We start from the raw sequence: 72,089 nt of genomic DNA, 5'->3' as shown, positions 1-72,089 counted from the left end.
CCTTAAGGGTATCTGATCAAGGACTATGTCAAATGGGATGATAAGGAAAAGGGGGAAGCTAAACAAACAGAAGTACAAACCTGACCAAAAAGTTAAACTGGACACAGTGAGGAGACAATGATAACAAACAAAGCTTGTCAGTCTCACTAATTGAGCAAGTGGGGTCTCTGTGCAAGCTAATGCAGTGAGTGGGGGTCTTAAAACCTCCAGCCATTGGACTGGGAAAGAGCAGTGTGTGCCCCGAAAACCATCTACTGGGAGGGACTGGTGTGAGTGAGCTGAGAGGGCTCAGCACTGGTGGCTGGAGTGGGACTGCGGGTCACAGCCTGTGTGCCTGGTGCCAGTTGCTAGGAGGGAAGTGTCTGTATCTTCCCCAAAGCAGGTATGCATATGTATTCACTAGCAAACCTCAAGCTGAACCAGCCAGCGAGTAGGAGACACTGGGTCCAGGCAGGGGTATCAGATAGGGAGAAGGCCCATGCTGGTATTCAGGGGGAATCCACAAGTGTGGGGTGCCTGTAGGACAAGTGTGTGAGTGTGTGTATGTTTTCTAGCAAGCACCAAGCTGGACCAGTCACCTATAACATCCCTTAACATTAGTGACAAAAAGTCCACGTTTTCTGATTGCGGAGTGCAAGAAGACATTAATATCCATCATGACAACCCCAAGTCCTATAGGGGTGAGATATAACAAAGTCAAAAGGGTTATTCATTTGCTTAAAATTAAGGAGGTACTTAAATGTTTTCATAACCTGAGACCTGAGAATCTCTCTGGTGTCTATTAGTGTTAACTCCAGTGAAGTCAGTGCAATCAAGTAGATAACATCAGCTGAGAATCAGATGAGAGTTTTCCCCAGAAACATTGCAAAACTGATAATTACTTGAGTCTTCTGATGGTAATTTAGTGGCTAATTAAATGGACTCTCATGGATTACTTAAGAAGCTTTGTACATGCAAATATTATTACAACTTGTGTTTGTACATGCTAATGTGGTAAACACTTGTTAGTATTACCAAGTGATAAAAGGAACTATGTTGATATTACTAAAGATTACTTTGCAATGTGTGAAAATTACGTTCTGCTCCCAGGTTTGCCAGTGATCTTTGGCAAATTACATCAATGTTTTTATTATTTTTTTCCCCAGTTATTTGTTTAGAAAACATAAGAGAACTTCAGAGGACTGTTTATACTAACATCTAACCTAAATTATAAGTCATAGTTCTATGACTTCTACCCCATTTTTGCAACTATGGTTCAGAGAAAAGGTAAAAAAGTACCAGAAGAGTTATACAAAAGTGCTTCTTTGTCCAGTATCTTAAGCTGCTGAAGAATGAATGTGAAAACATGAGTGAAGATTTAGTAAAACATTCCCAGAATTTCTTCCCAGTCCCCAACAATTTGTTGTTCAGGGAATTCATGTCTTTCTATTTAACAGTTCTTGAAATATGGACACTTAGAATATACTTTTTCCATTCCTTTCAAGAGGAATAACAATGTCTGATGAATGAAAAGAGCCAATAAACATAATTATTGCTATTATTTTTCTTTCACTGTTGCCGAAATCCGGAATAAAACTCCTTAACAGCAATGAGAAGTTAAGAAGCAGGCACTCCTTTATTGCAGCGCTGGGCACACGGGGGATCGCTCCACCTATCGTGTGCACCTGTCTTGTTTAATGATACAGTTAAATACACACCTGTTATACATATTCATTAAGTTTCTGGGAAATATTATACATAATCATCAACTTTCCAGTAAATCATTAGCATATATATATGTCTCTTCACGCAGGCGCAGCAAAGGTCTCTGGTGGTCTTCAGAAGCCCTCTGGTGGTCTTTCATAGTCTTCCTCACTTGTCCGCTTCTTGACCTCCTTTAGCTGATTCTGCGCAGTATGATTCTCATCACTATCTATATTAGTTTGCATAAAAATGTATACTATGTTCTCTTTTGAAATCCAACCTTTTCAATGATTGGTCTTTCAGTTTGTTATCAAAAATGGGAAAGGTAGGGAGTTTTCAAGAAGCGAATCTTCTTGGCTTCTTAAAAGAAAATACAAGCCAACGATAATCAGCTAAAAGTACAGTACTGCACATTCTTTAAGTTCTTTATCTACTATGGTTACACCCCACAACTCTATATTCCTAATATTTCAGTTATAATCAGATTTGATTTCTTTTAAAATGTAACATTTCCCCCCTTTGAAAGTTTTGAAAATCACTTCAATACTTTCACTATAATTCTACTGATCAGTTACTATATATTGGAGGAGGTTCTGGGATTCTTTGTTCATTTTGTTGTTTTGCAACAGCTTGGACGATCATGTGATTAAAAGAAGTTTCACGAGTCAAACGTGTTAGCCGATTCATCATTCTCCAAGTTAGGATATATAATATTGCTGACAGAGTCAAACTGATCAAAACTAATATCAAAAGAACCACGATGGGGTGACACAACTTGTTCAGGATGCCTGTAGCAGTAGGTGACCATCCGAAAAGTGTGTCCCACCATTTATGTTCTACATCTTTTTGCACTCTTTCAAAAATTCTGTGTATTTCTTTCACATTGTTATGAACAGTTATTAAGGTTTTCTGTCCATTTTCCCTAATTTTCTCCAAAATCTCAACTAAATCCTTGTGTTGTAGTAACTGTTTTACCAAAGCGAGATTCATTCCGATGGGTATAGGTAGTAATTCATGAATCAACATATAGTTAGATTGCAAAAGTTGGTGAGACGTGACCGGGGCCGAATAGGAAAAGTCACATCCTACAATCTTAGTAAAATTGCAAACACAATAATTTGAATGATTTTTAGTCTCTACAACTACCTCGTCTACAGATAAAAAGTCACAAACAGTCCTCAAACATACACAGCCTTTGCCGATATATATAAGTACTGTTTCAGGGTTTTCATTAGGATGAATCTCGAAATGGCAAATATTTTGTTCAGTATCTAAACAAATATCTTGTGCCTCAATTGCATTACCTTCACAAACAAATCCTTGTTGTTCCCGTACAATGCAAGATTCCAAATTAACAGTTTGCCATTTTTCATTCACCTTTCGGGCCCATACTCTATGCTCAAAAGGATAGAGTATAGTTCCGTTGTGGTTCAACCCTAATGCAATAATGGGATAAATTGGGTATATGGTAGCATTATATATAGTAAGTACAAAAGTTGTAGCTGTGTTTGTAACGGGATCATAAGTGAAGTTTACCAAGTTCCACCAGGATTGGAGTTCCTTCTCAAAATCAGTGGCACTGTCCCAAATTATTTTCCGAATTTCAGTAGGGAGAATGCCTTCTTCACCTTCCCTTATAATTGAGGCGGCTACCGACTGCATCCATATTTGAGCCTGGATACAACTAAGAGCCAAAGAAAGGTTATTTTGGACCACCCCAAGTGCATCAGTAATCAATTCGTGGTCTCTTACATTTACCTCTTCCCATTTTGGTAATATATTGGACAACAGCCACTGGTTGGTTCCCAAAGCCAATAACGAGGATCGTAAAGGTTGTTGCAATTTGGTCAAATCACTAATTGAAATAGCCAACTTGTTCATTATTACTTCCGAATCGATGCTATTTAAAACTCCCAATCCTGTTCCCAAAACACCGGTTAGGTCTCTCCGCGTTCTTCTCATGGAAAGAGTTCGTTTTTGCAGCCAGGTTGTCCATCCCTCGTAAGAAATCTTTAGGAAAGGTGAGCAAGCTGGCTGAATGTCTGAAACATTGTTCTGCATCGACAATTCAACCCGTTTGAGAGACCATGCCGGGTTAAGCAACATTTGTTGTAGGCCCGTATTTCTGATCACATACGGTCCAATTTCAAAGATTTTTGGGCTAAGTACAACAATTGGTTGAGTAGTAGGTATTGTAACATCTATTTTAAATCCTCCCCAATATTTGGTATTGTTTTTTCCACACATGACTTTATAAGGATATTGTACAGCAGTCAAATTTAACCAACAGTCTAAATTTTGATTTTTACACGACAAAGTAGGGCCATATGGTCCAATCCCATAACTTTTTGTGGATTCAATGTGAGATTCAGTGATCAGTCTACACCTTATTGCGATGTTATTTCCTTGTATCACCGTAAAAGAGGGTATAACTTCATCTTTGTCAGTTAGCGGAAAGAGGGTATCTATGTCATCGTGTGTGACTACTGCAACAAGCATCACTATAGGTCTAGTTACAGCATTCATTTTGAATTTAAATGTTAGGCCTGATAGTTCTCCTATCGGTGGATTAGATCGCCAATTGCACACCACATAGACTGGTTTGGTCAGAGTAAAGTTGTACCAACAATCTCCTTGTTCCTTAATACAGGATTTGGTAATTTCAACATTGCTGGTACTTGGGTCTAGGGAGTAGTTACCGACATTCTTTTGACGGCAACACATAATGATAGAATCCTGTTTGTTACATCTCCATTCTATAGTAGGACAGAGTTTCGTAGTGATGTTGGAACTTGGGTCCAATAAATTTCCAGAGATGGTAATTGAAGAGGCTTTCTCATAAAGAGATCCTTCCACTTTTCTGCATCCCACTTGAATTTGTTCTCCAACCGTTCCAGTCAAGACACGGACCCAGTCTTTTCTGTCCCATTCCCCCCATTCAAATGGGTGGTACACTTCAGAATCATGCATTACTACAGTGGCTAAGCTTGGGAAACGGCCTTTGGGATATCGTCCCATACTCTGAGTATACTGAACAATAGCTTGTGACCATGGCCATTCTGTATTTCTTTGGCTACAAATTAGGGGTGAGATACAAAAAAGTGTTATCAGCTTAATTAAGTGACTCATAATTCAATAAACAACATGCCAACTATTTATAAATTTTCAATTTTAAAGGACCAGTTTCTTTAGCCTTCCAGTTCCCTGTTAGTGTTTTCTTTACTCGAGTATAATGAATCCATGCATCTGACTCCGCAATCTTGACAGCGGTGAAGGTGGTCAACAATATTTGGAAGGGTCCTTTCCAGCGTTCCTGAAGAGGTTCAGAAGTCCATGTCTTCACATAGACATAATCACCTGGCTGGAAATCATGTACTGGATTTTCCAAAGATAAAGGTCTGTTCCAAACAATTGCACTCCGAAGCGTAGTTAGAGTTTTTCCTAAAGAGAGCAGATAGTTATACACATCTTGCTTTCCTTTTAAATGTATGCTCAGATTTGGCTCAGGAGATTCATAAGGTTTACCATATAATAGTTCATAGGGACTGATTAATGTCCCACTCTTTGGCTGAACCCGAATTCGTAAAAGGGCTAGTGGGAGGGCCTGAGGCCATTTCAAATTAGTTTCCTGACATATTTTACTAATTTGTCTTTTCAATGTTTGATTCATTCTTTCCACCTTCCCACTAGATTGTGGTCTCCAAGGTGTGTGCAAGTCCCACGTAATTCCTAAAATTCTACTAACACCCTGGACTACTTCTGCAACAAAATGGGAACCTCTGTCAGACGAGATTCCAATAGGTACCCCAAATCTCGGGATAATCTCTTGTAATAACCATTTAATGACTTCCTTTGCTTGATTAGTTCGACTGGGAAAGGCTTCCGGCCATCCTGTAAAAGTATCAACTCCCACTAGAATGTATCGATACCCATTCTGTCGAGGTAACTCCGAAAAATCTATTTGCCAATAATCCCCTGGTTCCATTCCTGATTTCAACATTCCCATTTGAACTTTTCTTTTTACAACTGGATTATTCTTTAAGCATATCTCACATTTCGCAGTTGTCATTTTAGCTATTTCTAGCATTTTTACTGATATTACTTGCCTTTTCAAAAGAGTTATTAATGCTTCTGCCCCCCAATGACATTCTTTATGTTTTGTCTGTATTATTTCCCTCATTACAGATGGTGGAATTACTACTTGTCCTTTTGATGTCACCCACCATCCTTCCAAATTTTTCCTTGCATTTAATAATTTCCCCAATTTCTCATCCTCCTCTGAATATTTAGGTTTTTCCTTTGGTATTGCAATAGTTTTTGTAGGAATTAATGCCATTTGTAGGGTATTCCTTTTGGCTGCTTTCCTAGCTGATTTATCTGCTAATCTGTTCCCTACAATCTCTTTTGTATTCCCTGATTGATGTGCTTTACAGTGCATGATTGCTACTGCAGTTGGTTTCCGAACTGCTTGTAGTAAATGTAAAATCTCCTCTTTATATTTAATGTTGGACCCCTGAGAGGATAATAGTCCTCTTTCCTTCCATAAAATCCCATGGACATGGACCACGCCAAATGCATATTTCGAATCAGTCCAAATATTCACTTTCTTTTCTTCACTCAATTCTAGAGCCCTTGTCAAAGCCACTAGTTCCGCCTTCTGAGCTGAAGCTGTGCTTGGCAAAGCATTGGCTTCTATAACTGATTTTTCAGTTGTTACCGCATATCCTGCATAGCGGATTCCATTTTCAACAAAGCTGCTACCATCTGTGTACAATTCCCAGTCTGGATTGTCCATAGGTACATCCTTCAGATCCTCTCGACTGGAATATACATACTCAATGGTAGTGAGACAATCATGTTCCAGTTGTCCTTCTTCCTGTATAGAACTCAAAAAGACTGCAGGATTAGTCAAATTAGTGGTTTTCAAAAGTACATCATCTTGCTCCATCAAAATTACCTGGTATTTCATCATTCTGCTTGGGGAGAGCCAATGGCCCCCCTTTTGCTCTAACACTGATATCACCATATGTGGTACATATACCACCATCGTCCTTCCCAAAGTCAATTTTCGAGCCTCCTGTATTATCATCACAGTGGCTGCTACTGCTCTCAAACAAGCAGGCCAGCCTTTACTTACAAAGTCCAATTGTTTGGAAAAGTATCCAACCGGTCGCTTCCAACTTCCCATCTTCTGAGTCAGCACTCCCAGTGCAAGGTGTTGTTTCTCATGTACAAATAACTGGAAGTCTTTAGTCAGATCCGGAAGTCCCAGGGCTGGTGCTGTCATCAGGGCCTGTTTTAGATTCTTGAAAGCTCTCTGCTGATCTGGACCCCATTCAAATGGTGGACCTTTAAGAGCTTCATATAAAGGTTTAGCCAACAGACCATAGTTCATTATCCATAGCCGACACCACCCAGCCATTCCCAAGAAGGTTCTCAATTCGTGGGTATTCCTCGGCTCCGGGATACTGCAAATTGCTTCTTTGCGGTCTGTTCCCAACTGTCTTTGCCCTTGTGAGATTTCAAAACCCAGATATATCACAGTCTGTTTTGCTATCTGGGCCTTAGTTCTAGAGACTTTGTATCCGCTTAACCCCAAAAAGTTTAAAAGATCAATTGTTACCTTTATACACGCTGGTCTCTCCTCTGTTGCTATCAATATGTCGTCTACATACTGTAGGAGCAAATGTCCAGGTTTGGGACCATCTCGTTTCCACATCTCAAGTTCTTTTGCTAATTGGCTCCCAAATATTGTTGGACTGTTCTTGAATCCTTGCGGCAATCTTGTCCATGTCAATTGTGTTTTTCGTCCTGTTTTTGGATTTTCCCACTCGAAAGCAAATAATTTTCGACTTCCTTCTTCCAGGGGTATACAAAAGAAAGCATCTTTTAAATCAAGCACTGTAAACCACTGGTGATTCTCCCCTAGAGCTGTTAAAAGTGTATATGGATTGGCCACTACAGGATGTATGTCTTTCACTATCTGATTTATCGCCCTCAGATCCTGTACTAATCTATATTCTCCTGATGGCTTTTTCACTGGTAAAATTGGAGTATTATATTCAGATTCACACTCCTCTAAGATTCCATATTCCAAAAATTTATCAATTAATTTCTTGATTCCCAATCTAGCTTCAGGTTTAACTGGATACTGTTTTAATCTCACTGGTTTCACATTTTCCTTCAGTTCTACTTTTACAGGCTGTGCCATTTTAGATTTTCCAGGTATCTCTGTGTTCCAAACTGTAGGGATCACAGCATCATCAACTTCTTGTGGCATCTCCTGAATCTTAACCTTCTCCTGTATCATCAGTATTTCCCCTGTCTTTGATTCTGGTATTTTTAAAAGAATTTCTCCTCCCTCAAAAGCTATCTGTGCATTCAATTTGGATAACAAATCTCGACCCAACAGGGGTATCGGACATTCTGGTACATACAAAAATTCATGTGTAATTGCTTTATTTCCAAATTTTAAATCAAGGGGTTGAAAGAATGGTCTATTCTCCTGTTTCCCAGTCGCTCCAATTATGTTCGCTGTTTTGTTTCCCAATTTTCCTTTATAAGTATTCAAAACAGAATATACTGCTCCCGTATCAACTAAAAATTCAACTTTATCATTTCCCAGCTTAATTGTAACCAGAGGTTCAGCTGGGTTCCCCTCCGGTCCCCTTCATTCATTTAAAGTCATCATTTTTGCAGCCTCTTGCTGACTTATTTGCCTTTTAGGGCAATCCCTTTTCCAATGTCCATCCTCCTTACAATATGCACACTGATTTATTCCTAGAGGTGCATTAGGTTCCTGGTTACCAAAGTTTCTAAAACCTCCTCTTCCCCGAGCTCGTCCTCTTCCTCTTGCTGCATTCCCTGTTAAGACAGCTATTAATCTACTGTCTCTAATCTTTTCTTTCTTTTCTTTTCTTTGCTCTTCTTCTTTCTCTCGATTATTATAGACTTTCCATGCTGCCTCTAACATTTTATTTAAATTTCTTGAATCCTCTCCCTCCAATTTTTGGAGTTTCCGCCTTATATCAGGCGCCGACTGTCCCATAAAAATCGAAGCCAATTGTTGTTGTTCTGCTTCTGTTTCCAATTTCAAATCAGTATATTTTCTAGCGGTTTCTTTCAATCTTTCTAAAAACACAGAGGGAGATTCATTTTTATCTTGCTTTATCTCATATAATTTAGACCAATTCAAAGCTTTCGGCATTGCATGTTTTACTCCATACAATACCCATTTTTGATATCGAGTTAACCTTCTCCTGTGTACAGTGTCATTTGGATCCCACTGGGGATCCCCTGAAGGAAAACTCTGTTCCAAAGTCCCAGAAAGCGTTTCATTCAGAAGTGCTGCCTCTGCTTGTGCTTTTCCAGTTTTTAATACCATCTGTTTCTCAGTACTATCCAATAAATTATCCAATATTACTTGTAAATCATTCCAATCGGGATCCTGAGTTCTAATAATTGTTTCTACAACCCTTCCTACTCTCTCCGGATCTTCTCTATAAACTCCTGCTGCCTGTTTCCATGCCATCAAATCCATAATAGAAAACGGCACCTTGACATATACTGGCCCATGCTGTCCCACTCCCTGTCTCAAGGGAGCCAACAATTGAGTTTGCTGACGAGTTCTCCGAGACACTGGGGTATGAACTACTACTTCTGGTGTCTCATCAGCTTCTTCCCTCATTCTAGTACTGTCCGGTTCTATTATTCTCTCTGACTCAATACTCCTCTCTCGTGGATGTGAGGGAGAGAGATCCTGTTCCTCCCTTGGTGGGGCTATTTCTAATTCTAGTCCCATTTCATCCTCCTTTGGCACCGTACATCTAATGCACCTCCTTCCAACATCACAAGCTGAACAACAGCTCTTAACTTTCTTATTTTCTGAAGTCAATGTCATCACCAAATTGTCTCGACTTATTAACTTGCATTCTTTTTGCCAATCCGTTCTCTGCCTCAAATAAAAGAACAGATCCACATATGGCACTTCACTCCATTTACCCTCTCTCCGACAAAATAACATTAACTGTAATATAGTATTATAACTTAAAGTTCCATTTGTTGGCCATTTTTCTTGATCTTCCAAAACATACAAAGGCCACCAATGATTGCAATATTCAATCATTTGACTTTTACGTAAATCATCATGTAATTCACTCCAATGTGCCAATAAACATCCCAATGGTGATGTTTTTGGTATCTTTTCATCAGTGGTTATATTTCCCATACTCTTACTCTTAAATAATTTGGCTAATGCCATTATGCTTATATATCAATTACCAAATACACCAAATATCAATTATTAAAGTTCCAAATATTAATAACCAAATATTAAAAATATCAAATATCAAATACCAAATATCAAATATCAAATATCAAATACCAAATAAATACAAATGACAATTGTCCCTGATACACAGATGTCCAACCCAGCAATAGCTTTCGCTTATGACTTACGGGCAGACTTATCCCAGATACACAGATGTCCAACCCAGCAATAGCTTTCGCTTATGACTTACGGGCAGACGCCTAGGCTTCTCCACAGACGGGTACCCTCTGAGCCCCAACCCTGCGAAGCTTTCGCCGCGCCTTACGGGCAGGCTATCCGAACAGATTCCAGAGAAGAAGTGCCTTACCCTTTCTCCAGGGAACGTTGCGAGGAGCTTTGCGAGTCGAGAGCGATGGTTCCCCCCCGAGAATCCCTCGGTGCCGGCTGGAGTTCGATCACCACTCGATCTCGTCCAGTCTCACTCGCAAGGTCCCATCTGGGTCGCCAAAACTGTTGCCGAAATCCGGAATAAAACTCCTTAACAGCAATGAGAAGTTAAGAAGCAGGCACTCCTTTATTGCAGCGCTGGGCACACGGGGGATCGCTCCACCTATCGTGTGCACCTGTCTTGTTTAATGATACAGTTAAATACACACCTGTTATACATATTCATTAAGTTTCTGGGAAATATTATACATAATCATCAACTTTCCAGTAAATCATTAGCATATGTATATGTCTCTTCACGCAGGCGCAGCAAAGGTCTCTGGTGGTCTTCAGAAGCCCTCTGGTGGTCTTTCATAGTCTTCCTCACTTGTCCGCTTCTTGACCTCCTTTAGCTGATTCTGCGCAGTATGATTCTCATCACTATCTATATTAGTTTGCATAAAAATGTATACTATGTTCTCTTTTGAAATCCAACCTTTTCAATGATTGGTCTTTCAGTTTGTTATCAAAAATGGGAAAGGTAGGGAGTTTTCAAGAAGCGAATCTTCTTGGCTTCTTAAAAGAAAATACAAGCCAACGATAATCAGCTAAAAGTACAGTACTGCACATTCTTTAAGTTCTTTATCTACTATGGTTACACCCCACAACTCTATATTCCTAATATTTCAGTTATAATCAGATTTGATTTCTTTTAAAATGTAACATCACCAACATACATATTGTCATTTTTCTGCCATTCATTAGTGAAGATCTATTTCTCCATTCTTTATAGTGCCGTACTTTACTGGATAAAAAAAATCTTAAATGTGATAGGAGCTACACATAACATTGTTTAAGTAGTGCAAGCTTATAGTATCGCATTCCTACCTCATATAATGTAATTGTAAATGCCATGTGCTTTGACTTGACTATGAACTTTATATGGCAATGTTCCAGGAGAAAATTTAAAGCAGCCTGTGAGGATTTCAATGTAGAAAAGATAATAATTTGTTATACAAATGCCTTCTCTCAGATCACCAAAACATTTAAGAGCTGAAACTAGTCATCTTTTCTTACCTACCTGTATAAAAAAGACACAATGAAATCTTCATCATACCCCCTTGCAAAGCTTATTCTGTCCCAGCAATTTCCTCTCTGAATTGTTTAGTGATCATTCAGAAACAAGATTGCCCTTTAATTTTGCGTTTATGTGATCAGTATTACATATTATATGCCTCTGCATAATAAAAAAATCAATTCAAACTGGGTAGCTTAAAAGTGCTTGTCTTCCTTTAGTAGTTTAATAAAACAACATTTTTTAAACATTTTGAACTACTTTCCACTAATATGCTAGTTGATAATGGTTATATATCAAACCCCGTAATTCCCTGAAACTGCTTAGATTTATGCCCACTAAATTAGCTGGGTGTAAAATGTTTAGTGTAAACAATAGACATTCATTCAGTCAGACATAATCCTATATTGATGCAACCACAATGGCTTGGAGCAAGCACTGACTTAGATCCTGGAAGTTTAGTATAGGCAAAGGACAAGGCCAATACACCTGGATGTATCATTGTGATTAAGATTTCTTTAAAGAATATTTGAGGTGTGGACCTCATCTTCTAATATACTTTGCAGAGTCCTACTTATCCAAAAAGCATAGGAACAATTTTTAGATGTCTTTCCCTATGGAAGTGTGATATTTTCTGTTTTACATACTTAATTTGGGGAGAGGGTGTTCCTTTTCTATTTTCTATTGCCTACTGGAATGACCCAGAGACTGTATCTCGACTTTATTTACTGCATCTTTCTTCCTGCTCTTGAGTATTGCAGTTTCACATACTTTAGCGAGTTCCTGCTTTAACATCTACTTTGAGAGAGAACAATTTCCTAAGAACATGCAGCTGGGGACTTCTAGCTTTTGCTGTGCTCTTTTTTTCACACTTTCTACTACTTTTGTTTTTTCTCCCTTTCCTTTATAATATAGCCAAGTGACAAACATTTTTTAACTCATGAAGAATGTATTTCCCCTACTACTCCTGAAAACTCTGTGTCTTTACTATGTTTCTTTTTTCCAAGGAAATTGGCATATTTTTTGCTTATAAGAAGTCTGAAAACTCAGAGATTTTTTTCTGCTTATCTTCTTTTCATGTGGCTTTCTTTTCAGCACTCTTACCATCCATTCTGTAAACACTTCAGCTGGTGCACTACTGACCACTGAAAATTTAAAACAGCAGTATTTATTTATTTTAGTTATGCTGACACACCGTTTTGTTTAACATTTACTGCTGTTTCTACAAAAACCTCCCTGAATTAATGTATCGCTGGCACTCTCACTGTCCACATTCTTCAAAACATTCACAAAATGATCAGATCATTACAGTTTTTGTATCATTCATTTGGCAAACAGAAAGCTTCACATTGACTTGCATTGACTGCTATTTTTTCACCCCTTATTTTGGAAACAGAATATGTGAAGGGAAAGCACTCCCTTGTTAGACTGTAGGTCCCTGATTCAGTCCTAATTTCAGACACATTTTTCAATTCTCTTTCATGTATACACTGTAAAGGGTTTTTTTCATGTTACACAAACATTAGTATCAATCTTGCTTACTGATTTGTGAAGAGTTAATTCACAGTAAATTAATTTTGAGTGTTGACTCTGTACAAGCAGTTTCAGATCCCAGTCATGATCCTGTCTTTCATTGTGAGCCCAGGAAATCTCCCCAAATTACTGGTCTTTCTCCTGTCATTATATTTGCTGGGTACTTTTTATACTCTTCACTAACTTTTTCTGGATATGCTAAAAATTCCTCATCATATATTTCTTTTTTTTTTTTGTGGTAATTCTCAAATATATGTGTCAAAGCTTTGTAACTCCTTGGTTTAACTTTCCAAGGACAATTTTTATTAAAAACTTTCAGATACAGCTAAGTGCATTAATGTGTTCTCCACATTTTTAAAGTCCTTAACTGTGTTAGGACTTTCAGTTCCTCTGTTCTTCAGCACATCCTCTTTATTAGTTTTTCTCCTGGTAATATGTGCAGCTCAGGAATCATTTTGCATTCCCTTCCTCCTGCCCCTCCTGCCTGCCTTCCTTTCCTGCCTTCCTACTTCCCTCCCTTCTTGTTTTTGTTCACATTCTTGTTCTCCCTTTCTCACTTACATAAAAATAGAAAAGTGTTTGTGGGTTATTGTCAGGGTTTTGGGGATTTTTTTTTTGCATTTATGAAATTAGATATTGCTTCAATACATACAGATTCAGAACTCTACAATTCTATACAAGAGTTTTTGGGTTTTATAAAGCAAGATCTAAACAGAAGCAAATAAGCAATACTAATAAGTTGAGACATAGCATTGTTCCTGTACTTAGGATCCTCCATTTTTCACAGTTTAACTGTTAATTCTTTCTTTAACTCTGATAAAAAAGGAAAAAAAAGGATTATTTTCATCATCCATTGCAGTTTAGGTTCTTATATATTCTGATCTATATTTTCTGCTGTCACCTGTATTTACATGTAACAATCGATATGTTCTCTTTATTGTATTTTATTGATAATTTTTTTTTCCCTTTTGATACTTAATTAATATCCATGACTGACAGGGTGAAAAGAAACTATTGATTTGTCTTCCTTATGGTTTACTTAAACCAGCTTCCTTGTTCAGGAGTCTTAAAATTCAAACTGTGAAGCTGATTCTGTATTTTTTTTTAAAGGCAAAATTTACATTCAAAATAGGTAATTCTTTCAGCTGCTCTTAATAAAGAAAGTTTTCTTACAAAAACACTTAATTTTGTAAAACTATTTCATTCTTCTTATTTTTTATTTAGAACTGAAATCAAATTATCATTATTCATTATTCCACAATGTCACGATGGCATTTCATTAGTCCACAAGGCTTTCCCTCCACACACACACACACTAACACACATTACTGCAAGTGTTGAATATGAAATATATGTCAATGGATTCATACTTAACACTGTGTTTAGTAGTATGGTGAGCACGAAATTCTTGCTACTTTAAAATTGTTCAGAATTCTGCTTTACTGGTTTGGAAGACTATGAGTATAGACTATATTATTTCATACACTTTACAAATTTACTAGGTTCCTGTTCTTGCTTTATTTTTATTCTGTTTTTAATAGAAATAATTTCAAAGGATAGGATGTGGTTAAGGTGTTTCCCCAAGTAAATATCTGTGTTCTTGGAGAGAGGTGATAATTTTAGGGGTTGACCAAAAAAATAACCCATGTCAATTTGTTAATATTAAGTCAATAAATATTTAAATCTGCATTGAATGTTTTTAATGATATTAAATTCATTTTCACAAGGCATATGTCGTGGTTTAACCCCAGCCAGCAGCTAAACACCACGCAGCCGCTCACTCACTCCCCCCCCCCCCCAGTGGGATGGGGGAGAAAATCGGGAAAAGAAGCAAAACCCGTGGGTTGAGATAAGAACGGTTTAACAGAACAGAAAAGAAGAAACTAATAATGATAATGATAACACTAATAAAATGACAACAGCAATAATGAAAGGATTGGAATGTACAAATGATGCGCAGTGCAATTGCTCACCACCCGCCGACCGACACCCAGCCAGTCCCCCCAGCGGCGATTCCCTGCCCCCACTTCCCTGTTCCTATACTGGATGGGACATCACATGGTATAGAACACCCCGTTGGCCAGTTTGGGTCAGGTGCTCTGGCTGTGTCCTGTGCCAACTTCTTGTGCCCCTCCAGCTTTCTCGCTGGCTGGGCATGAGAAGCTGAAAAATCCTTGACATTAGTCTAAACACTACTGAGCAACAACTGAAGACATCAGTGTTATCAACATTCTTTGCATACTGAACTCAAAACATAGCACTGTACCAGCTACTAGGAAGACAGTTAACTTTATCCCAGCTGAAACCAGGACAGTATAGAAAGACAGAAGAAAAACTACTGAAACTTCCTTTGATGTGATAGTAGTTTCACAATTCCTCAGTTCAGAAGGGGTCATTATGATCCTTTATTTTTAACCTCTGTATAGAACTGTTCACAGATTTTAACATGGGATTCAACTTCATACCTTTTCATTGTAGTATAGCCTATCCTTCTGAAAGATATCCAGTCATATATGACAGATTTCAAGAGGTGATTAATTTCAAATATCCCTGATGAAATAGCTAATTTAACTGAAATACAAATTTTATCTCTGAAATAAATTTGTAACTTTTTGTTGGTTTTGATTTACTTGTAATTTCAGCTGCCTTTTTTGATGCTTCACCTGTTGAAAACTTAAGCATTGAAATTACAGTGAGAATGTCTGCTTTTGAGTTATTCGTCTCCTGCTAGCAAAAAAAAAAAAAAAAAAAATTTACAAGCCTACATTTGCAATATTTGGTAACTTGAAGGATTATTCAGAGTTCTTATCTGAACAAAACTGAAACTTCAAACCCCTTGGATATCACCTATTGCAATCATAATCTGAACAACTTGGCCAGAAAGACGGATGACTGCATTATCTCATTTGAAATGTCACAGATGGTATGACATTTCAGCTATAAAAATGACTGTGGAATTATTTTTTTACTGTGTAATTCATTGATGTCTATGCAAAATTTCTCCTGAGCAACTTTTCCTCCTCTATTATGTATCCAGCTAGCATAACAGAGAAAGTATTTTGGTCATTTTAAGAGACCGAGTATTGAAGCCATTAAAAAATACATTAGCAAATATATTTAGCTAATTCAGTTTAAAAATATATTTTCTACTTAAAAAAAAAGTTGCATTTCAATGTTTTTGTTTATTTTCTATGGCAGTAGAAACTGATTTCTTTTTTTTTTTACTAATATGCAACAGAAATAAAGGATTATTGTTACAGAATGAATTAAACCTGTCATACATTTCAGCTAAACTTAAATCAGAAATACCAATACCATGGAACATGTGTGAAATTTAACATTTATAAATTCAGTCTGAAAGAGGAAGTGTAGATAAAAGAGCTAGAAAACTCCTCGGACCATGTCTTGCTTTCTTTTCTTATACTTAAATAAAACTACTCAGAAACCTGGGGGAAAATGAAACAAAACGAAACAAAACAAGAAAACTTCTATACAGATATTACTATTTAGACCTTTATTGTTCTTAAAAGGAACAGGACATAGTTTCTGTCACAGTTATTTGAAGAACAGGAAAAAAATCTGGCACAAGGCAGAGCAGCTGTGACCTGTGTAAATATACAACATATTCCCAATATGACAGTTGGGTAGTTTTTATTCTGATGAAAACTGAAAGCTAATTGTAATTTAGGATTCTGTATAGAAATGTTTCTATAAAACTTTTGTAGCCACTTTTCCATATATGAGCATCCTCGCATTAACTTTCTTCTTATTTACTTTGGAAATTGCAAACAAATTGTCAGTGTGTTTCCCTGTAAATTTGACTTCATTTGTGTTTATTAACATTTATTACAATATAACTCTTAACTATACAAGTGCCTGCTACTTCTTCCATAAGACACTTTTTCATTTATTGTTTAGAATGAGTGATTGCAGTAGGTTGACCCTGGCCAGCAGCCAAGCATCCACGGGGCTGCTTGCTCACTCTCCTCTCCCATGGGATGGAGAGAAAATAAAAGGAAGGTGAGAAGACACTGTAAGAGACTGAATTGTTATCTTGAACCATTTGCCTCAAAGATTGTTAGGTGTGAGGGACTGGGCTGTCATCTCAAGGAACTGTGAACTGCTTATCTCGAGCCCTTTGTCTCTAAGATGGCCTGTTTAAGCAGGACACTCCTCTGTCCATAAGGATGATTATCAGGCCATTGAGGCGTCCAGGGGGGGAAACGGGCTGGAGCTGATCTGGTGTCGATCACGCGAAGGTCGTGTGATAGATGAAACCTGCTGCACATGACATCATTGAAATATGCCCTATAAAAACCCGTAGAGACAAGCTGTGGCAGCCCTTTTTTCACCACCAAAGAATTGAAGATCGAGGACCAACGGGATGCCGCTGGATCTGTGGTGGTGACCGTCCTTGCAATTCCCACCACCCAACTGCTTGCCTGAGGACCAACGGGATGCCGCTGGATCCATGGTGGTGACTAACCTAGCAATCCTATCCCAACTGCTTGCTTAATTTCTACCTTTTCTTCCATTCTATCCTATCGCCACCAGTTTCCACTTTTGATACTTTTCATAATAAAAGCTCTTTTGACTATACGGCATTTGACCTCGTTTGTGTCTTAATCTTGCTCTTGGGATCGTATCGAAACCTTCCCCGACATTGGATCGGGACAGATACGTGGTTCAAAATAAAGGAAGTTTAATAGATGAAGCAAAACCTGTGTGCATAAGCCAAGCAAAATAAGGAATTTATTCACTACTTCCATTTGCAGGTAGATGTCCCGTCACTTCCTGGAAAGCAGGGCTTCACCATGTTTAACAGTTCCTTAGGAAGACGAATTCCATAACCATGAGTATCCTTCCTTCCTCTTCATTTGGCCAGTTTAGGTCAGCTGTCCCAGCTTTGTCCTTTCCCTACTTCTTGTCCACCCCAGCCTACTTGTTGTGGGGGCAGAGCTGGAAGAAGAGAAAGCTTTGACACTATATTGGCTTTGTGTGGCAAGGTTTTGGTAGCGGGGGGGGGGTTACAGGGGTGGCTTCTGTGAGAAGCTGCTGGAAGCTTCCCCTGTGTTCGAGAGAGCCAATACCAGCCAGCTCTAAGACGGACCCGCTGCCGGCCAAGGCCGAGCCAATCAGCGATAGTGGTAACGCCTCTGTGATAACATTTTTAGAAGGGAAAAAAGTTGGGACAGACAGAAATTGCAGCCAGAGAGAGGAGTGAGAACATGTAAGAGAAACAACCCTGCAGACCCCCAGGTCAGTGAAGAAGGAGGGGGAGGAGATGCTCCAGGCGCCGGAGCAGAGATTCCCCTTCAGCCCATGGTGAAGACCATGGTGAGGCAGGCTGTCCCCCTGCAGTCCAGGGAGGTCCACAGTGGAGCAGATATCCACCTGGAGCCTGTGGAGGACCCCACGCCAGAGCAGGTGGGTTCCCGAAGGAGGCTGTGACCCCATGGGAAGCCTGCGCTGGAGCAGGCTCCTGGCAGGACCTGCGGATCTGTGGAGAGAGGAGCCCACACTGGAGCAGGTTTTCTGGCAGGACTTGTGACCCCGTGGGGGGCCCATGCTGGAGCAGTCTGTGCCTGAAGGACTGCACACCGTGGAAAGGACCCATGCTGGAGCAGTTTGTGAAGAACTGCAGCCCATGGGAAGGACCCACGTTGGAGAAGTTAATGGAGGACTGTCTCCCGTGGGAGGGACCCCATGCTGAAGCAGGGGAAGAGAGTGATGAGTCCTGCCCCTGAGGAGGATGAAGCGGCAGAAAATAACGTGTGATGAACTGACCGTAAACCCCATCCCCGTCCCCCTGTGCCGCTGGGGGGGGTTGGTAGAGAATCCGGGAGTGAAGTTGTGCCCGGGAAGAAGGGAGGGGTGGAGGGAAGGTGTTCTGAGATTTGGTTTTATTTCTCATTACCCTACTCTGGTTGATTGGTAATAAATTGAGTTAATTTTCTCCAAGCTGAGTCTGTTTTGCCCGTGACAGTAATTGTTGAGTGATCTCTCCTGTCCTTATCTCGACCCACAAGCTCTTTGTTATATTTTCTCTCCCCTGTCCAGTTGAGGAGGGGGAGTGATAGAGCAGCTTTGGTGGGTACCTGGTGTCCAGCCAGGGTCAACCCTACCACAGACACTGTGCAAGAACTGTTCAGCCGTAGCCAAAATACTGGTGTGTTATCAGCACTCTTTTTTTCACAAATCCAAAATACAGCACCATATGGGCTGCTAAGAAGAAAGTTAATTCCGTCCCACCCAGACCCCGCACAGTGATACAAATTGAATATGCCCTTTTAATACAGATCTGTGGATTTTCATCTAAAGCATCATTTTCTCATGTGTGTGATCCTGGGCCTCATTTACTGCATAGTATCAAATCAAAACCTGAACAGAGAATCAATCTCTTCTGCAATAGTTATTACTGGATCATTTGAATGACTGGCAACTGTTAATGAACATACTTCCATAATACTATGAAGTATACTATACTATATGTAGTATAGAAGTATACTATAAGAGGATGCAAAGGGGAGCAGTGCTGTACTAATTTAATAGTTTGAACATTTAATAGTTTGAACATTTTCTTTACTGGAAGGCTTTCTTACCACTATTTGGCTATTCACTCTGTGCTACTTTCTGGGGCTACGTTCATGTATTCAGTCTTTTTTGCAGGCTTACTTCTTTCATCTTCAGTGATTCCACCTCGTCTAATAGAATTCAGTTCACAACTGCAGAGATGTATTTGTAACTTTAGCATGCCTTCTAGTCACCTCATTGCAATGTCCTTATGTTCTGTAAAATCAGTAGACACACGATGTTGTCCTCATATTGTGGACAGTCCAGTATTACAGTGCAATCCAATCCAAGTCTTGCACTGTCCTGCTGTTCAGAAGCAGTGGTGATTTTGTTTATCAGCTACCATAAACTCTTTCAGCTTGTGTGAGGATGATGCTCATTAACAGTTTACATTTTTCTACAGCCTCATGGTAAGTAGTTTTACAGTACATAATTTTCACAGTGTTGTTTCTCAAGTCTATGTTGCTGTTGATAAGTGTTGCTGGGAGTCCATCGCAGCTCTCTCCATTATGGATTTGAAATAGAACTGATGAGTGATTTCATAATATAATTATCAATATGACAGGTGAAAAACTGAGGTTTGTTTTTTTTTTTTTTTTTAGTTTTTAGAACAGCAGACACATTTTGGTTCAACCTAAAGTATTGAAGAAAGCTAAAAGTAAGTTCTGGTAGGTTAAAAGTTTACCCCTCCCCTCCCTCAGCTCTGCACAATCTTTTTGCTAAGGGTTAATAAAAGTTCCACACCAGCTAGCAGAGGTTAATTTATATCAGCTCTTCACATGGCACAGTCTACAGCATTATATATTACTTACCAAATGCTCAGGGCCTGTAAAATGAGACATTGAGATTTGAAGTGGTTTTGTTTTTCACAACCTTTCCTCCACTGCCCAGAAGGTTTGCATTATTTTTCCAACTTCATGTTTCCTTCTTGCTATCTGCCACTCCCGCACTCTTGGATCAACCATTATCTTAATTCCTGAGCTCCTTCAGCTTGAATCTTTACTTGTTCCATGAACATGTACCATTGATATGACTCTTTCATTGGATAACTCTGTTGCCTTTTCTATTCAGGTTTTGGTTTGTTTTGCTTTTCTCTTGCTGGTTCTCCTTTAAACAGGAATTGCATCCCCTGGCTACCATCACATTTCTCAATGGGTAATTTTTTTATACTACCTGCATTATATGTGAAGTGTATAACTCTGCTTCTATTTCTTTGTTTTGGCCAAAAATGATATCTCTGTATTGTCTCATCTGATAGTCACAGAGTAAATTTAACAGAAGCTATAGTATTATAGGTGTTATTACAGGCATCACTTTATCAGTAATTTATTCTTCTTTCCCTCCAGTGAAGCTGTACAAAAGAATCCTTCTTTTCCCCTTTCTCTCTCATTTTTTTCTTACTTTTATTCCACGTCTTATTTCTACTACCTCCCTAGGGCTACCAGGATTTTGTCTGGAAATCCCACATTCTCGAAGTCACACTTGCGTATGTTGAATACTTTGCTTCTGTATTCTGCTTGCAAATTCCACCTTTTTTTCCTAAGAATCACATTCTTTTGCTTGTTTTGGGCTTTATATGCTGACCTTATAGTTCTTATTCAATGTGTTTATGTACCCTGAGAAAAGTCTTTGCATGTAAATTAACCGATCCTTTATGAAAGTACATCTTTACAGATGGGTTGCAGCTTCAGCTGTTGTTCAAGCTATGTGCATGCAAACTAGCAGTCTGCTGCTCCTTCTGAACTGTTCTCCTACATCTGGTTGACCACATCTGCCAGTGTCTCTGTGATAAGTATAGACATGTGCAAGCCAGCACTTACTATTCAGGCATGAGGTCTGAAACCAGTCTAATAATTTTGTAAATGTATATCTTAATATGAAACTGCCATTAGTCTGCAGAGAGATCTGCGCTGTTGTAACTAGTGAATTTGCAGTAGATGGAACTGGACATTACATTGTACAACATTGTACAATGGTACAACTCATGGCAGAAATGAAAAAGAAAGAAAAGTATTCTAATTTTATGCGTGCTTCAGTGACAAAAGGTTCTCTTTGGTGATAGGGATATCTCCTAGTTAATATAATTCTCCTCTTCTAAAGCTCATAACTTACTAAACACGAAGTTGAATCTTGCTATTCTTACATGCATCAGATATAGATTAAATGAGAGGACTAGGACAAATTTCAGTCATTGTTCCAGCTCCCTTTAGCCCTGCTTCCTCTATCTTTGCCTGTTATGGTTATAATGGTCTGCTGAAGAAAACTTTGGATTTCTCCAGTATCTTACGAGGTTAAGATAAGTGAAAGGATGGTATGAAAAAACAGAGGATATGTACCTCTCCTGGCTTAATGTCTGCACCTTTTCCTACCACATAACCTGCAAATAGGGCATAAGCCTCTTCAGTGATTCAAACATCGAAAATGTGCTTGTTATGTTGTATAAAAAAGACAACTTACCACTGCTTTTCCATCACTTTTGTACCTATCCATGTCTTCATTTAAATTTGCACGATTTTAGTTTAAAAGATGTTAAAATGTGGCTGATCTGTCCAGAGTCCTCAACTAAGAAGAATTCTTTCTGTCTGTTCTCTGACCAGCCAGCCCAAGTCCTGTTCTCCCCTACTTGCTTTTAATTGCTAGGTTCCATGGCCAAACACACTCACCCCAGGTTTCCTGATTTTATCCTCTCTCCCTACTTGGAGACTGCCATCATGAATATCTACCTTTTCAGTTCCTGCAGTCACTTGAGGTCCAATATCTTTTCCATTAACTTTGATTAATGTATTTTCCCCTCCACATCCTACCTGGCTCTGCCAGGAAGTGCTCTGAATGCAGAAGATCTCATCCTTCCACCTAGTGATACTCTTACCTGCAGCTTCCAGGAGCAGAAATTGAAAGAAATATTCTGTGCCTTGCCCTGAAAAATTCTTACTGAAGATGAATGCTCCAGAAACTCAGCTGAAATTGTAAAAAATAGCTTTTTAAGAAGTGAAGTATGAAAATACTTCAAAATTACTAAGAAATTACTGTCTGCAGAAAAAGGAAAAAGAAGTCAATCTCTAGCAATTATTTTTCTTTATTAATGTTGATCTAAGGGAATACCTTTCCCCTTCTTTTACTTACACGAGGGTCTTACCAGGTCATTGCAAAGCCCAGATCAAGGATTGTGAAAATAATAACAAATTTTAATTCTTGTTTGTTATTCACAGAGAGATGAAAGAAATAAAATCAAAACTCAAGCAAACACGGATCAAGAGCTTTTTCAGGAAAGCTTTATGACAACATTATACCTAACAAACAGAAAAAAAACCACTTCAATATACCGAGAGGTAAGCCAGAAGGCAGAGAAGATTTATGTCAACACATAATTCATTTGGGCAAAGTTATACTCTGTTATGTAAGAAATTATAATTAGAGTTATTTAATGGAGTCTACCTAACAGCTGTGTAAGAACATTCTGAACATTATTGTTCACTAGTGGATAGCTAAATGTATCCCTAAAGTAATCTTCTTAAGGTGAAACAGTTATTATTATTATCATCATTATTACTATTATTGTTATTATTACCTTTTTTTTTTTTTTTTTGCAGCTGATGGGACAAGCATTTCTAGTAAATGAAAAAAGAAAATAAAAAAATTGTTTCCTCCCCTAAAATAAATACATATCTTTCAAATTATTTCCAGGAAAAACAAAGTGATCTTTGATAATTACTTGCAGTGACAGTCTGGTAATGCTATTCTTTTGACAATTAGAGTAATGAAAATCTTGTTTTACTTTTTTATTACCCTAGTAATTCGAAGCCCCAACTCATAATAACATAAGGTCATGCCAATCAGCATTTGGACTCTGGGTTGAATTGAACAAGAAAAAAAAGAGTAACTCTTTAAGTAAGTTCAGTAACTTCATGAACAGTATGTGCTCTGGGTTACACGTTTGTTTAATCATTCACTAAAGAATAAGCCTACATTTCATCCTACTTCTTGACCAGAAAAAAGTTACAGCAATGTGAACAGGATAAGTAGGTGAACAAAATTATTTTAGTTAGCATTGATGAGTGTTAAATGACTACCCCAAGATACAAAGTCTGTAGGAAGGTAATTGGAAAGGAGCTATCCTGCTTCAGAAGAAATAGTACCTGCCCTGCAATACCTTAGAGAAACAGATCATAGTTACTCCCAGTTCTATTTATTGTTCTTTGTCCTGTATAGAGGAGACAACCTCCACTCTTAAGGGCTTTGATTACCTTAATATTGCCAAAAAAAGCTTTACATTTGTTCACATTGTGATTAGGGAGATACATAGAGAGAAATGTGAAGCAGAATAACACCCTGATGTATGAAAAAAAAAAGTCAGAAATTTATTTCAATTAGCAGCTATCTTATGACTCATATTTAATTATGACTTTAAAGCCAGTTTGGTATTCCTGAAGGGCTAACACATAATTTTTGGAAAATTCTCTGCAAAAACTTCTCTCATGATACTTCTTTGTCATATTGTTAGAGAGGAATAATAAAATAGGTTTATGGTACTCTAAAACCTGCTGAGAAATAGACCTGGGTTTGTTTGCTTGTTTGTGTAATGTGTAGCTTAAAAGTTGGTTAGAATTCTTTCTTCCCCTTTTTGTCCTTTCTGAAGAAATCTTCATAGAATAAAAATAAAAGAAGCACAAAAACTCAGCAAGGTTGAAAAGTTCAGATGCAGATTACCACTGTGGAAAAACTAAATCATTAAAATCCATTCATGGACACTATGAAGCATGAAGACTTTTTAAAATTTACTTTTTATTGAACTAATCTAAATTTCTCACTGAGGTATTGCAATAATTCATAAAAATTAATAATGTAGTTAAGCTTGTTCCTGTTTAAAAATTTACTTAATTTTTTAGATCAATTCAAAGTCTTTGAAAGCTGCCGTGTGCATTAGGTTTTACTGTCAGACAATACATCAAAGAAAACATAAAATAGCAAGCAAGCAACTGACTCTTTGGTGTTGACAACCAGAGCCTTTTATAAACACATTAATGACGGAGATAGTGTTTTTTACTCAGTATGCACTGAGGCATAATGAATTTAGGGCCCTAAACTGAAATATATTTTCCTCCAGAAAGCACAGCCATTTAAAAAAACATTGATTTGTTACCTGGTGTGTTGACATTTTATGATGAGTTTCTTCAGAGCCAACTTATCTTACTTTTCAGACAATAAATAATGCACAAAGGAAAGAAAATAATACACGCACACTCAAACAAAACCACACATATATATATTTATTTTTTTAATGGAATACTATCCTTATTAAATGTTGAGGTTGCTTAGGTGATGCACAAGGACTCATAGAATCAGAAACAGACATTTATTAATTTTATTTTAATTTACTAATGTAACCCACTTATTAAGGATAAATAGCTTTCTACATTTAAAAATACTTTGATATGTCAATACATTTTATATTATATTGTATGATTATTCCAGTTGCAGGAATAAATAAGTGGATTTTTAAACATGGATCATGAATATATATGAATTTGCTCAAGTTTGAAATATTGTCTTTATTTGTAGTGATGTAATCTTTAACTGGGCTTTCTAGAATTATATATAATTTTAATACAAAATCAGCATTGATAAATATAATGAAGTAGTCAGTCATCTGACTCTAACCTTAAAAGAAGTCATTTGTTCGTTCTAGATGAGTCATTAAGGATCGCTAGATTGTTAATGAGGAATAAGAATCCTCCCAAGAGGAGTCGTCCCTCGATGAAAAAAATCTAGAGAAAAGAATGTCACAATCCTAAAACAGATGTACCAAATCTGTGCAGGAACCTTCCCTTCTCCATTGAGTATATATAGTAATCTAAACAATAAACTCAGATTAGAGTCCTACCAGTTAGAAGATTTAAACTGGGTGAAATTATTTTTCCAAAACATATCCAGACTCTGTTTTCCTTTTCACTTGTTTTCCCTATTACTTCATAGCACAAATCATGTTGAAAGATGTAAGGAAGACCAGAGAAGAGGATATACTGATTAACAGAAGACCAAACAATATTATATAAGCCTGCTATAAAGGCTCCAACCTGAGAGCGCTGGGGAAACAGCCCAAGATCTCTCAAAATTTCTACAGGTTCTCTTTGTGTTAAATGTGGTTGCAGCCTGACCTCAGCATACATACAATGAACTCATTGTTCTATCATCTGGAATTAAATCTAACAAAATTATGAGCAAATACACAAAAATTCATATCATTCCTATGTATGCATGCATGTGTGTGTATACATAAAGTCACTTGTTTAATTGGCTTTAGGAACTGGCTGTTCACTGCCACTTCTAGGGTTTTCCAGGTAGAATTAATGTGGCTTGCTTTTCACTCTATTTTATACAGTATTTAAAAAAAAACAATGCTCATTAGACAGCTGTGGAGGAAGTGAAGTAATCTTTAAGTCCATGGAACAGCTTGTCTAGAGTCCAGGCCAAGTAAGTAGTCAAGATAAATTTACTGAAGGAATGTTCTACAAATACGTGATTGGATTTAAGAAACTGTTTTTCTGAGATGAAAATAGCATTTGAAACATGATGAGAAGGCACTTTAAGAATCTGTGAAAGGTTTTCTAATTCAAGACTTTTTTCCCCCTATTTTCTAACCTTTTGCATTTTTACTTTTTCTCAAACCATTTTTCTCTCTCCCTAAATATCTTGCTTTGTTCTTTTCTTTCCTCTTCTTTCTAGATACTCTTCTAAGTGTTCTCTCCTTGGCTGTGTATTTTGCCCTGCTGCTTCTTTTGAAGTCAGTGGCAAATCTCTTATTGATTTCAGTGTGAGAAAGATCAGCTTTCACTCCTTTGCTTCTCTCCATTTTACCATCTCTAATAGCTGGTAGCAAAATCCCACTGACTGTGGCTCTGATCTCTGAAGTGCTGGTACACCGTGCTTTTGAGTTTTGATCCCAGTCAGATCATTTTTTTGACAGCCAGAACTGTATCAAAATAGAAGCACTACTGTGCTGAAAAAACAGGGATTATAAGCTATGTTTTATTCTTTTCAACTAGTGCCGAGTGTTAAGATTTCTTGTGTCATGTGATCTCTCTTTTTCAACCACTTATCTTCTTTCAGTCATCATGCTCATGCTGTTCATTAATTCCACCCACTCAGTAAGACAAGCTGAAAAGAAGGCAGAGCAAGGCAGAAAGCAGTACCTCTTCAGTTTAGCTCATGGAATTTCTTTACCAACTATCTTAATAAAATGCAGGTGAAGGATTTTGGGATATTTATATTGATATGACTTACATTAATAGAAGAGATAAAAGCCAACACTGTCACTTGCAATGATTTGTTTTCCTGTCTCACAATAGTAAAGGTAAACATAGCAGGATACCATGTTCTCATGTTCTGCTTGATACCTTTCTTAATAATTTGCTTTATAATCTAATTATCACAAGGAGAAACTTCATCATGATTAAACATTTTACCTTAGCTTAAATACAGATGGTTAAGTTTGGTCTTAGGCATAGGACCTGAATGTGTCACATTTAAATTGAAATTTTATTTTATTTGCTTGGAAGTCTATGTCTACATGTGTGTGTATAGGTACACATAAATCTACACATATGTACACATACAAAAATGTAAGAGAGAGACCATGAACAAGTGGCACTGTGTGTATTAAGTGAGAACACCTTCAGTTAAAAGGGAACATAATGTGACAGATTGTGGTGATCTTGGAACTTACCAACATCTAAACTTATTCTTTAAGGCATTGTTTAATGCATTCAGGTAGCAGACAAGATTTCTTTTGTGGTATTACTTTATGGTGTCTGCAATAAAAAAATCATATCTAGAGTGAGGAAATATGAAAGAGGTAATCTTCTTGCATGCCTCCTAAAATCTTACTGTGTCAAGAGGAACTACTTATATGAACACTTGAAATCTTACAATTGTATTTTTATAATCACATTGGATGAAGCTTCCCATACCAATTCATCCCAGGTTCAACTGATATATTACTGTTTCTTTTCTGCATGGGAAAATTGTGAATGAAAGTCAAGCATGAGATAGAAAAACACAATGGAATGAACAAAAAGGGGAGAGACACATATTCCAATTAAGAATACAGACATAGCTTTACAAAAGCAACTGAGGGAGTTTTTTGTGTTCATTACCTCAGCATGCTTTAAGGCACATCTGAATATTTAAGAATGCTTAATGATTGTTCATTAAAATCAATTTTTTGGTAGTATTTAAAATTGGGTATCAAAAATGCTAGTCAATATAGGTAGCCCCCCCCAAGGAATGGTTTTAAGAACATTCTGATTTCCTCTAACGATACAATTTTTTGATGGCAGAAAACAACCTTTACACTGAAATTAAGAATTCATGGGGATTTTTTTTCCCCACTTAAAATATTGTATCAGTAAAAATCTAAAAAATTCTAAGATAAAAAACATAGACTGGATTTAACAATACTTATCTTGAGTTAGTTTTCCACCATATTTGCAAAAAAACTTGTGGGAAAGGATATCCACTTGGAATTTCTGGCTAAATCATGAGGAAAGCTTTCCTTTGTATTGAGAGTCATTGGGAAACTAACCCAACTTTCAGTTAACATTACATGTAATAAACTTTGAACAATCTAACCAATTTTGCAGACTCTGCGAAAATGATTAAAAATTTTGAGACCTAAGTAAAACTTCAGAAGTGATGAGGATCAGCCACCTAGAAATGACTTTTACACTGACATATTAATGGCATCGTGCTAACCTATCATTATGGAATGGCAATCATATTGCATTAGCTTACCAGGTACTCAGCAGCAGTTTCTGTGCTACAATTATGAACTACTACAATTCTTTTTTAATTATAAGATAAAATTATTATCTTGCTTTATATATTACATATAAATCATTGAAATGACACTTGTTGACACAAAAAGAAACTCCAATACATTATATTAAATGTTAGCCCACCAATGACAAAGCCACTTTTAGACTATATTTCCTAGGGCTATTTGATCACATGTTTTGAGCACTACTTTGTTTCACAAGTGATTCTGGCAACTTCATCTTACTGGGTTTTGAGTATGAATAATAATATCAAAAGCAGTTTGTGCTCATCAAGTTAAGCCTAAGACTTTGAGAGAGTTTAAAGCACTCCTCTTAACTCCATGTCACTAAGGAACTGCTAAAGAGAGGGAAACTGGGCTACTATAAGATTTTCTGTCAGAGCCTGATTGTTGTCTCCCAATAGTCAGAGGTAGGCAGGAGGGGCAAAAAGACACAAGAAAAGAGATTTGAATTATCTTCCTCTATTAATACTGCTATGCCTTTAATCAAATGACAGTTCTCAACATCTTACGATGTTACCTGGATGCAACAGAGCTTCTGTGTCTTATTTCCTGAGACTGTTCTTATGTTTGCTAGTTAAATTATCTTGCATGATTTGAAAGATTTCATTTTGATATAATCAAATCGTATCTGTAGCCTGTCTTTCTTTTCTTAAATTTAAACCCACCAACTTACATCTCTTAGCTGTTTATTCCTTCCATAGAAATCCAAATGACCCAAACTTTTGCTGTTCAAGATGCAGGGCCAATTTCTGGAAAATTAAATAGAACATATTGCTTTTGTCACAATGTAGTATATTTTGTTACCTGGCATGGTTATTATTTGTAGAAGTAATAGAGAAAGGAAAACTTCTTTGTAAACAAAAAAAGAATTTTATTCAATCTTAAAAGAAGGGAACATAATAACAGTATGGAGGATAGAAAATGGACCTTGTTAAATTGCTTTTACATTCTTGTTTCATGCTTTTGTTTTAATGATATAACAGGCTTGATGGCAAAGGTCATGTTGAAAATTTTACATGGACTGTAAAATTGCATGACATCAAATCAACATATACATTATAATAAAATTGAAAATATTTAATTAACATGCATTTTTCACTGAACGAGTGTATCTCTTATGCAGCCATGCACTAATATTTGATATTATATGGAAAAATATTTGAAATTTTTTTTAAAAGATTAAATAGATATTTAAAATATATTCTTACATTAAAATATATTTGTTTAACAATCCAGAACAAAGAATAAATTGTGTCCTTTTTTCAGTGCAAGTGACGAGGCCACTGGAGCTCTGTGACTGTTTCTGATGTCCTCAGTTCAAGAATAATGTCAATGTATTATAAATAAGAGAATCACAAAAAGTATTTAAAATTTGAGGTTCAAGGAACTAATTCTATTCAGCTTAACAAAGTAGTAGCTGAAAGGTAGATTAAGCAATGTAGATGGATAAAATAAATTTGAACTTTCTTTTATTTGCATCAAAAGTACAACAAAATCCAGTGTCTGGAAGATGAAATGCAGCAAATTCAGCTGAAAGATGAGATGATCAGTAAACTTGGACCACCTTGTGGAAGGAGGTAACAGTATCTTTAGCAAAAAAAACTTTTAGCTATGATTGTATCTCGTAAGAAGAGGTTTTAAATCAAAAGCAAACTGGAATTTATCCAGTGAAGCCTAAAGATCTAGGATATTCAGAACAGCATACTAATTAAGTACCTCTTCTAGCTTTTTAATTAATAGTCTATAAAGCCAAGGCTGATAAATACTAACAATTCATTGACAGCTAGTCGCATCTTTGATCCTAACTGAAGTCACTTTCTTGTCAAATGATAGATGAAAGAGTGGCTATATCTTCAGACGACTTCATTACACATGGATTTTATGAGTGCATCACTAATAATTCTGCCTTTTTCGAGACCCAGAACAGAGAAAAAGGATTCAGTTCTTCTTCTTTTAAGATCAACAAAATACAATTGCTCACTGTAGTGGGTTGACCCTGGCTGGATGCCAGGTGCCCACCAAAGCCGCTCTATCACTCCCCTCCTCAACTGGACAGGGGAGAGAAAATATAACAAAACGCTCATGGGTCGAGATAAGGACAGGGAGAGATCATTCACCAATTACTGTCACGGGCAAAACAGACTCAACTTAGGGAAAATTAATTTATTGCCAATCAACCAGAGTAGGGTAATGAGAAATAAAACCAAACCTTAAAACACCTTCCCCCCACCCCTCCCTTCTTCCCAGGCTTAACTTTACTCCCAATTTTCTCTATCTCTTCACCCAGAGCAGCGCAGGGGGACAAGGAATGGGGGTTGCGGTCAGTTCATCACATGTTGTCTCTGCCGCTTCATCCTCCTCAGGGGCAGGACTCATCACACTCTTCCCTTGCTCCAGCGTGGGGTCCCTCCCACAGGAGACAGTCCTCCACGAACTTCACTAATGTGAGTCCTTCCCACAGGCTGCAGTTCTTCACAAACTGCTCCAGCATGGGTCCCTTCCACAGGGTGTAGTCCTTCAGGCACAGACTGCTCCAGCACGGGTCCCCCACAGGGTCACAAGTCCTGCCAGAAAACCTGCTCCAGCATGGGCTCCTCTCTCCATGGGTTCACAGGTCCTGCCAGGAGCCAGCTCCAGCATGGGCTTCCCACGGGGTCACAGCCTCCTTCGGGCATCCACCTGTTCTGGTGTGGGGTCCTCCACAGGCTGCAGGTGGATATCTGCTCCACTGTGGACCTCCATGGGCTGCAGGGGGAGAGCCTGCCTCACCGTGGTCTTCACCATGGGCTGCAGGGGAATCTCTGCTCTGGTGCCTGGAGCACCTCCTCCCCCTCCTTATTCACTGACCTTGGCATCTTCAGGGTTGTTTCTCCCACATGTTCTCCCTCACCTCTCCAGCTGCAGTTTGTTGCACAGGTTTTTTTCCCCCCTTCTTAAGTATGTTGTCTCAGAGGTGCTACCACCATCACTGATGGGCTCGGCCTTGGCCAGCAGCAGGGCCGTCTTGGAGCTGGCTAGTATTGGCTCTGTCGGACATAGGGGAAGCTTCTGGTATCTTCTCACAGAAGCCACCCCTGTAGCCCCCCCCACTACCAAAACCTTGCCACGCAAACCCTATACACCTACTGTTTCTTCACCGCATTCTGTCTTTAGGGGATATTGTCTTCACTGGCAAAGTATTAGCAAGCTAAAAAGGGCTTGTAACTTCAAGAAAGCTTTGTTTTGGAAGCCTTTGTAAGCCAACCCAAGACAGTTTCTTCATGTTCTGTATGCCTATACTATGTGCCAGCAGTAGGAAATAGTTCTGTCATGAAGAAATGGTTCAGCTTCCAAGTTCCTGTAATATCACTATTTGTTGTCTGCCAAGCATGTATCAATGGTACTCCTTGTACCATTTCTGCTGCTGTTTCCTGCTTCTCCTTAATATTTGTGGGGTTTTTATTAAGGTTCTTATAGTAATGCATTGTCTTGAATTTCACATTATGAGTTATGTGTAATGTCACTAGAACTATATAGATTATTTGCTAAAAAGATTATATTACTGATTTCTCTTTTTTAAAAAATCATTGTTAAATAAATAGGTTATTATTATTGTGTTAGCAACATATGAGCATCATGTTTAAGAATCAGGAATATAGCATGGTGGTCCAAGCCTACCAGCACAATCTAAGCAAATAATATTGTTATTCTGCCCTAAGAATCAAGCTGATAGATGAACCTTCTGGTACTTTTATAACAAAAACTTGACCTTGTCCCTTATGAACTGATTTACAACACATTGCTTCTGTTATTTACTCTTGCATTTTGTTGATTCTACTACTCCTGTCATGAAATTCTACTTGACTTGCCTATAGGCAAGTCCTATCTCCAATGTATGGCAATCTGTGTATTTAAATAACTTTCTCTTTCAAGCAGGAAATTTCTTTTTTGAATTTTAGGTAACAACTTACTCTTTTTCTCTGAAGACACTCTTAGCTTGACTTTCAACACATGATTTCTTAGCATTCAGTTGGAATCAATGAAGCAAAAAATTATATGCTCAAACAAACAGGAAAATAATTCTAATGAAAATTAAAATAAGGGATCATTGCTCTGTAGTTGTGCCTATGAAATACAGTTTACTTGCCATATTTTTGCAATTTATTAGACTTTTTATAAATTCAGGGAGAGGGATCTGAATTACTCTCTAATGCACTATGTATAAAAAAAACAGTGTATGATTGTTTCTCTGCTACAAAACCAGCTTTTAGTAGCTTTTTTTGTCTTCCTTTGCTTTCAGATATGTTATTCCAGAATAAGAAGAAAACTTAGCATAAGGATGTATTGGGTTTAAGTTGAAAGATTTTAGCAGGGGGTGGCTGCAGGGATGGTCTCTGTGAGGAGGGGAAGGGGCTGCCCTTTGTCAGACACAGCCAGTTCCAGCCAGTTCCAGCTGGCTCCGATGGTCCCACTGCAGGACACAGCTGAGCCCATCAGCCAAGTTGGTGGCATCTCAGTGGAAATGTATTAAAGAAAGGCTAAAAAACACTGTGCAGCAGCTGTGAGAGAGAGGAGTGAGAAAAAAATGTGAGAAACAGCCCTGCAGACACCCAGGTGAAGTCTGTGAAGAAGGAGGGGTAGGAGGTGCTCCAGGTGCCAGAGCAGAGATTCCCCTGCAGCCTGTGGGAAAGACCATGGTGAGGCAGGCTGTCCCCCTGCAGCCCATGGAGACGACAACGCTGGAGCAGATATCCACCTGCAGCCTGTGGAGGACCCCACACCAGAGCAGGTGGATGTGCCCTGAAGGAAACTGTGGCCCATGGAGGGGAGCCCATGCAGGGGCAGGTTTTCTGACAGGACCTGTGGCCCATGGGAGCCATCCATGTTGAAGTCTGCCTGAAGGACTGTGCCCTATGGAAAGGACCCATGCTGGAGCAGCTCTTGAAGAACTGCAGCCTGTGGAAAGGACCCACATTGGAGCGGTTCGTGAAGGACTGTATCCCATGGGAGGGATCCCATGTGGACCAGGGCAACAGCAGTGATGAACTGTTATGAACTGACCACAACTCTTCATTCCCCATCTTCCCTTGGGAGCTGGTTAATAAATGGTCACAGTGCATCTGCATATATGAGAAGGAAGCAAGTATGCAGATCACTGACGACTCATACAACAGTCTTCCAGCTGCACCACTGCAGTCAGGCAGTTAATATTGGACAAGCCATACTTCCTTCTTGAAGGAGCTAGTATGTACTAAGCTTAGACTGCATGGGATTCCTAGACAGTCAAAGAATAGATGTTACTGTTTTGGTAATGTAGAGAAAAAAAAAAAAACAAAATCAGCACACGTCTAGGATAGTTAGGACTGTTCTGCACCCAAGTTTCTAAGAATAATGGACAGCTAAAGTTTTTTGCTATGTGGCTTGTCACAGTCTAGGACAGAGTACAGACTTAGATGGACCTTTAGTAAAACCCAATATAATTGTTTTTATGTTTTGGAGGTGTTTAGATTTTTTTCTGGACTACTGCCACAATCAGGGTAACAAAATGGAATAAATGAGGTTTGTAGACTTCACCTGTTGGGTAATTAAGCTATACATAAAGTGCCAGATGGTTTGGGGTTTTTTTGACAGAATTTCTTTGGCATCTTATTGATTAGGTAGTCAGAACTGAAAATTAACATAAGGCAACGGAGGTCAATTGATCAGTTCTTTACAATTAAGTGTAGCTGTGATATATAATATGCATAAATTTTCCTACATGGGTTTTAGGGAATAATGCTGCCTGCATCTAAATTATATGACATATATTAGACTAATATACACAGTTGTAAAGAACCTAACACGAGGTAATTAACCTTTTACTTTTATCCCTGCAGCTCTGTTAAAACTGCTAATATTCACTTGCTATCTCTGAAGAGGACATTTCACCAGGTTTCAGCTCAAAAAATATTCATAGCATGAAAACAATAGCTGGAAGCTAATTCTAATATATTGAGTGAGATTATTCTCAAAAGAACATGCAGTGAATATTTCCATTGAAATCAATTGAGTACATAGGCACATATTTGTGGGAAAAAAAAGACTCATTATTTGCAAGTCTAAATGAAGGAAAATGTATTTACAGCTTAGTTTTAGTATTTAATCTCATATCAAGAAGAGCTCAGCCATTATTTATAACTTGTGTAATAGTTCATCTATACATGGCTGTACTGTGTTCCTGGTATTACAACATGTCTCTTTGATCTTCTAAATTGTGATATAAGGGCATTCTGCAGGCTGCTGAACTTCTGAAAGGATACCTCCCACAATCAATGTCTAATTATACCTTTGGTTAAAATTAGTATAAGGAAATTCATTATTTAGTTCTAGAGGTATAACTAAAACCAGTTTGTAGTTCATTCAAAATTGAAATGCAAAAGATATTTGATTTACAGTTATATACAGTTTTGCTTCGTATGTGTAGGTGAAATAAAATGAAGGCAGATATAATGCCAGATTTTCTACTCTTCTCTCAGCTGTTTCTGAACCAGCAGAAGGTTTCATCCTCTAATCAAGTAGGAGAACAGGAAATTGTTAGTACTGATACAGGAAAAAAAAAAAGGTGGTTTTCTTTTTTGTTTTGGCTAGAAGCCAAGGTCATAAAAAAGTATTACGCTGTAGACTTACAGACATCTGATCTGAAGAGAATAACATACTCCTGTCAAAGGCACATTTGACTATAGCCCCAGAAATGAAAGGCAAGTGACTAATCATCTGAGTTCATTGCCTGAGTTCATTTTTTTTAACTATTAGAAGAGAAGCTGCACAGCCTAAGAGTAATAACAAGGATGAAGGTCAGTTGAAATATTGTTGTACCAACATTTATAAAGAAAACAGCTCCAATGTATTTTGAAAAATCAAAGAGGCTTTTATACACTCACTAATAAAAGATGCCAAAGTGCTGTTAGTAGCAGATTTAAAGTGACTTTTGCTTGTGGTGATTAAACCCAGCAGGCATGCTTGTTTTAGACAGTATCTAACTCCTTTTGTGTATAATTTGTGGAGACACATAATGCATTTGCTATCACAGACAAAGAAATGCAAGAGCTTTAGTATCTTTCACATAATAGATCACATTCAGGAGATGCTTATAATGGAAGGTTTTCATCTGACTGACCAAATCTATTAGAGTGAGGTCCCAGAGTGTTGTTAGCTGCTGTTCTTCTCCAGCTTTGAGACATTCCAATGGTAACACTGAATTAGATTAGTACACATAGGAAAGTCTTTAAAAAAGAAAAAAAAGAGTGGATGTTGAGGAAATAGTTCTTAACTAACCCTTTCTTTTTACTGTGTCCCTACTGAACAGATATGTAAGTAATGTTCACTTTCATCTATTCACCTCAGAGACACACAAGGACAGGTACTTTTTTGCTGTTTAGTTTCTGCAAGGGTCATAAAACCCTATTACTGAAGAGCAGTGCTCGTAGCACAGAAAGTTATAAATGACACTCTCAATAAATTAAGCAAACAAATAAAACGGCTTTCCAAAAACAGTTCTCAAAAGTAGTTCTCATCTTACATGCTATTGTTTTTTTGTAATTTGCCATCCTGGGCTTTCACCTTATATGAGGCTTTCTGTGCTTGACTGCAGACCATGTGTTTCATATTCCAATGTACGCATTATGGACCATTGTGTTTGCCTGTCAGATTATGTTTCTTTATGGATTTTTACTTCTAACAAGAAATATATGTGATAAAACAGAAGCATATGTCTTAAGTGAAGATTTGCATTTCACACAGACTATTGGAATGCTGTCTGTAAAATCAGGTCATTTAATTATTAAAAACATCTGCTAAATAATCTAGCTCAGATTTTAAGGGTGGATATTCTATAGCATGCTTCTTGAGATGAACACATGTACTAATACAAGTTTCAGTGTTCAGAGCAGGGATTCATGTACACTGCAGTGTATTAGTCTCTTAGCTGCCACAGTTGTGCTCATCTGTTTCAATGGCGTGTGTGTTCACTCACTAGTTGTTTGGTGAAAGTAAATTAGATTGTTAATTCTGTTTCTGGATTCGACTCTCTTTTACTGCTGTGCATTAATTCTATTAACACACCCGTTGAGAAACTTTGTGCCAAGATGAATACCAAGCACAAATAAAAAATAGTTCTGCAGTTCATTAAATAGGTGATAAAGAGGCAGACTATGTGGTAGGCAATAACAGTGAGACACGAAGTAAACAAACAATATTTGTCTTGGCAGAGTACTAGCTGATAGTGCAATCTTTATACAGTCTTTCTAATTTATCATGATAAAATTTGTCATACAGATCTCAGAAAAATCAAGGCTACATTTGCAAAACTTGTGAGACACAAAAAAGGTATCCTTATGATGTGTAAAGTCTGGTGCTACTCTCCATACTTACACACTCTCATATTGCTCTCAATACTCTCAGTAACTGTAAATGACAAGAAACAAACCAACCATCCAACCCATATGACATCAACCCAACGTTTAGACTGGGGTAGAACACATGGTCTATGAATCAACCTCATATGTGCTCTATGCACATTCCCTGACAAATTACAGGTGGCACACCCATCATGCTTAAAAAATTCACAAGTTCCCGTTATTCAGCCTTGAGCACGTAATAAAGCCATGACACCTGACCAGGAGTAGGAGCACCTAGTCAGGTGACTCCTGAGATGCAGGAAACAGGGTAGAGTCTCTGTGAACTTCTCTGGTAGGCTGCATCCCTCCTAGAGACTGCTGGCTATGTTACACTTCACATTTTGTAATGGGAAAAGGAGGCGCACACACCTTTTACAGGAATTCAAGAACTTGTTAGCATAACAAAAATCTTCACAAACTAAATAAAACACAATATTTATTACAGTTAGTCTGGTACAGTGATACTGACATTCACAATCCAAATTACCCAATCAATGCAAATCAAACAGTAATAATAATGCAATCAAAAACTGTTACACAAAAAATTTCCTAGTGTATTCCTCTTCTTTGATGTTATGCTTACTGTCCAGATACACAGAACCAGTACTCCTCAAGAAGAAAGAAAGAGGTGTTATATCAAGGTGTCAGCATCCCAAATTTTTCACCAGGATGAGTGTGTTGTTGATGGTGGCATTTTCTTTTTCTTCAGTCCAGCATTCACTTGGGACTATTTGTGTGTGTTTTCTAACACTATTTTACACCTTACTTTTTCTTCATAGGTCTACAGGTCCACAGGTCCACATTACAGCTGAAGTTACTATGTATGGTATATTTTATGTGTTAGATACTTGCTCTTTGTTCATTTTGTAACCCTTAAAAGCTACTTTGTCCAGATCTCATCTCTTTAAATGACTGCTCATGAGCTGTTTATATTCCCAGTGTCATCCAGTGTCATCCTTTGCCCCTTCTATTACCACGCTATGCCTGCACTCCCTTGCCCTGCATCCCTCATCTCCCCTTTCAAGGGACAGCACTGTGCACCCTGATTTACAAACCCACAGCTGCTCCTGCTGTAGGGTAAATATGCTTAAACACAAGAACAGAGAGATTTTAAAACATCCCTTCAAATTTTGAACTATTTAAGTGATAAAGTCATCTAATCAGCCCACCAAAAGGAATGTTCTGGAGGTTCTAGAACTAACACATAAAATCAGAAATACTAATGTAAATCTTTATAATATAAATGCTAAAGTATGAATGCTATCCTATGTCAATTATTGATAGCCTAGTATGTGAAGTATTTTGTGACCTTCATAGTTGTACAAGTTAAGATAGGCAATCATCACATTAACAGAGAAATACCTTATGTGCACCCTCTGTACAGAAGGAAACAAAATGTGATGAATAACGGGTTTGTAATGTTCAAACAGTGGTCAGACACAAAAACAAAGTAGGTAAAATAATTTTATCCAAATATTTTTCTTTATTTTTTCTCAAAGGAAAGAAATATCATTTCTATACCCTTGCTTCAAAAAAGGTTGGAAAAGGAGGGAAGGAAGGGAGAGGAGTCCCTGCTCCAGCCATGGCTGAAGTTAAGAAACTGTTTTCTTCCTGCAGCTGTGGAGATGCCATGCCGTGAGACACACTTTGCACTACTGAGAAAAGCATATTGCCCTGCTATGTATGCCCTGCTTTGAGCAAGACAAACTGTAAAGCTACAGTCTAGCCCAGTCCAGAAATTTGCCTGTTAATATGTGCTTGTGAATGTAGTTACTAATGAAATCACATGGGGAAAAAAATAAAAATCAAAAAAGCTATTTTAAAAAGTGGATGGTGAAGCAAGGAAACAACACCAACAAAACCCCTAAGAAGACAAAGAAAGAAGCTGAAGTCAAAAGACAAAATAATTTTACTTTTGGAATACCCACTTTGAAATGTAATGACTTGCTACAAAAGGTAACATCTGGTTCTGTGCAAAAGCAGATTAATGTGCATCCCTTGACATCTTCAGAGCAGGTGTAACAAAATTGAGGAGAACCATCAAGGCCAGATTCTTTCTGGTTGGTATTCAGTTGTGCCTGAAACTCTAATTAGGTCTGCTTGATAGGTAATGAATTCCTGATGATGCCTGAGAACATAAAATAAAATATTAGTTTTAGTGTAATTATCTCACATTTCAGTTTCTCAGTAGTACTGCAGGAATCCTTACTTGTATATCACCTGCTATTTCCATTTTGACCTGCCATCCATTAACCTTTGGTTCACAAGTGCAGAGGAGCTAGCATTTATTTCTGGGGAAGTAAAGGGAGGGAAGTGCTAGAGGAACACACATTAGTGTATCACTGAGCTAGTTTATCTCAAATGTTAATAAAGAACAAGATTTTTTTTCAGAAAAAAAGTCTCAAAATAGTCATAGTTGCAACGTTTGTAAAGACCTGTCTTAAGCACGTGATCATCATTCATGGTGATCTTCCACCAGCTGCAGTTACTATGATCCACCTTGTAGAAACTAGCCCATGGAGAAGATGACTACTTAGCAAATACACAGAAATACATCTTTTGAATACATTTGGTAAAATTGTGAGCTAGAAGAGGGAGACAGATCGTCTTTCGCCTTTGTTATTTTCAATCAAAAAAGAAAGAAAAAATGTCACTTTTCACAGGCTTACAATCACCTGTGTAAAGGTTGAAAAGTGCATTGCAGTGTTCCTTTTATCTTTTTAGGAATGAACACTCATGGCAATAACATAACATGAAGTATTGCAAGAAACTATAAAGAAAAGTCAATATTATAATTGAAAGGGAAGAGACTTAGCAGGGAACCAATATCAAAGATGTAAGGTTTTAAATTATTAGTGCTTGAAGCATAGAAGTGATGCTGATCTGCAGACAGGCCTCTAGTTGAACAGTACATTCCTCAGAACGTAATGGAAACAAGAACTGAGTATCTGAGAGAAAACGAACATGCTGAACTAGTACTTTCATTGTATGTCACCTAACCCTCAAACCACTAACAGTTATTGCTTTATTTTTGCCTCATCGTCTGTCACATAAGTTCAAAAACCAATGCAGGTATGTTCCTATAGATGGCTGCCAGAAGTTATGCTTTTAGCCATCATTACTTTCTAAAGTTGATCCCAATCCATGAGCTGATCTGAGTGACATGCCAAATCACACATTGTATCATTTCTGTGTCTGCAAAATTACTCTGTAAATGTTGCACATTACAATAAATTGAAATTGCCACTTGAAAAAATAGTGCCTATAAACGCAACATTCATTAAATTATTTTTTGTGAATATATACTGTATAACTACTGTCTCTTTAGGTCACTAAGTAAAGCCACTTGGGAGAAAAGAATAAACATCAATTTGCTAAAGAGACTGAATTAGACTCATGCTGCTCATAGAAAGGTGTCATAACAAACAGAGGATAGAGCCACATAAATAACTTCAGTTGTTTAATTCCTTCCATTTTCTAGTAATTCTCCAGCAAAGAGTTATTTAAAAAAAAAAAAAAGAATTAAAATAGAAGGTTTAAAATAATTTTAAAAAACATGTAAGGTTTAATGTTTTCAAGTAAACTTTGAAGTTTTGCCTTGTAGTCATTGGACCTAAGAATTGTTTTTTCAGGTGGTCAGAATTCAGCACTGCGTACAGAAATGTATAGATAAAATATCTACTCTACCTGTTCAAAACCTCATTTATCTCTTAAAGGTGGTACTTGTTCTTTTTCAAAGTTACAAGTACTTTAACAAATAATATAATTATGAAGCTCAATGCTACTTGTGAATCATTTTCTATTCAACTTTTAATCTTCTTTAACAGATATTAGAAGCATAAGGAACTAATGCAGAGCTGGCATAACAAGATGACATTGACATTAACTCCCATCCTGCAATTCATGTGGATCGGCACTAAGGTTTCTTTAATATTAGCAAAGTTACAGAATTATAGTTGGAATGAACATTGTCACAACTGCAAGTTGTTGTTGTTGGGTTTTTTAATGCATGAAAATAATATTCTGCATTAAATCTAACACGGTTTTCCATGTAATAATCTTAAACCAAGAAAATAATAAATATTTTTATTTTATGTTTAATAAGTTTTATCTTATTATAATGTACCTTATATATAATTGTTTGCCTGTTGGCCAGGCTTTTTTAATTAAAATTTGTTTTGAAGTCGTTTGCCACTCTATGGTAAGAAATATGTCTGATCCAAAGTGTCACAATCAGATAAGATATACTATCAGAATCTATTCAGAATTCGAAACATTATATCTTGAACATTCAACAGATAATAATGAGCTCACCCAAGGAAGCATAATAATTATTTTTATTACATGGCTCTACAATAAGCTATATAGTATATAGATACATTATTCTTCTATAAAGTCTTACATTTCAGAAAGACTGAACATTGCACATTAGATTTTATAGGTCATAGTGATGTGACAAAGGATTTCAGGTATATTTTTGTGTGCACATGAAAACATGCTATTTTTTATATAAAATTATGTGTATTTTTTCATCTGATTCTTACACAGCATTAGTTTTCCCTACTTAGCTTCTACTACTCCTGATTTAAATAGGATATTGAAGAGGCAATGAATATATAAGGCAAATTTTATTTTCACACAACAGAAAAGTGATGTATTTGTTTTCAAATTATGTTTGTTAAAAAATAAACTTTTTTTTAAAAAACATTTCATCTGATGCAGCTGAGGGCTGAGTTTTCAAACATGACATGTAAACAGCCGTCATTGAAAAAGAGTATATAACCTTATTTTTAAGTAAATTGATTTTGAATTGACAATGTTACTAAAACCAGAAATAGGTGAACTCTAGCAGTGGAGAAGATCTTGATAAAAATGGCATTACTGAAATAACGTAGAAAGTCAAGAATTGATACTGTAATATCTAAGTATAAATATATATATCAAACATAGCAGTCAGTGCATTCCTTTTTGAAATACTTAATCATATAAAATTTCAGTATATAAAGTATAGTCTGTTGTGGTAAAAAATCTCATTTGAAGAATGCACATACTTATAGAAGTGACTGGCCTGGTCAAGTGAAATACAGAGTTGAGGAAGATCAAGCAGTAACTAATAAGCCTGACAACATTATAGAAGTAGATGCACTAGTTAAAGTATTACCAGGGGACAGAGTCTAGGAAAGTAAATATTTTACACCTTAAAAAAATTATATTTCTATGGTGGTGTGGTTTAAGCCCAGCTGGGAATTAAGCACCACGCTGCCACTCACTCACTCCTCCCACAATAGGATGGGGAGGAGAATCAGAAGAAAAAGGTAAAACCTTATGGGTTGAGATAAGGACAGTTTAATAGGACAACACAAGGACAGAAGAAGTAATAATAACAATAATACTAATAAAAGAATGTATAAAGCAAGTGGTGCACAATGCAATTAGCTCACCACCCAGAACCTGATGCTCAGCCTGTTCCGGAGCCACAATCCTTTCTCCGCCCAGCCAGCTCCCCCAGTTATATACTGCACATGATATCATATGGTATCAAATATTCCCTTGGCTAGTTCAGGTCAGCTGTCCTGGCTGTGGCCCCTCCCAGCTTCTTGTGAAAATTAACTCTATCCCAGCTAAACCCAGGACATATGGTACAGAAAAGAAGACTAAGGACATGATTCAAAGAAGAAACTGTATTCAGGCCACTAAGTAATAGCTTATGGGTAATGTAGACAGACAGACAGATCAATCAATCCAGTTGTTGATCGATAATATACAGTTGCAATAATTACCCAAACAAACAGTTAGAATTTGTCAGAAATTAAAAAGTTATATTATTTCACAGTAGATATTCACTTTAATAGCCCAAAGGGGACATGCTCCTAAAGGGAAAGGACACTGAAATTTCCCCTTACAAATATACCCTCTAATTTCCAATTAAGGCAGGAAAATATACTACCAAACACCATATTTTGAAGGAGATCTTTCTAAAAGGAGATATTTCCAGAATGTCTTATATAAGTTCTGATAAAATGTGTGCTTACAAAGTCTGCGAGGAAAGAAGTAGGGTACAGCCTCATAACTTAAGGCAAATCACTTTTGCTGTGGTTTAGATCAGCCACAATTTCTGTTAAGCACCTGCAAATGACATCCAGGAGTATAATTCCCTGCCAGCCAGTCTTTTTGCTGCCTGCAACCACATGACAGCAATCTGTTTCTTACATAAAGAAGTGGTATTTTCTTTCTTAAAGTCTTGACAGTTATTATGCTGATGAAAAAGACTTTCTTGCTGAGCTCCACTGACAGACCAGAGTAGAAAAGATGACACTACAAATATATATAATTTTATTTTTACCATCTCTCTTTAATATTTGATATTTAAGAAACTGTAGCTTAAATAGAGGACCTCACATGACACAGATGTGTAGGTTGACCTGTTCATGTAATTAAAAAAGTACACATTTAGTCTGTGTGTGTAGCATGAATAGGAACCAGAGGATGCCAAAAAGGTCTCTCCTGCCCCAGGTTTAAAAAGGTCCTTCTTTGGGTGTGGGTTTTTTTCTCATTAATGTTCCTGCAAACCATTTTTTATCGTGTTTCTTACAGCTTTTAAAACGGTAGAATATTTCCCTGGAACTTCTTTGGTTGGAAATTTTCACAAGATATTGCAATTCTGACAAAAACATTTGACTTCAGAGCAGGGATTTGTTAAATTTATCCTGATGTGGACTGATATCATGAGGTCACCTCCATATCTTGAATTGTCTGTGTTTCACTCTGATCATGGCCTGAGAAATGTAGATATGCAGGGTGGCTTTGCTAGTTCTGAGATTAGCTTAGAGCTGCTGAAGAGGATCCACACAATAGGTGTTTGCTAAAACAGATAGTAGTCAGAGCATTTAATCCAGGTGACCTAATAAATACCTAGTAATTACCAAATTATACGAAAAAGCAAGTGTGGTGGTCTTATAGCACAGCATGCTTTTTACAAACTGGAAGGATATTTGTTTCTCAAATGTGTATACTGTTCATATAAAGTATTTTTTCCTTGAGATTCATATACACCTGCTATTGTGAGGTTTCACGTATTGATTACAGATTAATGGAAAAAATATTCTAAATAGTTTATAACTTAAAAATACACAGGATGTAATACTTCACAGTTATGCAAAAAAAAAAAAGAGGGAAAAGCTAGTGTATGAGAAGGGAGACTGTAGAGCAGTAAATTAAAAAACACCCTTGTGAAAGTAGCTATACAATAAAAGTATCACTGGCTGTATTGCCTAAGTACTAATGTCTAAACATTAAATGAAGTAAATATGGGATCAATGAAAAAGAAATTAGCTATTTTACTTTTTTAATTAGTGTTCTTAAAGCCCTCCTCAAAACCATGTAATATTCTGTGTTTTTGCATCACGAAATGTCTTCCCACCATGCATTTGCAGAAGAATGCAGCCATATATTCAGGTGTCAGTTCTACAGTGACACCTTATGGAGCTGTTTTGGTCTGTTGAACCTGATGATATTTGGCAGAAGTGATAACAAGAAGCTTTAAAATGCTTAATGCTACTGGGATTTCTAATATTATTTTGAAAGTAGAAACTATTAAAACAGTATTCTAGTACTTTCTGCTCCATTGATACTTGATGCAAAACTCTCTGTTGTGTTAATTGTAGGATATATTTTTAAAAACACATTGACATAGATTTTAAGTTGCTGAGACAGAAGAAGTAAACCTAGAAACATGAAGAGAGCAAAGTTTCAAATATTTAAATGGGATGTACTAAAATACTTCTGACATCATTAACTGAAAATGTGTCCTGCCACAAATTTTCAGCAATAATAGAAGCTTAATGATTACAAGTTGCCTTCAGTGATAACTAAGCAGAAACTGGGTAAAAGCAAGAAAAAAGACAGACTGTAAAAGAATCATAAAATTTTTCTATATCATATTAAAAAAATACAAACCAACCCCTCAAACAGATGATAGTAAATTATTCCGGTTGAACTGTTTCTGTCTTGAAACATCCTTTCTTTGAATGCCCAGTCCTACAACTTCTAGACATTGACCACCTCTTCATATCCATTAGAGTTCTTTGCAGGACACTAAAGGCTCTAAATATATCTTTGTTGTTCTGGGGTATTCATCTTCTATTGATGAAAGTGAAGGACAAGCTCTATGTAAGTACAAGGCATAACATTTTATCATAAGAGATGTTTTGAAAATGTCCCTAAGATGTAATACAGCACATATTTTTTTTCCAGAATTATGTTGTGTCTCTTTTCAAAAAAACCCACTGATTCAGTACAGAGTTTTTAAGTGGCATTTCTTACCAGTGTCAGGGAACACACTACACCTGAATATGTGTAAATATACATGAATATATAGATACTATACATGTATATGTCTATGTGCGTGTTCACATATAGTCACGTTACCAAAATTACTATTAGTTTGAAGTTCAGCTTTAAAAGTTCTAATTACTTTATACAGCGCATTAGAGGTTTACAGAAGGCAATAACTTTCCACTGCTGTACTGAAGTAGGATTACATAGTGGTGGTGGGTTGACCCCGGCCAGCAGTTAAGCACCCACCCAGCTGCTCTCTCACTTCCCCTGTGCAGCGGGATGGATGAAAGTGCAAAAGCGGGAAAAACTCATGAGTCAAGAAAAATAGAGTTAAAGTGAAGGAATGAGGAAAGAGGAAACAAACAAACAAGTGAAGCAGTGAAGACAGTCACCACCTCCCATAAGCAGACCCATGTCCAGCCACTCTCTGAACAATGGCTACCTTAGAAAGACTACACTCACAGTTTTTATTGCTAAGTAGGATGTCATACAGTATGGAATATGTCTTTGGCCAATTTGGGTCAGCTGTCCTGGCTATGTCCCATCACAGTCTCTTGCCTACTCCCAGCCTACTTGCTGGCAGGGAGGAACAGAGTGAGAAACAGAGAAGGCCTTGACACTGTGCAAGCACTGGTCAGCCATTGCTAAACCATTAGTGTGTTATCAACACTGTTTTGGTCACAAATCCAAAACACAGCACCATACTGGCTGCTGTGAATAAAGAAAAGCAACTCTATACCAGCCAGACACAGTACAACAGTATGTACTTTTTCTACTTTGCAGTGTAGTGTTTCTAAATAAGGTTTACTTTTATGACAAAATAATTTGCAATTATCTCCTTTTTGAATCTTTTCTACTACTATAAGCTGTCAATTTATTTAATAGCTTTCCCTTTGTGAAAATATCAGAAAATTTTTATATGAGAAATATGACAAAGTTGAGAAACATTATAAACAGTTTAAATCAATGAAAATTTCTAGCTTAAAACCTTTGAAATTGCAGTTGTACAACCTAGAGCTGCTACAGAAGTAGCTTTTCAAGCATGAAAATTGCTCACAGTTTTTTTCAGGTACAGTTAATAGAGATAACTAGTATTTGGGGACATGCCTCAAGATCTCCATTTATACATGACTGACAGTGAAACACCTCAGTCCCAGAATTTCTTAGCAAATAAGAAAAAATCAATGAAAAATGTTGTTGCACAAAATTTAAAATCAGATGACAGATTACAGCGTTATTTGTTGTGTAATAAAACATAAGTGACCTTAGAATTTACTGCAATAAAATGCTTATTTTTATTTTCTAATTTTTTCCTGGGAAAAAAATACACTCCTTATGCAGGGGTATGTGGCCTCATGGGGGGCTTTATCATCAGCATGTAAATTAGCTTCTTATAGGGAGCAGCACAGGTACACATAAAGCTGGAGCATCCACATCTCCAACACAGGTGTGTATAAGTAGGGGACCACACAAAAGGGGGGTCTGCTTGTAGTCCACGTGTTCTGTGAGAGCACTTATGTGTGTGTGTGTGCATGTATGTGTGTGTCTGTGTGTGTGTACATATCTTGATAAGTATTTCTTGGGATTATAGAAGGGTGTTTAGAAATTTATTAACACTGTATTAACATTTCAGGTGTTATGGCTTGTCTCTTCTATTACTAAAATTGATCCTGAATGTGTAGTTCACTGATTGCCAGTTATTTATGTGCCATTAATAAATTAATAAACTGCTTCAATCCTGAATTGGTTTAAAGTAAGTGAAGTGAATAGTTTCTTCTTAAGGAAGAAAATTAGTAAAACACCTTGTTATTTTTGCAGTTTAACCATCAGAGGCCAGAGAAAAATATCTCCTTTTCAGTCAAATACTTACTTTTTTCTCCTTTTAAAGAGAGTCTTTTTTTTACTACATTACTTACTTACTTAACTGAACAGTGTGAGAGGGCACAGATAGCACTGATAGTACATTTGTTTCTTCTGTAGTTTCAACCTTGTTTTCTAGAGAGCCATAAAACCAACATCAAGAGTTTTGTTTCTGGAAACTATGCTAAAATTATTTTTGTGATCCACTTTATCTATATACTGTCTTATATATGACAGTCACTATGAACAGTAGAGAAATGTCTTCTTAAAGCAATGCTCATGAAAATTACTAACCCATGTAAAATCCTTTCTATTCATGGGAAGTTTACAAAAAAAAAAAAAAAAACACCACAAAAATTACATTATATTTCTGGAGCTTTTACCTGAATTTTGAAAGGAACATTACTACTGCAGTCATCACTGAGAAAGAGATGCCCACTTAATATTGTAATCTTCCAATTCGGGTTGTGATCCTTTCATTGTTCTGCACTTATGTACTAAATTAATATACCTGGACACTATTATCCGCATGTTACTTACCTCAAAAGGTTGCATCTAGATTGCAATCCAACTTGAAATTAATTTAGTTAAACCACAGATGCTATGTAAATATATTTCAATGTATCTTTTTGAAATTCAATGGTAAAGTCGTTATTAAACAACTTCTTAATAAAAAAAAAAAAAAAGAAAACACACCTAACCAATCAAGAAAAACTTAGCATTCTTTGATTTTAAATATGGTATAAAATGTAAACAACTGTAGTTTGTAATTATATGTTCATCTTAAACAACAATATGGTTTGGGTGAAATGAAACAGTTGTAAACATAGATAGCGCTGTCTCTCAGCAATGCCTATTCAAGACTGAATACTCACAACTATTCTTTCAGTTATTCTCAGAGATTCACATCACTCTGTCAAGGTTTCCCTTTGTGCTAGTCTCACAAGAGCATTTGGAAAATTGTAGGATGCATACTTATTTCCAGTGTTTAGAGCTATAAATTGTATACATAGCTGCTGCACCTCTGAAATAAAGAATATTCACTCTCACACATTGAAAATAATTTCAGTTTACTGTGAATGGACCATTATAGTGAACCATTTATTCTTATATTCCTTTCCCTATCTGGATTTCAAAGGCCAATAGTGAATCTACAGTCATTATATACTTTAAAAGTCAATAGCTCAAACATAAAACACCAATCTTGTCCTTTTTGTATGCAATTCAATAGCCCCTGTTAGAAAAATACAGAAGGAAAAAATTAGGGGCACTGTGGTTCATTTTTGCTAAGCAGGCTAAGTTCTACACTGAAAAAGTCTACTGACAGCTAGTATTGCTCTGTAAAGGTTTGACTGATTCACCAACACCGTCATGATCCAGTTCAAACTCTTGTATTCAACAGAAACACATAGGAGAAAGTACATTCCTTACAACACAGGACTGGCAGTCATTTAAATTAACAACTCAAAGAAATAAAAGAACAGCTCTTAAAAGAAAGGTGGTTGGCAATTGGTATTGTATTGTACATGATAGAAATCTAGTTTTATTTGAAACTTTCTTATTTGTTGGAATTGCCTGCATTCTGTTAGGGTGTCAGGATGTCTGCTTTGTCTCTGTTGAATGATCTCTCACTGGCGGCAGGAAAAGCCCCCCAACTTTCTCCTGGTCACAGAATATAGTTAGCCATATAAATAATCAGATCAGCAATACATTTATCTTCCTGCTCAAAGCTGCTATGATCAGAAGCAGAAGGGCTTGAGAAGAAGCAATGAGCAGCCTCAATTACATGGTTTGTGCTACCTTACATATTCCCTTCCCTCCATTCTAAATAAACAGCTAACCCTCTCTTTGTCCACTGGCCTTTGTTTTACTGATTTTATACCCAGTATTAGTCACAAACTCCTGGCAAGCCAGCATTCCACCTTGCTCTATTTTTTCCACATCCTTCTCTGAAGGATTCCAATCTACCATCTGTAAAGTCTGATAGTTTCTCCTGGTTTTGTCTTATTAGTTTAGTCCCATGTCAGGTTTGGCCAGCCAATTTTCCCCTTCTGTGATCTACGAGTTTCTCATGTTATTATCCTCAAAGTCATGTACAAGCATTCTTACCATATTAAAGTCTAAAAATAAGTGTTTACTTGTATATCAAAAGAATGGAAGAAAGCTAGTAGAAACACAAGACAGGTCTATGGTGCACTTCCCTTGCATCTTGCTTGTTCTTATTAGCTTCCTGTTTTAATCCTATTTCCACTCAGCTTCAGTGATGACACTCCTAGTAAAGATTAGTTCTGCAATTGCTTTAATTTTGTTGTCCCTTCAATGTCAACATATTTCCCCTCAGACCTTTTCTGTTCTGGTGCTCCAAAACATCAATTCAGAGCCAGCTAACTAAGTTCAGAAGTATCTATGACTGATTTAAGCCATGAGCAGCAACAAACACTCATGCTTTAAGGATTCCTCTGTCACTAGTGCCATACTACATATCAACTCCTTCCTTACATCTGCCACTGCTTCTCCTCATCCTCCTTCCACACATAAATTCCAGGTCTCTGAGCCTTTGAGGAACTGCTTCTCCCAGCAGTCCTCACAAGACTACATGGTTGTTCAGAATAGACTTTTTCTTAACAGGTGAGTTACTTTTAAAACTTCCTGACAGCCTGGAGTCATCAAGTGCTATTCCTGGTGTCCTCTCCCTCTTTACCCTTCCTCATTTCTTATGCTTATTATTGCATATTATATATGCAATATCTTTGAAATAGGAGGTCAAATTATGTAAGGCTGAGGGCTCATTTTCTAAATGGGAATTATCAAAGGTAGTTTAAGATTTTGTACTTCTTCATTTTTGGTGTCCAAACTGTGGTACTTCAAAGTATAAAGAGAATCTTAATTTCATAGTCTCCGAAATTCAAGTCTGTTAAGATGTCTCAACTTGAAAGACAAAATCTGCAGTGGCTTTTTAAAAATTTAAATTCTTGAAACACATCAGAGACACAGTTCTAGATGGGCCTTAGGATGTTATTATAACCAATTGGTCATGATAGTAACTACAATTATAGTTACTAGGAGTTATGTTTTAAATTTTTGAGCAACATCGTCATGTTTTTTCATACCATGAAAAACTATCTGTGCTCTCAGTAACTTTTTTTCTCTTTTATCTTTCATATTAACTGAACTGTGGAATATGATGTGGTCAAGGTCTAGTATCATAACTGATTTGTGAGGAAAATTTGTAAAGAAAAAGGAAAAAACCCACAAAGCTTCATCAGTTTTCAGCTCTTCCTGATATACTATTCATTTACTGAAGAAGAATATGTTACAACTTGCAATAATAATAAAATTAAGAAAAACAAGCTTATCACTAATGGTGGTATAACATTCTCTAGATATGCCATTACCTCTCTGCTTTAAAACACTGACCAAGAAATTTATTTGGCAATTCTCTAGAAGGCACTGCATAAATCATCTAATCCATAAACCAATCAGCTATTATGAAAATACATGATCTTTTCTTAAGTTCTTACCACTATGCCCAAAGTCAAACATTTGAACCTCCTTTTCTTTTTAGATTTTCTTTCTTGAAAATAGACATAGTTTTTGGAGAAAGGAAGGGAGAAAAGAAAGGCTTTCTATTATTTATTAAAATATAAGAAAACAATGTATTTTTAAAACTGAATTTTAAGGGCTTTAAAGAATAAACTCAGAAAATATTTTCCAGTGGTAAACATTTGTATACAATACATTTCTGGTCCACAAAGTAATTTTTCTTGCTTAAAAAAAAGGCTTGAGCTTTTTTTTTTAGATAACTTGATGTGAATACAGAAGTGATTCACCTACCACAGTACAGCTGGTTGAAGATTAATGAGTTGTTTCTTTGGGTTCAAGCTTTCCACTTGTTTCAGCTAAACATTAGTGGTGCAATTAATTTTACAACACTAGGGTTTTGTTGTCCAGCACTTCCTATGGAATTCTGCTATGATAAGTATTCTTTAATTAAACCTTTAAAATGTCACCAATGTTGCATACTACAGCTGAAATACAAAAATACCTCTGAGGTCCACAATAGCTTTAATATTCAGTGGGGGAAGTATTAGCACACAGACATAGCCTCTAGGCTGAAGATTTCTAAGTCTGTTTGGCTTGAAAATGCTGCAAATATTTAATGAAAGAGCTTTTTACAATTGAATGTGAAAGATTTGGCATGTAAGGATTATCAAGGTGAAACAAAGTAATGGTCCATTCAGTGCAGAATATCATCTTTCATATTCTCAGTGTTGGAGACTGTCAGATACTTCACATTTCAACTGAAAGTCCAAGCGTAGGACTATTCCTGTAAACACTGTGGTATTCTTTGGAGGTGGGAGCAGAAATTAAATCCCCATCTGACTATGCTGTGAAGTGCAGGCTGCATATACTCTTCTTATATATATGAATTTTAAATTTTTTCATTTTTAAAAAATAAATCAAGGTTTATGACATTAACCTGGATGTTATAATCATTTTTTCTTTCTTCCAGAGAAGGGACAAAGAGAATTTTCTTACTTCTTCTTCTTTGGCCAGCAGGTCGAGGGAGGTGATTCTTCCCCTCTACTCTGCTCTCATGAGACCCCAGCTGCAGTACTGCATCCAGCTCAGGGGACCCCAGCACAAGACAGACATGGACCTGTTCAAGTGGGTCCAGAGGAGGGCCACAAAAATTATCAGAGCGCTGGTACACCTCTCTTATGAGAAAAGCTGAGAGAGTTGAGGTTGTTTAGCCTGGAGAAGTCTCTGGGGAGACCTTATTGCAGCCTTCCAGTACCTAAAGGAGCTCTACAGAAAAGATAGAGAAAGACTTTTTACCAAGGCCTGTAGTGACAGGACAAGGAACAACAGTTTTAAACTAAAAGAGGGCAGGTTTAGATTGGATATAAGGAAGAAATTTTTTACAAGGAGTATGGTGAGAAATTGGAACAGGTTGCCCAGAGAAGTTGTAGATGCCCCACCCCTGGAAGTGTTCAAGATCAGGTTGGATGGGGCTTTGAGCAACCTAATCTAGTGGAAAGTATACCTGCCCATGGCAGGGGGGTTGGACTAGATGATCTTTGAAGGTCCCTTCCAATCCAAACCATTCTGTGATTCTTTTTCTATTTAAGGATTTGATTACAATGTTTAACATATTGAGTACTGCCTTATTAAATTATCTATTTTAATATTTTATACTTTAAATAAGTAATCTTAGCAATGTTTTTCTTTGGATAGAATAGCATCAGCCCAGTACATAACTGAATGCATTCTTGTTCTAAGAACCCCCTATTTACATGTTTGGTTACATCTTAAAGGTGGGATATACTGACTACCAGAGATAAAAATTCTATACAACTTATTCCAGTTTGCACTCAAAACAAGCTTGTTGCATGTCTTGCATGATGGGAAACCTGTCTTTCCTAGGTCACTTCTATCAAATGTTTACCACTAACTAACCTGGTATAAGTTGACACACATTACATATGAGGTATAGAAGTGTTGTTCTTCCCATGTAGAAGAGAATCTACATTAATCCACATTAGTCACCTCATAAAAACAAATATATTGATATTCATAGTTCATTTCCTTTGTCTCCCAACAGAACTTTCAGCATAGACTCTCTCTCAGATTCATTGTCTGGGGAGTCTGGATAAGAAACTCGTATCTTGGAATTCAATGGCATCAAGGAGTTGGGAGATAAATACTACTAGATTGCTGAACCATTGCTACAAATACGATAAAGATAGAGAAAAGGTAGACCTAGTGCACAAAACATTATCCTAGGCTGGAGCTGTCTTAATATGATCTACAAGCTTTTAGTATTAGACTGCTATTTGTATTAGTTCTATGGCAGTTGGATGTATTTCTCAAACAAAACATTTGCTAAACATCTAGATTTCCAAATCTATTTTTTCTATACATACTTGAAAAAGAAGAGTCTAAAATAAGAAAACAGGTAAGAACTATGAAATCTTTGGATAGAAGACTTCTATCCACACAGCTGTTTTCTAATCTTTCCTCATCCTCACTCTATGCTCCACATATCTATTCTGTTCTCAGTCACAAAATACGCAAGCTTCAAAAAAATCTTCTTTGAAGCAAGCCTTTCAGATAACTAGAATAACTAACTTTGAGATGGTTATTTGGTCACTGAAGAGAGCAAAGTGGTCACATTCTTTTTCTTATGCCTTCTTTTTCTTTAGTCTGTTAATATTTCAAAGCTTGAAATACTGTTCTTTTTGTAACTTCTTGAGTGAAATATTCATGGCTTTCATTTGAATGATATCATTAGTCATATAAGAAAAAAGTGACTAAGACAAAAAGACGGAGAGTTTCATGGGGAATAAAAAGTCATTATATCCTAGTCACAAACTTTTCTAACCCAAAAGAGTACCTACAGTACCCTACAGAAATGCTTGTGAAGTGCTCAGTCCAATCAAATCTCATCATGGTTGTCCTTTGAATTCTTTATTTCTAGCTTCTGTTGCATGCATATTTAATAAGACTCCTCACTTTTGTATATGCAAAGGCAATTTTAAATAAAATATGCTCTATAGAAAGGAAAAGGACCCATTAGCTCACTTCTAAAGCAGATGATTAAAAATTCAGAAAACACCTTGTCTGAAATGGAGTTAATCATAATAATGTCCTGTCAAAAAGATTCACTACCACCACCTTGTGTCACAGAAGTGACACAAAACAACTTTTTGCACCAGCTATCTAGATATTTAACTAATAAGAGCAGTTTTATCACAGACTTACTAAATATTTTACACAGTTTTAATGCATACTAATTATCCTCTGCAGTTTACTCATTATCATTTGTATCTGGCTTAAAAAGGGAAATGAAAGATCATAGAATCATAGAATCATTTCAGTTGGAAAAGACCTTCAAGATCATCGAGTCCAACCATTAACCATGCCCCTAAACCATGTCCTGGAGTACCCCGTCTACTCGCTTTTTGAATATCTCCAGGGATGGTGACTCAACCACTTCCCTGGGCAGCCCATTCCAATGTTTGACAACTCTCTCAGTAAAAAAATTTTTCCTAATATCTAACCTAAATCTCCCTTGCCTCAACTTGAGGCCATTTCCTCTTGTCCTATCTCCAGCCACCTGACAGAAGAGACCAACACCCACCTCACTACAACCCCCTTTCAGGTAGTTGTAGAGAGCGATAAGGTCTCCCCTCAGCCTCCTCTTTTCTAGACTGAACAACCCCAGATCCCTCAGCCGCTCCTCATAAGACTTGTGCTCCAGGCCCCTCACCAACTTGGTTGCCTTCCTCTGGACACGCTCCAGCAACTCAATGTCTTTCCTGTAGTGAGGGGCCCAAAACTGAACACAGTACTTGAGGTGCGGCCTCACCAGTGCTGAGTACAGGGGAACAACCACCTCCGTGTTCCTGCTGGCCACACTATTTCTGATATAGGCTAGGATGCGATTGGCCTTCTTGGCCACCTGGGCACACTGCTGGCTCATATTCAGCTGGCTGTCAACCAGCACCCCCAGGTCTTTCTCTGCCAGGCAGCTTTCCAGCCACTCTTCCCCAAGCCTGTAGCGCTGCATGGGGTTGCCGTGACCGAAGTGCAGGACCCGGCACTTGGCCTTGTTGAACTTCATACGATTGGCCTCGGCCCATCGATCCAGCCTGTCCAGATCTCTTTGTAGAGCCTCCCTACCCTCAAGCAGATCGACCCTGCCTCCCAACTTGGTGTCATCTGCAAACTTGCTGAGGGTGCACTCAATCCCCTCATCCAAATCATTGATAAAGATATTAAACAGAATGGGGCCCAACACCGAGCCCTGGGGAACACCACTTGTGACCCGCCGCCAACTGGATTTCACCCCATTCACCACAACCCTCTGGGCTCGGCCATCCAGCCAGTTTTTCACCCAGTGAATAGTGCACTTATCCAGGCCACAAGACGCCAATTTCTCAAGGAGTATGCCATGAGAGACAGTGTCAAAGGCCTTGCTGAAGTCTAGGAAAATAACATCGACAGCCTTTCCCTCATCCACTAGGCGGGTGACCTGGTCATAGAAGGAGATCAGGTTGGTCAAGCAGGACCTGCCTTTCATAAACCCATGCTGACTGGGCCTGATCCCCCTCTTATCCTCGACTTGCCACGTGAGTGCTCTCAAGACAAACCGTTCCATAATCTTCCCCAGTACTGAGGTCAGGCTGACAGGCCTGTAGTTCCCCGGATCCTCCCTCTGACCCTTCTTATAGATGGGATAATATAGAAGGTGTAAATGGGATAATACAGAAGGTGTAAACTTGACTTTTAGAATCGAGGTGATTTTAAAAGAACTATCTGCCTTCATCACCAGATTGGTTTGGAGACCAGAGTCCTCACTAAATCTTCACATATGTATCCTTGGGAAGTCTTTCTCCATGGTGTTTGAATTAAGTAAAAATGTGTCCTGGTTTCGGCTGGGATAGAGTTGATTGAATTTCTAGTAGTTGGTATAGTGCTATGTTTTTGAGTTAGGTATGAGAAGAATGTTGATAACACACTGATGTTTTCAATAGTTGCTAAGTAATGTTTAGTCTAAAGTCAAGGATTTTTCAGCTTCTGATGCCCAGCCAGCAAGAAGGCTGGAGGGGCACAAGAAGTTGGGAGGGGACGCAGCCAAGGCAGCTGACCCAAACTGGCCAAAGGGATATTCCATACTGTGAGATGTCACATCTAGTATATAAAATGGGGGGAGTGGGCGTGGGGAGATAGCCACTCAGGAACTAACTGGGCATCTGTCAGCGGGTGGTGAGCAATTGCACTGTGCATCACTTGTAAATTTCAGTCCTTTTAGTATTACTATTGTCTTTTTATTAGTGTTATCATTATCATTATTACTTTCTTCTTTTCTGTTCTATTAAACTATTCTTATCTCAACCCACAAGTTTTACTTTTTTTTTTCCCTGATCCTCTCCCCCATCCCACTGGGTGGGGGGGAAGTGACTGAGTGGCTGTGTGGTGCTTGGTTGCTGGCTGGGGTTAAACCATGACAAAATGGAAGCCAAATAACAGTCCCTATCTTTCCCAGAAACTTGAATAAACTGCAGGGAATAATGTGGAGTATTATCCATCAGTTTCTCCTGTCTGGATTTTCCTCTGCCTTCAGCAGTTTAGAAATTTAACTTCGAGGGGATAGAGCCATACCTAACACTTCTCTGACCATGCTGTCACAAATGTAAGGGCAAATATCCATGAAGACTCATGCTGCGCATCAGTGAGTACTACCTACATTTAAAAATGAGGAAGGTGGTTAAGTCCTGGTTGTAGAGAGGAAAAAGTATAGATATATCTCAGTTTCATAGATGGATTGAGGCACCCTTCATGACCTTCACACTTCTAGATTTGGAAACAACATGTTATATTCTTGCAGCTGACAAATCCTATGGCTACGAAAAAAGGAATGGGACAAAAGCATGAGTTACTTCAGATGAAACAGCCTTTTTAGTAAAGATTTATTGACATTGAACCAATTTGCAGTAATATTGATAGTTTTTATGAATGAACTATTCATTCACTAGGCATTCTAAACCACACCAGTTGTCTGCGTTTTGGGTGCCTGGCTTGCTTACATTAATTAATAATTAAACCGCAAGATGTAGAATCATAGAATCATTTAGGTTGGAAAAGACTGTTAAGATCATCGAGTCCAACTGTTAACCCAGCACTGCCAAGTCCACCACTACACCATGTCCCTAAGTGCTACATCTACACGTCTTTTAAATACCTCCAGGGATGGTGACTCAACCACTTCCCTGGGCAGCCTGTTCCAATGCTTGACAACCCTTTCAGTGAAGAATTTTTTCCTAATATCCAATCTAAACCTCCCCTGGTGCAACTTGAGGCCATTTCCTCTCATCCTATCGATTGTTACTTGGCAGAAGAGACCAACACCCATCTCGCTACAACCTCCTTTCAGGTAGTTGTAGAGAGCTATAAGGTCTCCCCTCAGCCTCCTTTTCTCCAGAATAAACAACCCCAGTTCCCTCAGAAGTCGTAAGACTGGTTCTTTAGACCCTTCACCAGTTTCATTGCCCTTCTCTGGACATGCTCCAGCACCTCAATGTCTTTCCTGTAGTGAGGGGCCCAAAACTGAACACAGTACTTGAGGTGCGGCCTCACCAAGTGCCGAATACAGGGGAACAATCACTTCCCTGCTCCTGCTGGCCACACTATTTCTGATAGAGACCAGGATGCTGTTGGCCTTCTTGGCCACCTGGGCACACTGTTTACTCATATCCAGCCGGCTGTCGACCAACACCCCCAGGTCCTTTTCCTCCAGGGAGCTTTCCAGTCACTCTTCCCCGGTCTTAGTTCCGATTAACCTTAGTTAAGTTTGCAGAGAATGATATACAAAATGTAGTTCAGCATTTGAAAGATTAATCTACTTTATTTAAACATCTGAGTCATTGCCACAATTTGCAATTTATTGGACTAAACTTTTTAGTATATTTTTACAACTTTTAAAGGTTGTGGTGTTCTTTTTCTGTTTCTTTGGTTTTTTTTCAATGGGGAGGATTGGCATGTTAGGCATCCTCAAATTCCTTTTGAAGGTAAACTCCTGAGGGTGGCTTGAAGGTGACTATTTTCACAATGGCAATTTTTTTTTCCTAAGGCTTAACTCATTGTCTATTAGTATTTGATATTTAGGAAGAAATTCTTTTCTTTTAGGCAAGAAATGTAACTCAGAGCCATCATGTATTGTGACTGGCATCTATTCTGGACCTGCCCATCTACTATTACATTTCAGCTCTCTACTGAAGAACTCCTTTTCTGCTTAGCCTAGGCTGTTGTGACCCATGTATTTATTTCTTAAGATGAAAAGTGTTTATTAACTGGAATGGTTCTTATATAAGAGAAAAACTCTCATAAATTTTACACTGAATCTTGACAGACATTGAATACAATTATTATTATATTAAATTTATTTTAATTTTCTTAACTAAACTCCATTGCTATTTAAGGAATGAGCTAGACACTTGAGAAATGTGTTCCTCTACATCAAACGGTCCATATAGTTCGTGGACCTTTTGTATTTTACAGGGGGAGACACTACTAACCACTCCGCTAACATCAAGTTTTCAGAGCAGAAGTCTAGGATTCTTTCAAAAGCAGGAATATACAGGCTATCAGTAGCTTGTATAATGATTTTTAGTAAAAAATTTTAACTTGTCTCGGTTTTTCCTTTTGTAATAGAGCAGTAACAATGCTCAAATTTTTGCAAAGAGTTAGGTATCTACACATACACACAAAAGAAACAGAGAAGCTAAATATTGTATCAAAATGTATGTACCTGCAAAATATTTTTTGTTCATAGCAAATTATATTGCATTTTTCTATTTCCTTTTACAGCCCTAAGAGGTACATAATTTGAAAGATAACATGCAGGGTGTGTTTGTTTATGTCCTATAAAGAAAAATGAAAGGAAGTGATTCGGCATCTCCATTTTTTTGTTTTTTTCTTCTTTTGTTTTGGCAGCAATGAGATCCAAATATTTCTTCTTTTCAGTGCATTACTTAGAAAGTAGAAAATGCATAAAGGTATTTCAGCACTTTTTTTTTTTTTTTTCTGTTAACATATGATAATATAATCCCTGCAAATATTGATTCCACTAGTTTAATCCTAGCTGTGTAGCATTGTAATCAATTAAAATTTTTCTATGCAGCATCACACAACCATTTTGGACTACATTTTTTTCTTTTATTTGATCAATTAAAGAACCTTGTAATCCTGAAGATAACCTGATGAAGAACAAAGCCTCAGCAATAATGAAAATAGGACTGCCTTAGACTAGCAGATTCAGCATTTGTGGGAATAGTACTTGTCAAACCATCATCACAAGACCAAGACAGCAATTTCCATAAGAAATTATTTGCTGTGTTAGGTATATTGTATCTCCTCTTCTCTTTCAGTTAAGCAGTGTGCCCTTTTTGAGAAATCCAAATTAATGTAAAGTAAAATAGAATATATATTTTTTCATATAGACCATCTGTTTAATATTTATTATAGACTGCTTAATTCAGCACCCAAGGAAATCATTCACAGTAACTGTTGATGTCAGTGACAAACAGAATTAAGACTTGTGATCTAATATCTACAGACTCAGTGGAAAAATGGAAGTAAGAATGTAATTTCAATAATTTTAGTCAATATGGAACTAGAGGCCAAAAGATCTTGTTTATCATCTGATCCTGTTCCCATCTTAGTTATGTATTTCAGCTTCTATACCATCTATACACCTACTGCTTATTCTTAACTATGTGACTTTAACTGATTTTATCTGACATACTTGCAAGCTTGTTATGAATCCTATGCTATTTTCCTTTCAAGCTGTGACAATAATTTTGGCTTTATTTTCATAAATACTTAAACCAACACTACCAACACTACCCTTTTCCCATCCTTTAAATTTTACTCTACTCAAATACTACTAATTTATAAGACTATTAGTTAGTTAATGGTCACAAGATTATGAATACAGCATTAGTGTAACTGTTATCTACAATTTCTAATTCTTTTCAAATTTAAGAATTCATTTTTACCTTAAAAATACTACTAAGCTTGCATAAATAGGCAGCTTCCATAGCTTCCTCAATTTTTCTGTGCCATTTTTTTACCAGATACTAACTGTTTGATTGTGCAGTCATTGCCTCAGAACTTCACATGTCACAGACTTTAGAATCTTTTAAGAACAGTGTAGGCAAACAACTGTCACCATGACAAAGCCATAGCTGATTCCACATTGTGGAAGAGAGAATGAACACCTCTTGACACAGCCCGTCATTATAATATGTGGTATAATGGCACCTTTATTCTAGACTTATAGAGGCATCTGGTATTTCCATCATGGAGTACTGAAATAAAACTGAAAAAAACACTTTATTGCTGAAAACTGTAATCAGTTGTTGGTAAAGAGATCATATTACCAGTTTCTGACCATTGTGTTAGTTTTTCTTTTGTTTAGTCCGTGCTCTTGTCATGTTTTATACACGCATGTATAAGTGAATGTACTGTAAAAATAAATTGACACATATGTACTAAATTTCTAATCTTTATTTAGTTACAGAAAAGGAATCCATAAATAGATACATTGATCTGCTTTTATGAGTATTTGTCTGATGTTACTGAAAGGAAAGAACAAGCATACAAGTTCTCAATGCACATAAACCCTGAAAAAGCCCTCAATATGTAAAATAATTACCAAGTCTTAGAGATTATAGAAATGTAATTTTGCTTGAGCCTTTAGCTTCTGTAAACAAAGATTATAGGAACTGGATTTTGTAAGTTATCAGTAGTATTTTATCCTACTAAGCAAATCAATTAAAACAGATTGCTACAGTAATAGCATATGTCAACAAAATGAAACAGCAGAATTGTAAGTAAAACTGCAACAGCCATAACTGAGTACTGAAAACATTTTAAATTATTTTTTTAAAACCTTAATTTATGTGATTAAAGTCTCAATGGGTATAATGACGGCCTAACTCCTTCTCAGGTCTTATGTGCTGGTAAATTTCTAATAAACAATATTTATGTGAGTACAGGTATATATTCTATAATGAATCACCAGAAAAGCGGTTGATTTTCAATATTGCTTTTCTGGTGATTCATTAAGAAGTCTGGCAATGTGTTTTGAAAGGTCATAAAGTATGTCCAATCTGTTTCTTTCAGCTACAAATGGTAAGAATATGCATTTAGATTATGATAAGATTATGTTTTTACAGGAATATTTGCATCCTTTCAATAACTTATTTGCATGTTATTATTGTAGCATAAGATTCTAAACTGTATTTAAAAAGTCAATTATTGCATATAATATTAAACTGTTATGAGCAAATAAACAATAAGAATTTTTCTTGTGCCTTTCATTCATGATAAAAATCACACATTTCAAAGTTTTTCAAATTATTTTGTTAGATAAATGTATGTGTAAGTCATACAACAGAAAAAAACCCCTGTTTTCTATGTATATATGCAAATAAAAAGGCACTACACTTAATTTATAAACAAAATTTGCTATTAAATAATGAAGGATAATTTGATAGACAGCTCTACCAGAGCCCAAAACACATACACTTCAAAAAAAATGAATTATTCTCTTCATTTTGTTCTACATAAGAAAAAGAAAAAATCCTATTTCACAACTGGAGCAACTCTAACACTATCTTAATTTCCTCTTCAGAAAAAATATTTTCTATTAGATTGTATGTCCTCTGTACTATATGAAGCTATTTATTTTAAAGGCTGACCTGAAATTTCACTGTAAAGCCTTGTTTTCAGGAAAAAAACTATGAAAAACATGCTATTTAGGTCAAAGTTTTATGTCAGAATTCTGCCTCAGGCTAAATCTTCCTAGAATGCTTTTACCAAAAATGCTGAGCTGCTTCTAGGAAATGGTTAGAGAATTTAATATATTGTGTTACACTTAAAACCCTGTTATTGGCAAAAACGGAACACACCTCACATGTGGAGTCAAGAATTATTTATTGTCAGCCTAACTAAAATCTAATCAAAATACAGCAAAAAGTTATCTTCAATCCAATTACAATAATCTGGATACTTGTAGTCTAAATTACTACAGAAAAACATTGCTAACAGTAATACCCTTTAAAGTGTCATACAAGATGTCATGACCTGGGCTGGACAGACCAGGGAGTCGAGTTGAGTTCGGAATTCCATCCGGCTAAATTAAAGTGAAACGACACCAAACAATCAGTTAAACATTTTATTCATGGCAGAAGCAAACTGAACTCTGGAGGTGTTAACAGCAGGTGGTGGGGTTTCTCTCAACAGGAATTGGCATGGAACTACCTCAGTAAACTGTGTAACCCGTGGTAACCATATACATCAGTTCAGGGAATAAGGAGATCCCTCCCGTTGAGTCACGAGGTTCAGAGCAGACCCCCTTGCTTTCCAGACTCCTTCTCAGAGAGGAGCCCAGGGGCGGCTGTATCCACTCCTAGTCCCAAACTTGGTCAATGGTTTATGTCTAAAGGGATGAGGTGTAGGGGTTATGGAAAAGGAGAGAGAAAGAGAAAGTGAGACAGAGAGAGAAAAAAGGAAGAGAAAAAAAGAAAGATTTCACTGGTCTTGGGTCCAGCGTTGGTCCAGTCAGCCCAGGGGTCCAGTTCCAGAGGGCGTGTGCACATGGGGCTTCAGTTTGTGCCCTTTTGTGATCTCCTTGCCCCTCCTTTGGGCAGGCACTCAAACTCATTAGGTTAATTAGGTGTCATGCACAGTTTGTGCTTTCAGAACCTTCGAGAAATGTGTCGGTGGGCTTGGGGGTTGTTTGGGGAGTAACTTCTCCCTGCCTGCAGACATGACCATTGTTTGATCTTTGGCCATACCTGGTGAGATACCCCACTCAGCGTATCAGAACAGGGAACTGAGCACCCTCCTGCATGGCCTCCCTGTCCTGTTGCTGATGTCCTGTGCTGATCTGTGCTTCTTTTCACCTATGGTTCGTTGTTACGCAGGATTTGTTGTTAGGCAGAACTTGCCCCACCACAATGTTTGAGACGTTAACTCTTTCAGTCTTTCACAGAAAACTTACTAATATCTACGCCTTTTCTCTCAAGTTATACTCCCTCTTCCAGCTGCCCTGAAGCCAACAGAAGTGGGACAGGGCAGCAGGACTCAGCAAGTTGTCAGCAGCCTCAGGGCTCTGCAGGAGGAGGTAGGTCAGTGTCCACGGAGGGAGGACCTACCTTCCTCCAGAGTCTGTAGGTCCCCATGTAGGGTTGTTTCTATATGCTTTCTCACCAGAGTCTGCTTCCTGCTCACTGGCTTCCCAGCTCAAGTTTGAAGGCTGTTCAAGAGCCAGCCTTAACAGACAGAAGAAGCAGTGGTTTGCTGTGCTATGACTCCCTTGGTTGGTCACACTTGATCACAGGAGGCATTCACAGAACTTCACCTCAGGCGAGTGAGACAGTGGTCACTTGGCCATCAGTCCATTGTTGAGACAAGTTAATACCAGCTCATGCCAAGGCAAGCCCAGACCTGCTCCAAGATACTGCACTGTCAGATCCGTTCAAAGCCTGTGGGCTTTTGCTAATGATGGCAACAATCGTATTCACTGGGATACATCTATCTGTGTTACAATCATATTGTTTTCACTATAAATTATTAAAATAAGAGTCAGTTGTGAGACATTTCTCAAGGAAAACATATGGTTTTTTAATCTGTCAGCTTTCCTGTTCTTCTCAGCATTATTAATGGAACCTCATTGTTTGACTTAAATGGTCAGTCTTAAATGAGAATATTCCAAAATTGGTGCTTGAATATGCAATCATGACAACAAACAGTCTTATTATTGATACTGTTTATTTTTAATGGTTACATGGAATAGGTTTTTTGATGTGTTGCATATATAAAAGTATACTGATGCAGTATCAACAAACAGCTCGGGATCCTGCAAACACTTTCACACTTAAATAGCTCAGTTGGCTTAAATGAGCCTAATCAGCTGTATGAAGCCATTCACAAGCATAATGGTTTATTTGTAAGAATACAATCTACATTTAAATGTATGAACAAATACTTCTGTTGTAAGATCCCTAATGCTTCAAATGTCTCAGGAATTGTCTTTAAAGTAATTATACTGGCAGCTACTAAGAATCAGTCAAGAACTGGGCCCACTAGTCTGGATTATATTTTTAAGCACTTAATTGAAAAATCTAGTCCAGAAGCATGGCTGTTCTTAAATTAACTGACTTTTTTTCAGGAACAAATGCCTTGCGAGATTACACATCAAGATAACATCTTGATTTGAAGCCCCTTTATTTCTGTAGTGCTACAGCACCACAAAAAAAAAAAAAAGGGCATCTCATTCAATGATGTCGTGAACATTGTCATTTTTATGTGGTGTTCAAAAGTTTTTTTAAAAAACCAACTTCTTAAATATTGGCTACTTAAAGCCTGCTTTTATGTTAGCAATTAAAGCAAAAAGGTCTTGTAATTGATTTTTAATTGTTAAGGTGGAATAAAAGAAAACATTACTTTTAGATAGAGATTTATAAAATTGAGAATGGAAGTTACAAGATGTGCATTTCTGTGACAGCAAAATGTTCTACTTCATGAATCAGGAGGTGCTTTCAATTTTTTTCACTGCTATGAAAGGGATGGTTTTCCCAGTTTCAGTTCTATCATGAAGATTGTATATACCTTCAGTATATTACATCAAAGTTGATAATATGATAATCCTGCCAGTGAGTTGTGGTAATTGTATATGATACACAAAATTGCCTATCAAGTATCAGATCAAGATCACATGACTTATCACTTCAGACACTTTAATAAGTAAACATAAAATAAAAGTAAATATAAGATGATAGAATAGTATAAATATGAATTAATTACAAAAACCCAAAGTAAAGTAAAAGCATTTAGAGGTACAGTCAAAATCAGGTACAACTGTATGAGTACATGTAATATGACATAGTTTTGTAAATGTATATGATTCTATAATACAGTGAGCACTGAAGAAGGTCAAAAAAGTCACATAATTCTGTTCTTAGTTTTATTTTCTAACAATATCAAAATTCATTGTCTTTTGATGTGTCCCTTTACAGAAAAAATGTGCACCTGGTTGAGGAATTATAACACTCTTTTTGACAGTAAACCTCTCTAATAACATCCAACCTCTGTAATAACATCCACTGCTACTGCTTATGTTGCTGACAGTGTGTACTGTTTACAATGCTAATCATAAACATCTGCTGAGATATTTTTCTATGAAGTAAACCTTTACTGGCATGTGTAAGCTGCATCAAGTACTGTAAGTAAACAGGGTCAAAAAATCAAGTATTTTAAAAGAAAGGGGGGCATCCATACATTGAACCTGCTTTGGTTCTGTCTCTTGGTCCTGCTGTGAACAATCTTTGTATGATGTCAGTGATGGGGCTAGACAATATGTTTCTACCATTTTACTCAGTGTGTCTATCAATGAGAATGCTTCCACAACCTTAAAGCCCATTTAAATTTCTGCAAATCAAAGTTATTCCCTCCAATTCTATCAAATTGAGTAATATGTTATCAATAACCCCCCCCAAATATGTTATCAATCTGTGATGGAAATAATCCATAGTGTGTTCAGATGACTGTATTGTACTTCCATTAACAGATCAGAAATGTAAAAAAACTAGAAAACATCTTTCCTCGGCCAAAATATTAAGACTGGTTATAACAAAAATTCAGTAATAATTTTCACAGGCATTTCAGCAATTTCATGGATTTCAACTATTTAACTCAGTAACAGAATATCACAATTCCTTCCCTCAGATTCTCCTTTTTCCAGAGAAATGGCAATGTATTTCTACTGTGTAAGCTGCAACACTTGTTCTTCATACTGTCTTTAACTCTGTTAGAGATCTGTGTGGTAGATCAGAGAAAGTCGATGCTCACACTCTGCAATATCCTTGTGTGGTGTCCTAATCAATTGTTGTCATTTGTGAAGGGTTTCAAAATATATTTACAATTGTATTGGACTATGCATTGAGCTTTAGAGTTGACTGTTTACATAACAAAAAATCATAAATAGCCAGGTAACTTTGACCAACAAAATCTTTGTTGCTAATGTCCTGTAAAGCATCTACGCAGCTTTGATAACTAAGCAAGTCTTACTCTGTTAAACACTAAGTCAACAGTTATTTCCTTTCACTTTCAGCAACATTTCTGGAACTTGCAGAATGTAGGTAGCGTTCCTACTGTATTTCCAAAGACAAAAAAGAATGTCTTGAAAACATTTGTATCTGTTGACCTATCTACACAAACCCCATATTTAAGAACATCTTCTTTAAAGCAAATTAACTCTGAAGATTTTTAAAATCCGTATTCCATATAGATTCCATTTCTCTTTATACTTCCTATGAAAAAAAAACATATATTGACTGAAATATTAAGGCAAATTTAAAAGATTGTTACTTCTTTATGTAAATCAATCATCTTGAATTTATTTTTCTCTTAAATGTTTGTATTGTGGAGCAAATTCTTCTCTATGGCAAAGATTTTAAAACAGATGTCTGAAGATGGACTTCTAAGGGAGCATGCAGGTTACAGTCAATCTAAAATGTATTTTGATCTTGAATAGAGAATGAAATCTAAAGACATGAAATCTCAACACCTCTGAGACTCATACCATTCACTTGCTGCCTATAAGAGCACCTCTGAGAAATTTAGCGTTTAGAATTTAAACATTGATCTCTATAGTGTAACAGCTTTGTAGTGTGGTAGTATTTCATGAATGTCATTTTTGTAGGGGTTTGGCCAGATGTTGCTCTTTCTTTCATGTGACTCTGCTGATTTAAATAGGAAAGTCTTTTATTCCACTGCTTGATGCAACTGGGGAAAAAATTACATTGCTGCTCTGCAAGTTCTCAGTCCAAAGTTCAGCATCTTCTGTGATGCTGAACTCAGAAGGGAGTTTGAATTTCAACCTAGCAAAAAAAATAAAATAGAAAAGTCTGTTGCCATTTGAACAATAGAATGTCAAAATCTGCCATATTAACATTATTGTAAAATATTCAACCCTAAAGCAGTTCTAGCAAACTTTAAATATGCTGAATAGGAAACGTAACAGAGACCAGGTGGGCTTCCAGCAGCAGGAGGCAATATAGGAGAAAAACAATCAGAAACTTAAAATGTGTAGTTTAGGGTATTTTCTACAGAGATTTTTTACAACTCTCTGAAGTCAGCACCTGCAATTTTCTCCTCTTCAGCATTTGCTGAAACTTCTGCAGAGCTAGTAAAGGTAATTATTTTATTTGAAATTCTTTTACTGTCTCTAGTGCTCTTGCTGTTATGTTATCATTTCTGCCACTCAGCTCTGCTGCTAAGGAGTCTCTTGTTTATTAGGCAGAAAGGAAGATAGCTCTTCTAAAGCTACACGTAAACCCACCCTTACTATGATACAACACTTAGTATTTCTATTTCTTTAGTCTTTTTTAAGTGACTTCGCTTCAGTATTCCTAATTATTACATATGGAGAGCTGTGAGTGTTGCTAGTGTGGTTATCACAACATTAACATCATGGAAAATGGAGAAGGGCCTGTCAGTGAGCTGTTATAGACCTATACAGGTATAATGTGGCTATAGTGATCTGATAACATTTTATTTTTCTCCACTTCTATAAATGAAGGAAAATGAAACTGCAATAGATATTCGAAGATCTTTCCTGGTGGTGAAAATAGGATCAACTTCCTCCAAATAGAAATGTAGCAGATGAAAGAAAGGAATAATCTCAATCATTGCTTCTAAAACCCCTATAATGTAATAGTCCAGAGATAGAAAGATACTGTCAGACATAATAAAATAAACCCTTGAGACAGTCATCCATATTCATCAGTGAAATGCTTCTTTTTTGGAAGTGAAGAAGCACGTTCTGCTTGAATCATTTCAAATCTGTCTGGGCCATATACTAAGAAGTTTCCAAGAATGGACTTTTCTAACTCTCTACTGCATTGCTTTCTGAATAACCATTCTTTGACAGAGTGTCTCCAAAGGTTTGTGATAAGTTAGGTTCTGTAAAAGTGACAAGAATTCTACATCCTCTCAAAAAAATGTATAACACTCATTCTACATTCATTCAAAAATGAAATTGGCCTCCAGCCAGACTTCGTACCCCTGATCACCATCCTCTGAGCCCAGCCATTCAGGCAGTTTTCCATCCACTTCACTGTCTGCTCATCCAGCCCATATTTCATCAGCTTCTCTGTGAGGATGTTACGGATGGATGTGTCAAAAGCTTTCCTGAAGTCTAGGTAGACAGTATCCACTGCTCTCTACAAGGCTGGTCATTTCATCATAGAAGGTTATCAAGTTAGGCAGGCATGACTACCCCTTTGTGAATCCATGTTGACTACTCCTGATGATTTTCTTGTCCTTCATGTGCCTGGAAATGGTTTCCAGGTTTAGTTCCATCACCTTGCCAGGGATCAAGTGAGGCTGACCAGCCTGTATTTCCCTGGGTCCTTGTATTGCTGGAACATGATCTTTGTTCTTCTTATTAAAACATGGTGCATTGATATCAAAACCATAAGAGCCATTACTTTTATCAACTTTTACAAAACTTAACTTACCATAAGAATTTTTCTTCATAGGGCACCTTCGCATTTTCTTTTATTATGAACTATGAATTATGGATACAGACTAAGAGTTCTGTCACACCCCAATTACCTCATTTCCAGCCGACTACTCATGACTGCATCTGTGACTGATTTAGAAAATATCTTGCAGGTTAATGAGATCTCTGTTACGTACACTGAAGCTGGACAAGGGAAACCACAGTTGTTTCCATATTTAATAAAACTATGTTTAACCCATAGAAAAACAGTAATGGGGGTTTTTTTAGACAGTCTATGGTTTTTAAAACAACTGACGAATTTCCTTTTCTATCTCAAACTCACAGTACCACTAATTTTAATGTCATCTTCAGAAGGAAAAATGCGGTTATTCCCCTTTCAGAGGAATTGTAATGACAGAATGGTAGAACATTTGAAAAGAAATGTAAAAGCTGTAAGTACCAGCTATTTACGCTCTTTAGGTATTCACATATACAAAAAATGCTTTCCAAAGAGAACAATATAATTTTACCTGGAAACACTCATAGGAAAGAGGGATAAGAAGGGGACTGGAGGACTGAATTGACTTTCTATAATTACTTTGGGAAATGTTCTCGTTTTCTTTTCCAGGAAAAAAAAAAAAAAAAAAAAAGAGAGAGAATCAGAACACTTAGCTTTTTAGGTGGAAAGTTCAAGAAGAAACTTCATTTCAAAGTACCAAAGAAGATTAAAAACATAGCATTCCCATAATGGAAAAATATTATAAGAATGAAAATATATGCAGTGAGGATTTTTTTTTTTCCTTTTTGAACTCACATGACATTCTTTCTACTTTGATATTAGATTGACAAGAAATAGAATCATAGAATCATAGAATGGTTTGGGTTAGAAGGGACCTTTGAGGGTCTTCTAGTCCAATCCCCTTGCAATGACCAGGGACATCTTCAATTAGATCAGGTTGCTCAAAGCCCCATCCAACCTAACCTTCAATGTTTCCAGGGATGGGGCATCTACAGCCTCTCTGGGCAACTTGCTCTGGTGCCTCACCACCACCATGGTAAAAAATTTCTTCCTTATATCTGGTCTATATCTACCCTCTTTCAGTTTAAAACCATTACTCCTTGTCCAATCACTATAGACTCTACTAAAACATTTGTCCTCATCTTTCTTACAAGCCCCCTTTAAGTATTGAAAGACCTCAATAAGGTCTTCCTGGAGCTTTCTCTTCCACAGGCTGAAGAACTTTAACTCTCAGTCTTTCCCATAGGAGAGGTGCTCCAACCCTCTGATCATTTTCATGGCTCTGCTCTGGACCCACTCTAACAGGTCCATGTCTGTCTTGTGCTGGGACCCCAGAGCTGGACGCAGTACTCCAGGTGGGGTCTCACAAGAGCAGTGTAGAGGGGCTAAAACACCTCCCTCATACTGCTAGCCACACTTCTTTTGATGCAGCCCAGGATACAGTTGGCTTTCTGGGCTGCGAGTGCACATTGCCGAGTCAAGTCCAGCTTTTCATCCACCAGTACCCCCAAGTCCTTCTCTGCAGGGCTGCTCTCAATCCCTTCATCCCCCAGCCTGTACTGATACTGGGGGTTGACCTGACCCATGTGCAGGACCTTGCACTTGGCCTTGTTGAACCTCAGGAGGCTTACACGGGCCCACTTCTCAAGCTTGTCCAAGTGCCTCTGAATGGCATCCTGTCTCTCAGGTGTGTCAACTGCATCACTCATCTTGGTGTCATCAGCATAGCTAAGAATTAATTATTGTTTTTTCCTAACCAAATACCTGATGACTAAGGAGCTCAAATAAAAACCCTGCAAGGGATGATACATGGCATTTTACAATGTCTGATTTGTGTACAGTTTTCACCACAAGTGCTAACAGGTTGATGCATTGCAATAAAGAGATTCTTTTCCTTCTAAAGGATCTGTGTTGTCCTCAAGTGCTGAAAATTATGTTTCGAGGTTTAGATTTCTTATTGAGCTTGCTTGAATTTTTCACAAAAATTAGTCATCCATTTGTGGTTTATTGGTCTATACTTCTTTGATGTTATTAAAGAAGTATTAGTTCTAGATTATGCATTTCTACAGGAAAGCTATATATACAAGAAGAAAAAACAAACTAAATATTCAGGTTTGCCTTTACTGTTTACAAAAATACATGCATAATGCCTTTGGACTGAGAATAAGACTTTTTTTTTTTTTTTCTGATGCAATGTGTTCTTATTACCACTGGTTATATTTTTTCTGAGTAAATAGATTTATATTAAAAAATGCAAGCCAAAAAGCCCTTTGTTCATATTAGCTGTTCATAATAATAATCAAATCAAAAAGTGACCTGGTCAGATCTGTCTGTCTTACTATTGCCATTTTTCCAATTATCCCTGGTACAGGGAAGACCAGGCATCTCTGTGGAATGATCTTATGGAGTTACAGATGCACTTAGATTTAGAATTTTTAATGAGAGAATGTTTTAGTAAATTTTAAAGTTGATTTAAAAATAGTTCAGAAAAACAAAGCACAAATCACAAATCCTTACTGATGTCCAAATATGTTCAGCTTGATTAAAAATATTTTTAATGATTTCTTTTATAAGAGAAAGATACATAGATGATTAGAGAAATCTATGAAGGATTTCCTCTTTTATGGAAAAAATCTCTAGCAGTTTTGCATGTTTTGCATTTCTTCACTCTGAGTTTAGGTTTGAATTTGCTCTTGGAATGATGCAGTGTGCTAAGGCATTTCTCTAGGTTGAAATTCACCTTCTTGGAGAGGACCTGCAACAATTTGGAATTATCTTTATTCCAAAGATACTGAGCTGAAATTACCATTGAAAGTGAGTAAATGTTTCTTGTGAAAGTTGCTTGCTTATGATCTGAGCAAGTTCTTAAAATGGAGCTTAACAATGTTTAGTATGATGCTCATTACATTGATAAGATGACCACTAATTTAGTTTTCTACCAAGCAAATTTACATAGAATCGAAAACTAGAAATCCCTATTGAAAATATGTAGACTAAATGCATAATTAGTTCTTTCTAGTCTAGCAGAATTGTGATTGCTGTAGGAAACAATGGGAGATGTAGAATTTTTACCTTTATTCATTTTCTTTTATTCTTATGCAACTGTATTTTTTGATTGCTACAATTAGTAAGACATTTACTTAGAGTACTCTAATGGTTGCTGTAATCTAAAGAAGCATTTGAAAATGGATGATTAATTAGATACAGCAGCAATATAGTCCCTCTTGCTTAGCTGCACTACTTACTGAAAGAGCCAAAATGAATGATAGAAAAGCTACTTTAGTGTTTTTTAGGCTATGAGAGGGTTCCCATGGATAAGGAAAAGTAGATATGACAAATAAACCATTCTGATGAGTTATGATCCAGATATAGATCATTTATCCAACACCTATAATTTATAAACAAACAATAAAGCTTGTAAGTACAGAAAATATTAGTTTACCAAGGAAGAGGATATGTGGAAAGATTAGGATATGGTGACCAGGTCATGTACAGATTAGCTTCTGAAGAATCTACAGTATGTGCAGCATCCCCTCTAGGAAGGTGCATTATTGCATTATAGTTATATTCAGAGATAGCGAAATTCAGAAATTTACATCTATTTTTCTGAGAAAACCTATTTCAAAGAAAGACCTGCGTTGTCTTAGAAAATATTGTGTCCTCTAAATAAAATGGCTACCCAAAGCTTGGTGAACCTATTCCAGATGTTCAATTTGGCCATGTCTCAGAAGATGCTGTTGTCATTCCTACCAGATGTTCTACTGTTTGGGCAGACACTCTAAAAAACATATCTGTTGACAGTGAGTGGCTCTAATATTTTCTTTCCACACAACCAGATACCAAAAAAAATAATTTTTCATAAATTCTAAATCACTATTACAGTGAATCAGTTCTATTCCCTCTAAAACTATGCAAACACTCTTATTCTTATGTTACTGTGGTATCTGGTTTAAATGTGAAACATCTCTTTGTGTTGTCATAGTTC

This window comes from Harpia harpyja, chromosome 2 (assembly GCF_026419915.1).
Source record: "Harpia harpyja isolate bHarHar1 chromosome 2, bHarHar1 primary haplotype, whole genome shotgun sequence".
NCBI lineage: Eukaryota > Metazoa > Chordata > Aves > Accipitriformes > Accipitridae > Harpia > Harpia harpyja.
The sequence above is the reverse complement of the archived record's forward strand: the minus strand, read 5'-3'. Positions refer to the sequence as shown.